Source organism: Garra rufa, chromosome 4 (genome assembly GCF_049309525.1).
Source record: "Garra rufa chromosome 4, GarRuf1.0, whole genome shotgun sequence".
NCBI lineage: Eukaryota > Metazoa > Chordata > Actinopteri > Cypriniformes > Cyprinidae > Garra > Garra rufa.
The window spans coordinates 40,269,028-40,338,225 of NC_133364.1; the positions used below are offsets into that span (position 1 = coordinate 40,269,028).

Below are 69,198 nucleotides of genomic sequence, written 5' to 3' on the forward strand. Positions count from 1 at the left end.
AAAAAATCATTTTAAAAAGAAACACAACAAAGCTTTCATATCAGCATAAGCAACATTGCTGTAACCTTTTTAAATTAAATTAAGTATTTATTTACTACACTTATAAATATGGAGACCTCATTGAATTAGGCAGTCAAAACTGATTTTCTATACATGGACTGGTGTCAAAAATGTAAACCTTTTGATAGAGGAGCTCACGTTGCACCATGAGAACCACAAGATTATGTCCCCAAACACTGCACAATCTCACAAACGTAGACTGAACATGTTTAGTCAATGAAAGCAGTAAGGGGAGTGCACTGATCCAACAAAATGTGTTTGTGCAGCATGAAAGAATGCAAATATTCAACCTTGTTCTACTGTGTGTTTCTCAGCTGACACTGTCTCTGAGGTTTTTTGTGGCTCTGTGGAGAGAGCAAAACAGAGATGTAAAAAAACAAGACAAAACACTGTCATGTATCTACAGCAATAAAGATATAAAAAGAAATTCATTAGTAGGGTTCACACCCCTAAGCATTAATATGCTATTAGTTGACTGTCAATACACACTGTGTCTCAGTTAGCACAGTTAAATTGGTACCATTTTCTGCAGGGTTTAAGCTGTAGTTGAAAGTCACTGGGCCTGTGATGGTGTTTCCAGTGAGTATGGGGGCATCAACAATTGCTCCTGTCTCAGCATTTAGATCAACACTAACTCCAGTGTGACCACTGCTGCTCAACAGGACTAGAGTAAGACAGAGACAGATATTACATTTATTAAAGGATAACTTCAACAATCCACAGCAAACTGCCTAATGTTCAATTAACACTGTCTCCTCTTGGCTTATACAGAAATCCTCTGACATTTCATGAACAGTGTTTGGTTTTGATTTCAAAAAAGGAAATCAAACTCATTGATTCACTTCAAAAAGCCTTTATTAACCCCCCAGGGCTGTGTGGAGTACTTTTTATGGATGGATGCACTTTGTTTAGCCTCAAAATCTCAACACCTATTCGCTGCTACGGAAGAAAAATAATGCCATATTTTTTTTAAACAAAAGAGTATGTTTAATAGCACTACCTGAAAGAATGATGCATTGCATTATCAGTGCTTGCATTTTAATGCCTTGTATTTCCAGGGCGTGCATTTTTAGGTTGTGACATTTAACATAGTTGTTTATTTAAAGGAGTAGTTCACTTTCATAACAACAATTTACAGATAATGTACTCGCCCCCTTGTCATCCAAGATGTTCATGTCTTTGTTTCCTCAGTCGTAAAGAAATTTTAATTTTTTGAGGAAAACATTTCAAGATGAACTTGCAAAGTCGTGTTGCTTTGTTTGCGGTGATGTGGGAGTTTCCTCGCATACAGATACTTCAGTCCTTGCCGTGCTTGTAGCACATGGCTAGTTTTAATATCAAAGGATCTTAGCTCGTGGGCGGGATCACATTAAAAATAATTAGCTGCAACTGGATAGACTAGACATCTCCTTGGTTTCATATGGATTACTTTATCACAGAATATTTGTTTTCGATAAAACTTCATTCGTTTAAAAGCATAGATATCAAGCTTTCTGTAGATACCACTCTTCTGTTTGTGTGCCGAGTATTCACCGAGTTTGAATGATTTAAGTGACGCTTTTCTAAAAGCAGTTCATGGTGACAGAGAAAATAGAGATTTTAGCCTGTTTGTTTTCTTTATTCTAAAAAAAAGCACAGCGTTCTGTTGCTCATATTGCTGTGCACAAATAAAAGCACACACTTAACAGTTTCCAATGATGTATAGCTCTAATTTGTATGACTGAAACCTACAGAGTATTTTAGTGTCTTTTGCACTGATCTTAAACAAAGTAAGCTGGTCACGCCGGCGTGACCGTCAGCCCCAGAGGGTTAAATGCAGCTTCAAAAGGCTCTAAATGATCCCAGTCGAGGAAGAAGGGTCATATCTGGTGAAACGATCAGTTATTTTCAAAACAAATTGACAATTTATATACTTATATTATTTTACTTATATTATTTTTAAATTATAACAAATGCTGGTCTTGTCTCATCTCTGTCTGTGTGATTCTGGTAAATACAGTTAGGGTACGTCTAAAAACTTCCATCTCGTTTGTCTTCAACGTCAAAATCATCCTTCAATGCTGCTTTACCTTTTTTTGTAAAAGGGCATTTGAGCTTCTTTGTATGTTCACTTTGTAAACACTGTGTCGGTACTTTTGCAGCGATCTAAGGCGATTTTGAAGTTAAGGAAGAAAACGAGATGGGAGTTTTTAGACGTATTTACCCTAACTGTATTTACCAGAATCACACAGAGATCGCATGAGCTGCACAGAGATGAGACAAGACCAGCATTTGAGGTTAAAAAGTATGTAAATTGTCAATTTGTTTTGAAAATAATAACCGATGGTTTCGCTAGATAAGACCCTTCCTCCTCGACTGGGATCGTTTAGAGTCTTTTGAAGCTGCATTTAAACTGCATTTGTGAAGTTCAAACATGCGACCAGATCATATTTTGTGACACATCTGTATTTCTCCCAACTGTTTAAATTCACTTAAGACGAAACCGACTGCATTTGCATTAATATTCTCCAAAACGGTGCATTTTGACATAACTTTTCATGTAAGTGTGTAGCAATAACATGCAAAGGAAAACTTTATTCAGCATTTGCACGCTGACTGAGAGGCGCTTTCAGTGTTTGTGTATGCATTGCAAAGAAACCAGCAGGCTTTCAAGTTCTGGCAAGACTTTTAAACATGTGCGAATACTGAATGTCACTTTCGTAATAATGCATCGAGTCAGTAAAATTTCCGTCAACTGTCCCTGGACTCGGCAATTATTCTCCAGTCTGAAAAGCTTGAGTCCGAGTCAAAATGCATCCGAGTCCGTGACAAGTCCGAGTCCGCAAAAAATTTAACTCAAGACCGGACTCGAGTCCGAGTACAAGTCCGAGTACCCCAACTCTAGTTACTAGTACCCAGACTGACTTACTACAGCTGAAGTTTTGCCAATATCTTCCTCACTGTACATGCAGTATATGTTTATTCTTAGGAAATTACTGTGATGCACAAAAAGTTTTTTTCAATGTTCCAAAGGCTTTAGTACATTCCGAGTGACTAGACTGACTTACCATAGGAGAAATGTACAATTTGAAAGTTTGCTATTTTAAATGTTAAAAGTCATTTCAATGAAAACACACTGGACGTTTTAACCCAGTTGGTGAAATGGTCAGACGGTCCCTTGGCTGCGTCAATGCTTTCTCCCGTTTAAATTTGCAGCAACGATACACCTCCATTTTTATGTCAATATAAAGTGGTTACGTCTTGTTAAAACTAATCATGATATAGACATATTTGTAGGACTGTCGACTCTATAGATCAGTGATAAGGGCAAGCAATTATAAAGAAAATTTGACCTCATTTGCTTGCCTACATATAGTTCGCATAATCATCAATCAAGCGTTTTCTTCATATGACTGTCCTTATATCACTGTATAAGTTCACTAAGGTGCGTTAGGCATCATTGGGGAATACTGGAGTGTCAGGTATGAATGGAAACCCAATGTTTTTCTTCTGCCACTATATGTATTCTTTGCTTTTATTACCTTCCTTGTGTTTCAGTTTTTCTTCTCCCTGTTCGTCTGGTGTGGCACAATGCTGACTTACTACAGTAAGCTGACTTACTTACTACACAGTGTTAAAGAAAATATGCTGTTCTGATGTTGAAGCGCTTTTCATAAACTGTAAGCCGTTCTATTCGCCGCGAGAGTTTTGCTCGTTCATTCTCGTGAGTGTGTACATTCCACCGCAAGCGCACGTGAGCCTGGCGTTACAGAAACTCGCTGATCACATCACAGAGACAGAACAACAACACCCGGACTCTGTTTTAATCATTCTTGGGGATTTTAATAGAGCAAATCTCTCCCGTGAACTTCCAAAATACAGACAGCACATCACATGTCCGACCAGAGATAGAAATATATTGGACCACTGTTACACCACAATAAGGAATGCATATCACTCTGTCTCACGGGCAGCTTTGGGACTTTCTGATCACTGCCTGGTTCATCTTATACCAACCTACAGGCAACAACTTAAATCTGCTAAACCTGTAGCAAAGTCTGTAAAGAGATGGACCAACGAAACAGAGCGGGCTTTACAAGCCTGTTTCGAATGTACTGATTGGAGTGTTTTTGAAGCTGCTGCTACTGATCTGGACGAGCTTACAGAGACTGTTACTTCATATATCAGTTTCTGTGAGGATTTATGCATTCCTACCAGGACTCGCTTAACTTACAACAACGACAAACCATGGTTCACTGCAAAACTCAGACAGCTTCGTCATGTCAAAGATGATGCTTACAGGAAAGGGGACAAAGTCTTGTATAAAGAGGCCAAATACACACTGGAAAAGGAGATCAAAGTGGCAAAGAGAAATTATTCCGAAAAGATAAGGAACCAATTTCATTCCAGTGACTCTTCATCAGTGTGGAAAGGTCTAAAACAAATCACCAATTACAAGACATCATCCCCCAGCACTTTGCAGAATCAGCAACTGGCAGACGATCTGAACGAGTTCTATTGTCGGTTTGAAAAGACACCATTTACACCTCCAACATCACCCCTCTCCCCCACCTCTGCAACTCCCATTCAAATCAGTGAAGATGAGGTACGCAAGGTCTTCAAAAAGAACAAAAGAAGAAAGGCACCAGGCCCTGACGGTGTCACACCAGCCTGTCTGAAAACCTGTGCAGATCAGCTGGCACCCATTTTCTCACAGATCTTCAATAGGTCTTTGGAGTTCCCGCCTCTCTCAAACGTTCTGAAATCATCCCCATTCCAAAGAAACCCAAAATAACAGGACTTAACGACTACAGACCTGTGGCGCTAACATCTGTCGTCATGAAGTCGTTTGAGAAACTGGTTCTGGCTTATCTGAAGGACATCACCGGACCCTTACTGGACCCCCTGCAGTTTGCTTATCGTGCAAACAGGTCTGTAGATGATGCAGTGAACATGAGTCTACATTTCATACTGCAGCATCTGGACAAATCAGGGACTTACGCGAGGATCCTGTTTGTGGACTTCAGTTCAGCCTTCAACACTATCATCCCAAACCTCCTCCTGCCCAAACTAACTCAGCTCTCTGTGCCCACATCAGTCTGTCAGTGGATCAACAGCTTCCTGACAGACAGACAGCAGCTAGTGAGGCTGGGAAAATTCTCATCCAGCACCCGTACTATCAGCACTGGCGCCCCTCAGGGTTGTGTCCTCTCCCCACTGCTCTTCTCCCTGTATACAAATGACTGTACCTCCAAAGACCCCTCTGTCAAGCTCCTGAAGTTTGCAGACGACACCACACTCATCGGCCTCATTCAGGACGGTGACGAGTCTGCTTACAGACAGGAGGTAAAAGAGCTGGCTGTCTGGTGCAGTCATAACAACCTGGAGCTCAACACGCTCAAAACTGTGGAGATGATCATAGACTTCAGGAAAACCCCCCCTGCTCTCCCCCCACTCACCATCATGAACAGCACTGTAAACACAGTGGAGTCATTCAGGTTCCTTGGAAATACCATCTCTCAGGACCTGAAGTGGGACATTCACATAGACTCCATTGTGAAAAAGGCCCAGCAGAGGCTGTACTTCCTCCGCCAGCTGAGGAAACTCAACCTGCCACAGGAACTGCTGAAACAGTTTTACTCTGCCATCATTGAATCCGTCCTCTGCACTTCAATTACCATCTGGTTCAGCTCAGCTACAAATTCTGATCTCAGAAGACTACGTCGGATAGTCCGGACTGCTGAGCGAATCATTGGTACAACCCTCCCTACCCTTCAAGATCTGTACTTATCCAGAGTACGAAAAAGGGCTGCCAAAATTACTCTGGACCCCTCACATCCAGCACACTCACTTTTTGAACTGTTACCATCCGGTCGGCGCTACAGAGCACTGAGCACTAGAACGACCAGACACCGAAACAGTTTCTTTCCTCAGGCAATCCATCTCATGAACACTTGATCGTGGAACATACAACACTATACATTCTTTATTCATTTTTCCGTTATTTATTTAAAGCACATACTTACTCCATTCAAATGTCTTTGCTATTTTTGCACATTGTCTGTCTTGTATACCTCTATATTGTTCTTTTTATAATATGTATCGTCTTGTCACTGTCTTTCTGTAGCACTGTGGAGCTCTGTCACAAAAACAAATTCCTAGTATGTGCAAACATACCTGGCAATAAAGCTCATTCTGATTCTGATTCTGATTCTGATTCTGCTGTTCATCAGATGCCATTGTCCTTCACAGACTCACTGCTGCTGGACATGAAGAAAGTAAAAAAAAATAAGTAAATAAATACACACAGGCGATATTTGAAAGCAGGTGTAGAACCAAACTCAATATTTTTAGTTTGAGCAGTATTTAGAGTCACAACTCCAATTTTCCTCTAGACCTGGTGAATTTTCCAAGTTCACAATGTTATGTTGACAGGGCCGTTATTAGAGGGGGGAAAGGTACTCTGATATTACGTTTTTTCTCAAAATCGCTGTATAGACATTTTACATTATTTGTTTACAACCAATATTCATTGCAGTGCTTTCTTTTGAGTTTAAACCCTGACCGCTAGATATCAGTCTCATTATCTCATTTCCATCGAACTGAGCTGGATGAGGAGATGACTCAATCGACGATGAACAAACTGTGAGTGAAAACTGAGGGTTTACTGTTGTCCTTTTGCATTATCGATACACTACCTTCCTATTTAACACAGGAAAGCAGCTTTGAGTGGTAGAAATTCAGCTTTAGTCACAAAAAATAAATAATCTTTTCACGTATATTAATATGGAAACTGGTTGTTTAGAATTGGAATACTATTTTACAACATTACAGTTTTTTCTGTGTATTTATTTTAAAAAAGCAGCCTTGATGGGCAAAAGTGACTTCTTTAAAAACATCACTTCGAAGGTTATCAATCTTCTAAAGTGTTTTTTTTTTTTAAATATACGTTTTTAAATATTGCCACACAATGCATTAAAATGACTTTGCAACACTGCAAAAAAAAAAAAAAAAAAAAAAAAAAAAAAAAAAACTTTAATCATTTCACTCCATGAGAACAATATCAGAATGTGCAACTTTCTGCGATTCACAAGATCGTCTGATTCGTCACAACATGAAAAGCTTTAAATAAAATGACATTCATACATGAAAACAACCAAAGAAAGATGAAACACTCACCTCAAGTGATATTTGTTCTTTCTATTTCTTCCTCTGAACTGTGGTGTTGAACTGAAATTCTTTAGCGTCCGTGAAGGAAGTGAAACAGAAAGACACACCCAGCAGATAAAGCCCAAACCCAGCTTGACACCGTCCCTTTCTATTGTTTCTGTTGAGCACCTACACAACATCCTATTTTTTTTTTATTATCTATTTTTACAGTTATGTTTTTCTACTGAGCACTTAAACTATGTCTTTACTTTATCAAAAAATTTACATTTTGTTTTTTTACAGTTAAAAGTAATCTGAAGTACTGAATAAAACTTTGGTTAATATAATTATTAATAAAAGCAAAGTTTAGTATAAAAACACTGCAAGCACATTTTTGAATGGAATGAGTTTCAAATTCGCAATTTAATAATAATAATTGAGTGATATTTTAAACAGCTTATGTAGTTTTCTACTTCTATCAGTAGCGAACTAAGACTCTTGAGCCTAGGGCCTCTCCTTCAGGGGAAAAAATAAACTATTTTCGTCCCAAATTATTGGTAATGTACATCATGACTTCCGTTACAGTGGCAGAGAGAGCTCAACACACTGCAGCTCCAGAAAACACATGCAAATAGCATATTAAGAAAACATCTTTATCAGTTTGACTGCACATGTGCACAAAACACACACCACAACGGTGGGAAACCCAATAATGCTCACAAAAATTAGCCAAGGTTTATTATAGTAAAAGTATAGTAACCATGCTGTCGTTGTTGTTTTTTCCCCATGTATTGGTTACTATTTGTGTACATGCCATGGTTAATGCATGGTTAAAGTTTTTAATTCACCAACTAGACTAACCATTTTCTTCATTTGTATTTAATTTATATAATAACAGAAAAATACACAATAATTTATATTTGTCAAAGAGGATGTTTAAAAGTAGCCAGCTTACATAATGATCAACAGTTATTGTGTACTTGGTCAGTTTATTTAGGCTAATAATATAAAAAAACAACTAAGGAATCATATGATCAGGTTGTTAAAAATAAACAGAAATCGCACCTTTCAGAGCATAAGCATTGTCCAAGCCAGGTTTGTAGCACATATGTGACCCTGGACCACAAAACCAGTCATAAGCGTCAGTTTTACATCTGAAAGCTGAAGAAATCATTGTTCCATTGATGTATGGTTTGTAAGGATCGGACAAAATTAGTTCAGGATACAACCCTTTAAAATCTGGAATCTGACGGTGCACAAAATATTGAAATATTCAAATATTGCGCCTTCCAGGTTGTCCAAATTAAGTTCTTAGTACAATACAAATGTACAATATATCTTAATAGAACATAATGCTTAATTAATGTCCTAATGAAGAAAAATGGACAGCTTTGACCCATACAATGTATTGCTGGCTATTGCTACAAATACACTGAAGAGGGTCACATATGCTTTTTTTTTTTTTTTAGCATGTTGAGCTCTTTTAGCCATCGAACTTCATCCTAGGTTGAAAAATTGTGAATTGTGCATTTTTCAGCCAAACATTAGCCTAGATTTTTTTTGATGCCCAAACTTTAAACCACTTGCTTATTCCTGAATTTAAGTTTTGACTGTTTGGGGAACAGATGAAATGTTTTGGACTGCCTTTATTTAAGCAATAAGGTACGAGAGGCCATGCTGTATCATGAATAAATCACGGCTGAAGGGCGTTGTTAGGATTTTTTTTTTCTGCAGTGTATTGTTCCTATTATTGTAATAAATGTGAACAAATGTTAAGCACTGTTATTGAACGAAACTGACGTTAGATAGTGGGATAGTCTTACAGATCTGAAACAGGGATGACATTTTTTTGAGGGTTAAGTCTTTCTGGTGGCAGAAAAATCACTCGTTTTGAGTTAAATCAAGTTATAAAGTCCAAATTAGCAGATATAGACTTGCATTAGCGAAGAAAAACAATCTGAATTGTGAGATGAAATAAATAAATGTTATGTAAAACGTTAACAGGATAGGTTTGAATAACATTTGATGCTGTAACTGTAGGGCTCATACAATACATCACCTATGAACAGCTTATGTGAATATTACCTGTTGTTTAAATCAAATCTATAGTTTAAAAGTAGAAGATTTCAGTCTGTTTAAACATCTTCATTATCGTGAGACCTACTGGTGTTGATGTGTTTATTCTCAACAGAGCAGACCTGAAACTCGAACCTGCGACTTTTGGGTTACAAGTCCGACTCTCTAACCATTAGGCCACGATTGCATTGATGTGTAATAATCCACAAACAAAACAACATGAATTATTCTGTTTCTAGTCTCCTGCCAACTAGATTTACAACACGATAAAGAGACTATGATAGACTAACTTGGTGTCGTTTTTTTTTAATTTAGGAGTAAAAAACAATACAAAAACCATAGTGTTTATAAGATTGTTTTTGGTTATATTTGTCTGCATATGAGTAGTTGACAAATAGGCAGGTTGTTTTTGTAAAATCCCATTTTTGAAGAAGAAGAAATGCATATATTTATGCAGTGTGAAGGCAGATCTTAGAGAAAATATAAAGGGTTGCTAACTTTGTCAATTCTTTCTTTTTTACATTTTTACCAAACTGTACGTTTTGGAGGACCACAGAGGACATTATGGACAATTAATGACCGAAATGCAAATCATTTTTACAGAATACCGTCATCAAAAATGCAGTTTGAAGCTAAATGCAGACGCTTAAACAGACTGAAAACTGCTATGATTACTCTACTTTTATAAAACGGTTAGTTCCATTCCTCAATTCTGATTGGTCAGCAGCTGTGTGGTATTCATGATACAGCACGGCTATGACCGCTTCACTCAACAGTTTTGTGTATCATTGAACCCCCTTAGCAACCACCCTTAGCAACATAAACACAGCTGCAGCAGTTAGGGACTACTTTTGACAGCGGAAGGCAGTTAATGATTTTACTTTATGAAAACATACAACTTAATATATATAAATTAATATATATTTTTGATTTTAATATTTTTATTGTGTGGTAACCGTTTTATAAAAGCAATAAGGTACTTGAGGCCATGCTGTATCGTGAATAAATAACGGCTGAAGGGGTTGCAGGCACTCCGCTTCGCGTCGTACCTAACAACGCCCTTCAGCCGTGATTTATTCACAATACAGCACGGCCTCTCGTACCTTACTGCTTAATTAAAGCATACATTCCTCAAATCATCTTTAAGTTTGAGGAAGCTGGATCAGAAAGTTTCAAAATATTAACACATTTTCAGTCTGAGATAGTTTGAAGTTTAACGTAGTTTCAAAGCTTAATTCTTGACTGTTTTGAAGGCAATTAAGATAGATAGAATGTTTCTAGCATGATTAGCACGCCGTTAGCATGTTTATATTATGACTAACATGTTACTAGTATATTGCTAACATGCTTCTAGCATGATTAACAAGGTTCTAACATGTTTAACATGATTAACAAGTTGCTAGCATGCTGTTAGCATGATTAGCAAGTTGCTAGCATGTTGTTAGCATGATTAGCACATTTCACAAATAATTTCAAATTTCACTTGAGTCTTTCAATAACTCAAGTGCTTGTCAGGTAACCTCTTCAGGAATATTGTGACTTTGAAGTGTTTTCCAGACCTTTCATTTCAAACCATCAGTTCAATACTCGGTTGCAAATATGGCCTAACCCCAAAGAAATTCTAACAAAAGGTTTCTCAGTGGTTTAGTATCAAATGGACTTAAAAACATACTAAAAGTTTACCAAAGTTTGACTCCAAGAAAGGCCCCATTTTCAAAATGGTGGCTGTCAGGTCCTTAAAATGACCATTACTCTTTTGTATTCCTTCTAGACCAGGAATACTGGTGCCTGATACATGTTTTTGGCCATGTAATGTTTTAATTAGCATATTTGCATAATAGTTACAGGTGCATCTCGATAAATTAGAATGTTGTGGAAAAGTTCATTTATTTCAGTAATTCAACTCAAATTGTGAAACTCGTGTATTAAATAAATTCAATGCACATTTAACAAAAACCCACCAATTCACGATCTCAACAAATTAGAATATGGTGACTTACCAATCAGCGAATCAACTCAAAACACCTGTAAAGGTTTCCTGAGTCTTCAAAATGGTCTCTCAGTTTGGATCACACATTCATGGGGAAGACTGCTGATCTGACAGTTGTCCAGAAGACAATTATTGACACCCTTCACAAGGAGGGTAAGCCACAAACATTCATTGCCAAAGAAGCTGGCTGTTCACAGAGTGCTGTATCCAAGCATGTTAACAGAAAGTTGAGTGGAAGGAAAAAGTGTGGAAGAACCAGATGCACAACCAACCGAGAGAACCGCAGCCTTGAGAGGCTTGTCAAGCAAAATTGATTCAAGAATTTGGGTGAACTTCACAAGGAATGGACTGAGGCTGGGGTCAAGGCATCAAGAGCCACCACACACAGACATGTCAGGAATCTGGCTACAGTTGTCATATTCCTCTTGTAAAGCCACTCCTGAACCACAGACAACGTCAGAGATGTCATACCTGGGCTAAGGAGAAGAAGTGGACTGTTGCCCAGTGGTCCAAAGTCCTCTTTTCAGATGAGAGCAAGGTTTGTATTTCATTTGCAAACCAATGTCCTAGAGTCTGGAGGAAGGGTGGAGAAGCTCATAGCCCAAGTTGCTTGAAGTCCAGTGTTGTTTCCAGTCTGTGATGATTTGGGGTGAATGTCATCTGCTGGTGTTGGTCAACTGTTTATTGACAACCAAAGTCACTGCACCCGTTTAACAAGATATTTTAGAGCACTTTATGCTTCCTTCTTCTGACCAGCTTTTTAAAGATGCTGGTTTCATTTTCCAGCAGGATTTGGCACCTGCCCACACTGACAAAAGCACCAAAAGTTGGTTAAATGACCATGGTGTTGGTGTGCTTGACTGGCCAGCAAACTCACCAGACCTCAACCCCATAGAGAATCTATTGGGTATTGTCACAAGGAAAATGAGAAACAATATACCAATAAATGAAGATGAGCTGAAGGCCACTGTCAAAGAAACCCGGGCTTCCATACCACCTCAGCAGTGCCACAGACTGATCACCTCCATGACACGCCCAATTGAGGCAGTCATTAAAGCAAAAGGAGCCCCTACCAAGTATTGAGTACATACACAGTAAATAAACATACTTTCAAGAGGGCCAACAATTCACTAAAAAATGTTTCTTTTCTTTTTTTTTATTGGTCTTATTAGGTTTTCTAAATTGTTGAGATAGTGAATTGGTGGGGTTTTTGTTAAATGTGAGCCAAATCATCACAATTAAAAGAACCAAAGACTTAAACTACTTCAGTCTGTGTGCAATGAATTTATTTAATACACGTTTCACAATATGAGTTGAATTACTGAAATAAATGAACTTTTCCACGACATTCTAATTTATTGAGATGCCATTTATGGTGTACACTGTGCAGTGATTTCAGTGAGGCAAGCAATATTAAATGCTGAGAATTGTGATTTTAGTTTCGTTGGGTTTAGTGTAATGCCACCTTTATACTTTATTAAACACATCTATAGAGGATGCATTACATATGTATTACCTTATTCAGCTTGAAAAGAGTGACCATTTTAGAGGGTTCATGCACAGGCCTCTGTTTGGGCTAATTCAGAGTTGTTTATGATCAAAGTTATACAACACCAATTTAAGGAACTTTTGGGTGCAATAACTTTTACATTGAATGTCAAGTCCAACGGATTTACAGACCCAGAAAACATGGGGTTAGACACCAAGATTACTTAATGAAGGAGTTAGGATATTTTAAGGGTTTCCTGCACATTTCGGACACCATCTTGAAAATGACACCTTTCTAGTGGTTAAACTTTGGTAAACTTTTAGTATGTTATTAAGAATACCTAATACTACAAAAAAACAGCTGAGAAACCTTTTGTTAGAATTTTTTTTTTCCATATACAGTGCCTTGCAAAAGTATTCATACCCCTTCATTTTTGTCACATTTTGTTTTGTTGCAGCATTATGTTAAACTGCTTTAAATTAGTTTTCCTACACATTAGTTTACACTCCATACACCATTATAATGACAAAGCAAAAACCAGATTTGCACATTTGACAAATGTACTAAAAATAAAACGTAGATTGCATAAGTATTCATCCCCTTAACTCAGTCCATAGTTGAAGCAGCTTTACAGCCTCAAGTCTTTTGGGTTCTGATGTGATCATCTTTGCACATCTGCATTTGTCAAAGATCTGCCATTCTTTGCCTCACCTTTTCAGCTCTCCAGCTCTGTCAGCTTGACATTTTATAGAGTCCTAGTTAGGCCTGTCACGATAACAAATTTTGCTGGACGATAAATTGTCCAAGAAATTATCACGATAAACGATAATATTGTCGATCTGAGACCATTTTCATGTAGAATAATGATAATGGCATAATAACGTACATACGCCTTTCAAAATTAAAAAAACGTTTATTTTTAGACTATTTAACACTGAAAATGGAAAACATTTTAAATATCCACAATAACAATGAACAAAACAACCAAAAACAATAAAAGCAATGGACTCTCAGTCTCTGTTAACAAAAAATGCACTTGAATAAATACCAAAAACAATAAATAAAATGGATGTAAACAAAATTGCACTTCAAAAAATATTAAACAATAGGCTCAACATGCATTCCATAACAGGCAAAACTGCCTGTTAGGAACTTTGTAAACAAACAAACAAAAAGCCTCAAGCCATATGCAAAAAATCTTTTATGTCATCTTTAATGCTGTTGTACAGTTGTGCCGTTTGTGACACGTATGTTCTCCCAGGCAATTCATACTGGCTGTCAAATGTTTGCAGCATTCGTCGAAATGCCGGCTTTTCGACGATACTAAAGGGCAGCATCTCTTTAGCAATCAAACGAACTACACTGTCGGTGAGTGCACACCATTTTGCACTGTCCTGTTTGTACTTTGTTTGTCGACTAAATGCCCCAGTTATGGTGCACTGTCGGGAAGACGAAGACGGCCCGTCTGTTGTAGCTTTTTTTTTCCCATCTGGGAAAACTGCAACGGATGATTGTGTTTTAGGTGCATGTGCATGTTTGTTGTGTTACCGGTTTAAGTCGATACTGTTTTACAACAAATGCGACATACCGGCTCGCTCAGGTTAAGTGGTTCACCACGGTCATTCGGTTTGAATCCGAAGTGCTCCCACACGGCAGCTGTCGCGTTTGGCTTTGAAACAAATTCCATGTCACAACTTGCGTCTCGTCTTTATGCTCTTCTCTGCAGTCGCCTCAAGCACTCCCGCCTTCCCACACAAAGTCCATGTGACTGTCAAGCGCCGCCTCCCCACACAAAAGACAATGCAACTGACAGGAGGGTTCGCTTCTCTTACGCTAAGGAAACGAGAGTTGTCATTCAGTCGCGGATAGCAAACAAGTATGCAAATGAAATTATCGCGGCCGGAAAAATTATCGAGGTCATTTTTTTTTATCGTGCGATTAATCGATTTATCGACTATCGCGACAGGCCTAGTCCTAGTTGTTCCAATCGTCTTCCATTATGGATAATGCTTCTGTCAACCTTCAATGCAGCAGATTTTTGTCTGAACTCTTCCCTGATCATTGCCTTAACGCAAGTCTGTCACTGAGCTCTACGGGCAGTTATCTTGGTTTTTGCTCTGATATGCATTTTCAGCTGTTAGAGCTTTTCTGAGAGGTGTGTGCCTTTCTAAATCATACTCATTCAAATCAATTTGCCACAGTTTAACTCCACTCCAAGTCTAGGAACATCTAGAAGCAATATGAATGCTCCTGAGTGTCCCAGAAAAGGGTATGAATACTTAGGCAACGGCATCTTTTCAGTTTGTTATTTCTCATTCATTTGCACAAATGTTAAAAACCTATTTCTTTGGAGTAGGGAGCGTAGATTGATGTGGAAAAAAACTAATTTAAAGCAGTTTAACATAATGCTGCAACAAAACGTAAAAAAAATGAAGTAAATAAATAAATAAGCTTCCTGTTGACGTATGTTTTATTAGGATAGGACAATATTTGGCTGAGATACAAATATTTGAAAATCTGGAATCTGAGACTGCAAAAAAGTCAAAATAGAGATACAGCTTTTTGCCATACCAAGTCAAGTCCCAGCTGTTCCTGCCGCGGCAAGTCAAGTCACAGCTGTTCCTTCAAGGCTAAGTCAAGGCACAGCTGTTCCTGCCATGCCAAGTCAAGTCCTAGCTGCTCCTGCCACGGCAAGTCAAGTCCCAGCTGCTCCTGCCACAGCAAGTCAAGTCCCAGCTGTTCCAGCCACGCCAAGTCAAGTCACAGCTGCTCCAGCCAGGCAAAGTCAAGTCACAGCTGCTCCAGTCAGGCAAAGTCAAGTCACAGTTGTTCCAGCCACGGCAAGTCAAGTCACAGCTGTTTCAGCAACGCCAAGTCAAGTCACAGCTGTTCCAGCCACGGCAAGTCAAGTCACAGCTGTTCCAGCCACGCCAAGTCAAGTCACAGCTGTTCCAGCGATGCCAAGTCAAGTCACAGCTGTTCCAGCCACACCAAGTCAAGTCACAGCTGTTCCAGCCACGCCAAGTCAAGTCACAGCTGTTCCAGCCACGCCAAGTCAAGTCACAGCTGCTCCAGCCACGCCCAAGTCAAGTCACAGCTGTTCCAGCGACGCCAAGTCAAGTCACAGCTGTTCCAGCCACGCCAAGTCAAGTCACAGCTGTTCCAGCCACGCCAAGTCAAGTCACAGCTGCTCCAGCCACGCCCAAGTCAAGTCACAGCTGTTCCAGCCACGGCAAGTCAAGTCACAGCTGTTCCTGCCACGGCAAGTCAAGTCACAGCTGTTCCTGCCATGCCAAGTCAAGTCACAGCTATTCCTACCACGGCAAGTCAAGTCACAGCTATTCCAGCCCCGCCAAGTCAAGTCACAGCTGTTCCAGCCCCGCCAAGTCAAGTCACAGCTGCTCCAGCCACGCCAAGTCAAGTCACAGCTGCTCCAGCCACGCAAAGTCAAGTCACAGCTATTCCTTCAAGGCTAAGTCAAGGCACAGCTGTTCCTTCAAGGCTAAGTCAAGGCACAGCTGTTCCTACCACAGCAACTCAAGTCACAGCTGTTCCAGCCACGCCAAGTCAAGTCACAGCTGCTCCAGCCACGCCAAGTCAAGTCACAGCTGCTCCAGCCACGCAAAGTCAAGTCACAGCTATTCCTTCAAGGCTAAGTCAAGGCACAGCTGTTCCTGCCATGCCAAGTCAAGTCCCAGCTGTTCCTGCCATGCCAAGTCAAGTCCCAGCTGCTCCAGCCACGCCAAGTCATGTCCCAGCTGTTCCTTCAAGGATAAGTTAAGTCCCAGCTGTTCCTGCCATGGCAAGTCGAGTCACAGCTGTTCCTTCAAGGCTAAGTCAAGGCACAGCTGTTCCTGCCATGCCAAGTCAAGTCACAGCTGTTCCTTCAAGGCTAAGTCAAGGCACAGCTGTTCCTGCCACGGCAAGTCAAGCCACAGCTGTTCCTTTAAGGCAAAGTCAAGTCAAAGCTGTTCCTTCAAGGCTAAGTCAAGTCACCTTTATTTATATAGCGCCTTTTACAATACAGATTGTGTCAAAGCAACTGCACAGTATTTAAACAGCACAATAGTGTGTAAGTAACGCATTATTGTAACAATCAATTTTCAGTTAAAGGCAGTTCATCAATGAATTCAGTGATATCATCGTCAGTTCAGTTCAAATAGTATACGATATCGCTGGAAAATGTCCCCAACTAAGCAAGCCAGAGGCGACAGCGGCAAGGAACCAAAACTCCACAGGTGACAGAAATGGAGAAAAAAACCTTGGGAGAAACCAGGCTCAGTCGGGGGACCAGTTCTCCTCTGGCCAGACCAAACAACAGTTTGTACCAATGTCTGATTGTAGAGAACTCATCAGGATCCTGTGGTGTAGTGCCAATGGCCGTCAAGGTTGGCGAGGTCTTTATTGATGATCCGCCTTGGAGCTCATCTGGTTGACATCCACGGCTATTGAAGTCATCTCTAGGTGGTGATCCACGATCTAAGCTGGGTACGGACTGGATCCGGGGGACTGGAGTGACCATCTGATCCGGATACAGGCTGGATCTGGTGGCTACGGTGACCTCGGAATAAGAATGAAACAGACTAATATTAGCGTAGATGCCATTCTTTTTACGATGCAACGAGTGCATCAGGTGTTATGGGAGGTGTTTTCGGTTCCGGTTGACCTAATTAATGCAGCCTAACAATCCTTTAACGGATTTGAATTATAGAAATGTGTTAATGATTTTATGTGTAAGCCAGGTTAAAGAGATGTGTCTTTAATCTAGATTTAAACTGACAGAGTGTGTCTGCCTCCCGAACAGTGTTAGGTAGATTGTTCCAGAGTTTAGGCGCTAGATAAGAAAATGATCTGCCGCCGGCAGTTGATTTTGATATTCTAGGTATTATCAAATTGCCAGAATTTTGAGAACGCAGCGGACGTGAAGGACTATAATACGATAGGAGCTCGTTCAAGTACTGAGGAGCTAAACCATTGAGGGCTTTATAAGTAATTAGCAAGATTTTAAAATCTATACGATGTTTAATAGGGAGCCAATGCAGTGCTGACAGAACCGGGCTAATATGGTCATACTTTCTGGTTCTAGTAAGAACTCTAGCTGCTGCATTTTGGACCAGCTGGAGTTTGTTTATTAAGCGTGCAGAACAACCACCCAATAAAGCATTACAATAATCTATCCTTGAGGTCATGAACGCATGAATTAATGTTTCAGCATTTGACATTGATAGCATAGGTCGTAATTTCGATATATTTTTAAGATGGAAAAATGCGGTTTTGCAGATGCTAGAAATGTGGCTCTCAAAGGAGAGATTGCTATCGAATAGGACGCCTAGGTTCCTAACTGATGATGACGAATTTACAGAGCAGCCATCTAGTATTAGACTGTGTTTTAGGTCATTACTTGTGGAGGTTTTAGGTCCAATAATTAATACCTCTGTTTTTTCAGAATTTAACAGTAAGAAGTTATTCGCCATCCAGTTTTTAATATCAGCTATGCATTCTGTTAGTTTTTCGAATGGATATGTTTTGCCGGGCTGCGAAGAAATATAGAGCTGAGTATCATCAGCGTAACAATGAAAGCTAACACCATGTTTCCTGATGATATCTCCCAAGGGTAACATGTAAAGCGTAAAAAGTAATGGCCCTAGCACTGAGCCTTGAGGTACTCCATACTGCACTTGCGATCTAAATGATACCTCTTCATTTATTGCCACAAACTGATGACGGTCAGACAAGTACGATTTGAACCATGCCAGTGCACTACCACTAATGCCTACATAATTTTCAAGTCTATTTAAAAGAATGTTGTGGTCAATAGTATCAAATGCGGCACTAAGATCCAGTAGCACTAATAGAGAGATGCAACCATGATCGCTTGACAATAGCAGGTCATTTGTTACTCTAATTAGAGCAGTCTCAGTACTATGATATGGTCTAAAACCTGACTGGAAATCCTCGCAGATACCATTTTTCTCTAAGAAGGAGCATAATTGTGAGGATACTACCTTTTCTAGTATCTTTGACAGAAAAGGGAGATTCGAAATTGGTCTGTAGTTAATTAATTCATAGGGGTCAAGTTGTGGTTTTTTAATGAGTGGCTTAATAACAGCTATTTTGAAGGTTTTGGGGACATATCCTAATGATAGTGACGAATTAATAATATTCAGAAGAGGATCTATGACTTCTGGAAGTACCTCCTTTAGTAGCTTAGATGGAATAGGGTCTAACATACATGTTGTGGGTTTAGATGATTTAACAAGTTTATACAATTCCTCCTCTCCTATAATAGAGAATGAATGGAATTGTTCCTCAGGAGATCTACAACGCACTATCTGATGCGATACTGTAGCGGGCGGCTGTATGGTTACAATTTTATCTCTAATAGTGTCTATCTTGGAGGTAAAGTACGTCATAAAGTCATTACTGCTGTGCTTTTGGGAAATGTCTAAACCTGTTGCTGCAATATTTTTAGTTAATTTAACCACAGTATTGAACAAATACCTAGGGTTATGTTTGTTTTCTTCTAAGAGAGATGAAAAGTAATCCGATCTGGCAGTTTTTAATGCTTTCCTATAAGATAAATTACATTCACGCCAAGCAGTACGAAAAACCTCTAGTTTTGTTTTCCTCCAGCTGCGTTCCATTTTTCGTGCTTTTCTCTTTTGGGCGCGGGTATGATCGTTATACCACGGTGTTACACTGTTTTTCTTAATCTTTTTTAGGCGCACTGGAGCAACTGTATCTAAAGTGCTAGAAAAGAGAGAGTCCATAGTTTCTATTACATCATCAAGTTTTTCTGAGCTATTGGATATGCTGAGGAATTCAGATAAGTCAGGAAGATTACTTACAAAGCAGTCTTTTGTAGTAGAAGTGATGGTTCTACCGTATTTGTAGCAAGGAATTGAATTAACAGTTTTAGCTATCTGGATTATACAAGAGACTAGATAATGATCTGAGATATCATCGCTTTGCTGCAGAATTTCAACGCCATTAACATCAATTCCATGTGACAGTATTAAATCTAGAGTATGATTTCGGCAATGAGTAGGACCTGACACGTGTTGTCTAACCCCAATCGAGTTCAAAATATCTATAAATGCTGTTCCTAATGCATCTTTTTCATTATCAACATGGATGTTAAAATCACCCACTATTAAGACTTTATCTGCGGCCAGCACTAATTCGGATAGAAAATCAGCAAATTCTTTAATAAAGTCTGTATGGTGCCCTGGTGGCCTGTATACAGTAGCTAACACAAACGTCACAGGGGATTTATCATTAGTACTTGTTTCTCTGGATAATGCTATATGAAGCACCATAACTTCAAACGAGTTATAATTGAAGCCCGTTCTCTGAGAGACATTGAGAATACTGCTATAAATAGTAGAAACACCTCCTCCTTTACCTTTTAGACGCGGTTCATGTTTATAACAGTAATCTTGGGGGGTGGACTCGTTTAAAATAATGTAATCGTCTGGTTTTAGCCAGGTTTCTGTCAAACAGAGCACATCTAGGTTATGATCAGTGATCATATCATTTACAAAAAGTGCTTTCGTAGAAAGGGACCTGATATTCAATAAGCCAAGCTTTATCAATTGTTTCTCTGTATTATATATATTTTTTATTTGTTGAACATCAATTAAATTGTTAGTCTTGATTTGATTCAGGCGTTTTTTGTGTTTTCTAGCTCGGGGAACAGACACAGTCTCTATAGAGTGATATCTAGGTGAAAGGGTCTCTATGTGCTGAGAATTAACTGATTTCTGTGACGTGAGGCGGCTAGCAGACGGTCGGTTTAGCCAGTCTGTCTGCTTCCTGACCTGGGCCCCAGTGAGTCAAGTGCAAACTCTAAGACTATGTGCCATATTTCTAGATAGAAGAGATGCTCCACATCCGGAGGGATGAAGACCATCTCTTTTCAACAGGTCAGGTCTGCCCCAAAAGCTTGTCCAATTGTCTATGAAACCTATGTTATTTTGCGGGCACCACTTTGACATCCAGCCATGGAGTGACCACAGTCTACTGTGAATCTCGTCACCACGATAAGCCGGGAGGGGACCAGAGCATATTACAGTGTCTGACATCGTACTTGCAAGTCAAGGCACAGCTGTTCCTGCCATGCCAAGTCAAGTCACAGCTGTTCCTTCAAGGCTAAGTCAAGTCACAGCTGTTCCTGCCACGGCAAGTCAAGCCACAGCTGTTCCTTTAAGGCTAAGTCAAGTCCCAGTCTCCCAGAATCTCTGCTGGTTCCGCCCCAGCGGTCACTGGAGGGCGCACTGGAGGCCCGGTCACTGGAGGGCGCTCTGACGGCATCTGGGAGGCACCATATCTCACGTCTTTAGCTCCAAACTTTGCAAACACGTCTCTATGGATGTCACCCCATTCTGCTTATTGACAGCAGGTGTTCAATTCTCAAGTCTCAATCATCATTTAAGCACTTCATTATCTCATCAGCTTCAACACTGCTTTAGTGTTACTTTTAAAAAAATTTTTTTGATTATATAAACACTGAGCAGAAATAATTGAACACTGGGGTTTTTGTTGTGTACACACATTTATTCTGACGAGTTGTTTCATGGGGTGTTTACATGACACTGTTGAACTAAAAACAGAAAAACTTCACGCATTTTGGCTTTTCATTCACATGACAACAGCCTTTTGATGAGCATGAAAACAAACTTTTGAAAAGTAAAAAAAACCTTTAGGTGCCAGTTTTTTTTTTTTTTTTTTTTTTTTTTTTTAAATGCTGGATTTTGACATGAAGATTTCAAAAGCTTGTGGCTTGAAAGGTCTTAAAGATCTACTGTAAAAGAGAAAAATGTTAGGCATGACTGAAAGTTTATGTGGGGTGTAAATATACTCATCTAATTTGCGTATTATGATGTCACCATGGGGTGGCATTATTGAATTTCATAGTATTCAGGAAATAGTAGATGATGAATTGATTTTTTTTGTCTTTTTATCCTCATTACAAATGATTAGAAAATAGAATACCAACAATAAAACAGGAAAAAATTACTAATTAATTTATCACTATACTATATAGAAGTAGAACAGTAGCCTACTTTTTGATAAGGTAATCAGTAATATTCTGTAAATAATAGATAATGAATGGATGTTTGAAATCATTTTCACATTTTTTTCTTTTATCCTCATTCCAAGATCAGAAAAGAGGAAACCAACAATAAAACAGAAGAAATTACTAAATTATTATACTGCTGCCTCTACCTATAGCAACAGCCCTCCTATGGACACTATGACCACATCCACCCCTGCCACCCCTATTACCGTAGGGCAAAGGGACGAAATGATTGCTTGTTACGCGAACTTTGCTTCTCTTGTCTTGCATGGCGGCACCACTGCGCTGCAAAGATGTACTGGGAGATGCGCGTCTGATTAGAAGGCCGTCGTCTTTTCCATCATCATTTCCAAAAGGGCAAATATTACCCTTCAGAGTCAGAATCAGTAAATAACATTTCCAACGCATCCTCATGGTACAACTTTTTATCAGCCAAATTAGCGATTTTCTCTCACAAATCTCACAATTTACTCAGACGCTATGAACTGAACTGCTTCCACATCAAGGACACATTAGCTCACTTGCTCTGTAATTTCCACCAACACTTTGAATAGGAACATGATGTCATTTTGGCCTCGAATCGAAGTACTACATGTCTGCTATCTAGTGGTAAGGAATAGAAAATGAGAAATTACACCATATTAGGAACTACAGTCTATTTTATTAGGTATGAGGTCTTTTCGCAATTTTGCAACTTTGGCGCTTAGAGGGTTAATTTTTTGAAAAATAAAAAAAATATAGTTACTGTCTCTTTGTAAACTACAAAAGCACACTTTTGTGAAAATGGTCAGTGCGCATATGTATTACATGTTCAGTATATAGGTATGTGTATAATAACATAATACAGCGTTTTTAGTCATTTATGCGGATTCCCAAAAACAGGCATCTTTCTGACTACATGTTGTCTGTAGGCAAAACTTCAAAAATGCAAAGAAAAACATTTCATTATACATCCTCGTGTAAATTTACAGTGATGGAAATTTAGCTATAATACAATTCATGCATTGAAGAGAAAATAAGAGACATATCACTCATTCACCATGTAGCACAAAACATTTTGGGCAGAATCTCTCATCAGCCTATTCTGAGTCATCAACACAGTTCCAAAAAAATCAAACCCAAACCCAGGATAGAGCAGCTGAGTGAATGTGGTGTGTTCTGTGTGGATGAGGCTCATTGTGTCAGAGACGCTGTAGAAGGACAGAGTTCCTGCATCATGATCCACAAACACTCCTATTCTATAGACACCATTCACTCCTGTTCTACTGATGATGATGGGCTTCACAGAGAAAACAGTCTCTATGTTATTGTGTATGAATGAGTATTTGTCAGGAGAGCAGATCAAACTCCAGGACTGAACATTAGATCCAAACACACACTCACCTCCTCCCTTCCTGCTGATGCTCTTATATGACACTGATATTAACACACGTCCACTCCACTCAATCTCCCAGTAACAGCGTCCACACACACTCTCTCTACACAACACCTGAGGCCAATAATCAAATCTGTCTGGATGATCAGGATACGACTGTTTCTCTTCCAGACGTGTCACCTTTCTGTTCTCCTCAGACAGTTTGAGTTCAGTGTTGGCTGTGTTTAGATCCAGTGTGAGAAAAAAGGCATCTGAACACAAGAACAGAGACATTTACAGTATAACAACAACAATCACTACAGCTGTGTGTGAGAGAGAGAGAGATTGTGTGTGTGTGTGTGTGTGTGTGTTTGTTTTTGTGACATATCAGGACACAAATTGGTGTAATAACATGGGTATGACATAGGTATTACAAGGAGAGGGTGACTTATGAGGACATTGCCCATGTCCCCACTTTTCAAAAGGCTTATAAATCATACAGAATACGTTTTTTTGAGAATGTAAAGATATGCACAGTGTCCTGTGAGGGCTAGGTTTAGGTGTAGGGAAGGTGTAGGGTGATAACAAATATCGTTTGTACAGTATAAAAACCATTACGTCTATGGAATGTCCCCACAATTCACAAAAACAAACATGTGTGTGTGTGTGTGTGTGTGTGTGTGTGTGTGTCTGGACATACATTTGTGTAGTCCTGCTGTAATCCTGAACTCTCCTCCATGATCCAAACTGTAAGAAACCAGAAATCAAAGATGAGATTGCAAGGATGTTCATTTTTCATAAGTTTCCCTGCTGTTCGACCAACTTTGTATAGTTGGCTGGTTTTAGAGGGGTTTTGACCACTTAACCACTTTAGTTGGTCAGGCCAACCAGCTATTTTCAGCTTTTAAGATCAGCCAACCAGCTTAGGCTAGTTTTAGTTGTTATTGTTGAAATATATTGTTACTGTTGTTATAAGTTGAAACTGATTATTGGCCACAAAATGCTTTCTCTGTGTCTTGGTTTGACTGTAATCATAACGCACAAACTAACCTTTGACAGAGTAGTTTTCAATAATGCATAAATCTACGTCCAAATGCAAAAGTCAATAAGAGTAAGCAATAATACCTGAATCATTACTAGTACGTTACCATGATCTTTACTTTAGGACTAGTTATACATTTTGCATTATTTACTTTAATTATGAACATGTATATAGTAGTTCTTAGTATTCTGAAGTGTTACCAAAGTTAGACTTTTTGTAAAGACAGATTCTAAAATCCCTAAATGATTAAGACATGCTACTATTGTCACACCCCCGGACTTTTATGTTGGTTTCTCCCATCAATTCCCCCCGCAGATCTGAGTGTTTTGGTTTCTCCCTTATTGTCTTCACCTGGGTGTGTTAATCAGTATGTGTATTTAGTGTGTGTGTTTTCCCCTCAATGCTGTCGGTCTTTAATGTTACGTCCTTGTGTTCCTGTGTCTGCCTGTTTCCCATTGGATTTATTAAATACTCTTACTTTTTATTACATCATTGTTTGTGTGTTCCTGCCTGAATCGTGACAACTATCATTACATTTTTCTGTAAACGGTAACACTTTATAATAACGTTCAGTTGTAAGTCTTTTATAAGTGATTAGTTAATGATGAAATAATCATTTGCAAAACATTCACAAATGATTAGTAAGTGATATGCTAACAATTTGTGTATGTTTTGTAAATTAATTTATTAGTCAGTTACAAGTTAATTTAAAAGTAATTAGTTAATGATAAACGAATTATTTACAAAACATGACTATGTGTTTATAAATTATTAATAAATGATATGTTAATTTTATTTTAAGTAATATGCTAACAATTTAGCAATCTGTCGTAAATTATCTTAAAAATAGCATATAATAAAATAATCAAACAGATCCTTAGTAAATAGTAAAAAAAATTGTCACCCCCCATTTTTTAAAATAGGCTTGAAAGTGCACTATCCAAACTTAAATTGTTGTAATTCATGAACACTTTGAAATACAGATGTAAGGTAGGTGACTTTTTTTGTTAAGAAAACAATCAGCAGATTATTGCAGAAGCGGAAAAAAAGTAATATTAGTAATATTAGCAGTATTAACAAATTACAGAAGTTTAAATTTACTGTAAAGAAAATACACTGTGCAATTTTTATTATATTTTATATAAAATACATATTTTACATAACAGGTTTTATTCTAAATTTAATATTAATTCGAAGCCTTACATCTAAATAAGTTATTCCAAAATTTAAGTTGATATGAAAAAAAAAAATGTTCTAACGTGTAAACAATTCATCATTTGTAAATGTGTTACACATCATCTGTAGATCTTTCTTACATGTTAAAACTATCTGGTGTATATAAGACATTTACAACGCTTTCTGCATCCCCTAATCTAAAGTGTAAACTACTCATCAGTTGTAAATGTTTTACAAACCTTCTGGTTCCAGGTTGTGTGTGTATCAGGTGGGTATACACACTGGGGGAAAGACCTTTGAATAATGAGTCAAACATTTACAACTGATGAATTGTTTACACTTTAGATTAGGGGATGCAGAAAGATTTGTAAATGATTTATTCATGATGCGATCTTCAGAGAAGGATAAAAATGTAAATGACTGATATTTTAATTATTTTTAAGTGACAAATGATATATTAACCACTTACTAAGGATCTGTTTGATTATTTCATAATATGCTATTTTTTTAGATAAATTAGGACAGATTGGTAAATTGTTAGCATATTACTTAATCATTTGTAAACGTATAATCATGTTTTGTAAATATTAGTTCATCATTATCTAATCACTTGTAAATTATTTATAACTTAATCTGCAAAACATAGTTAAAAATACTAACATATCACTTATTAATCATTTATGAATGCATAGTCATGTTTTGTAAATGATTAGTTCATCATTAACTAATTACTTGTAAATTACTTGTAAATGAACTAACAAAACATACACAAATTGTTAGCATATCATTTATTAAACATTCATGAATGTTTTGTAAATCAATATTTTATCATTAACTAACCACTTATAAATTACTTACAACTGAACGTTACTATAAAGTGTTACCCAGTTTTCCATTCAAATATACTTTAAAATATCATTTCTGTGGTGGCAAAGCTGATTTTACATTAACCGTCACTCAAGTGGAGTCACATGATCCTTCAGAAATCATTCTAAGTTAAAAAAATTATAGTATTTTTTTCAAAATGTCTTTATTATAATTTTTTTTCAGTTTAACATATCCTTGCTGAATGAATTATTAATTTCTTTCAAAAAAGGAAAGAAAGAAAACATACTGACACCAAACCTTGGTTTGAATCTATCAGAGTGGCCTGTGAAACTGAAAGTCACCTGTCTCATTTAATATTTACCCGCATTTGACGCTGATGTTCATTTTGTGGCCTGGTTTGGTATATTTAGGTAATGTACAGTTGAAATCAAATTTATTCAACCCCAAGAGACTGCAGTACAAATAGTTTTTCTGAAGATCTGGGACTTTATAAAAATTGCATCTACCACAGTTTACTGGCATATTAAAAGTGATAATTTCATTGAACAATGTAACATTTTTAAGGATGTTTTAATAACACAGCTATGTCTTGATTTTTCAACATTACGACTCCCGTTGAATCCCACGACATGAATCCCATTAAAATGGTGCGGAATGCTCTGACAGATTATATTCGAAAAGTAGCAAAACCAACTACAAAGTCTGACTTAATTGATGCCATAAATAAATTCTGGTTCGAGGAACTTACAGCAGTGGCATGCAACAAGTACATAAACAGACTGTTTAAAGTTCATCCGGCTGTGGTGAAACATCAGTGTGGACATACTGGAATGTAACAATGTATAAAGTTGTTTAAAAATGTCTAAGCATTGGCAAAACTGTAAAATGAAAATATAATGTACATTAATGATCACTTGAATAAATAAGCTTTTTTGACGTTGTTGTTGAGAATCTGCTGTTATCAAAAATCTTAAAATAATACTGATAATACTGATAAAAATGCATAAACACGAGTTTAATGCATAAACAAACCTGCGTGACCATAGTAACCCAGGATTATCAGAGATGGGTTTATAAATATTTTATTTCGAGTTAAGAAATTATTATATTAATTGTTATAGAAATTAATACAATATTAAATAATTATATAGGCGATGCTGTATATGCCAATGCTGTCTGTGGGCGATGTAGACAGCATTCACAAGTGTATCATGAATAAATATTACATGTACTTCAAATTAAATAGCCTTACAAGAAACATTTTATGCATCCCACAGTCTTGTCCATTAACTGATCCTCTTTTTTCCGTATTATTCGTTTATATTCAATATTTTCACCTTCATTTTGATCTCTTTACATACCATTCTGAATGTTAATGATACTGTGTTCTATGACTGTTTTTTTTTTTACTGAAATGCAGTTCAAAGGTTAAATTTAACATATATTGTATTTTATTTGGTCTAATTAATAGACAATCATTGAAGAGTGAATTATTCACGTAGTTTCATTTGGAAAAAATTTATCGTCACACAGTGAAATAGGCCTACATTCTTTCTATTAACTGATAGTCTTTATTCCGTATTTGTATTAATATTATTATCATTATTATTACTATTACTAATATTATTATTATTAGCCTTTATATACAATTATTATTGTATACATTTTTATTTTCGTTTATATTCGTTTCCCCCCCTTAATTTGGCTCTCTTTACTTAACGTTCATGTAAATGATACTGTAAATGCTTGACATATGCTATATGACTGATTTTTACTGGAATGTAGTTTAAAGGTTGAATTGAACATATATTTTATTTAGCTTCGTCTAATTAATAGACTAGACTATATAAATACTAAACTGTTTTACTGAGGAATGTATCATTCACGTAGTTTCATTTTTAAATGAAAACATGCTCATTTATCGTCACACATGGGCATAAATACAATCAAAAAGTCCAAACTTTATTGGCATAATTGTCAGGCGTTAAAAATAAATAGCCCTAACCAGTTATTAAAATAATAATAGCCTCAGATTAGATTCAGAATGTTAAGAGATCGAAATGAAGGGGGAAATGAATATAAACGAATAATAGGCTACATTTATTACGGAAAAAAGAGGATCAATTAATGGATAAGACTGTGGGATGCATAACATTTTTCTTGCAGGGCTATTTAATTTGAAGTACTTTATGTAATATTTATTCATGATAAACTTTTGAATGCTGTCTACATCGCGCACAGACAGCATTCGCATATACAGCATTGCCTATTGTTAATATAATAACTTAATATTGTATTAATTTCTATAACAATTAATATAATCATTTCTTAACTCAAAATAAAATATTAATAAACCTATCTCTGATAATCCTGGGTTATGGTCACGCAGGTTTGTTACAAACGCATGCATTAAACATAAGGATGTCGTTACCTCGACAAAATGATCTTGTGGCCACGACATAATATGACGTTCCCACGAGTTAATATCTCATGGCAACGGCATACAGTAATATGACGTTCCCACGAGTTTATATGTCGTGGCCACAACAAACATAAGTGAACCGAAGATGTCCCCTCCAGGTTACCGTACAATCGAGTCTTTTAGCTTGCAGCAATGTTTGCTGCCGCTTCAGTTCAGTGCGTTACATGACTGCCCCCTACTGATCATGTCTTTCCTGTGTCAATGTATTTTCTGTGTTCCCTCAGAATACACCGGCGTCACGCAAGACCACTTTACTTCCCGCGCGCATTTTAAATGGCCAGATCTGTATGCTCTCTTTTGCGGGTTCCTGTTAAGTCAAGTCAAGTCAAGTCACCTTTATTTATATAGCGCTTTTAACAATACAGATTGTGTCAAAGCAACTGCACAGTATTTAAACAGCAACATAGTGTGTAAGTAACGCATTATTGTAAAAAATCAATTGGAAATCAAGTAATCACAATAGGATACGATATTGCTGGAAAGTGTCCCCAACTAAGCAAGCCAGAGGTGACAGCGGCAAGGAACCAAAACTCCACAGGTGACAGAAATGGAGAAAAAACCTTGGGAGAAACCAGGCTCAGTCGGGGGACCAGTTCTCCTCTGGCCAGACAAAATCAACAGTTTGTACCAATGTCCGATTGTTAACAGTCTCGCAGCGGCATTTTGAACCATCTGCAGACGTGAGAGTAGCGACTGACTAACCCCCACATAAAGTGAGTTACAATAATCCAAACGGGAAATAATAAAAACATGGAGCACTGATTCAAAATGCTGCCTAGAAAGAAAAGATTTCACTCTTGCCAGTCGCCTTAAATGATAAAAATGACCTGCAGGTCAAGGGTGTTGAATAGTTTTGATTGCAATGGTATATAATATAAATTATGTACATTCAGGTACAAATAAAACAATCTAAAAACCTGCTCAACATACTTGAGTTTCTCCAGTTTTTCAAAGAGCAGCTTCACTCCTAAATCTCCTGGGTGATTGTAGCTCAGATCCAGCTCTCTAAGATGTGAGGGGTTTGAACTCAGAGCTGAAGACAAATAACCACAGCCTTCCTCTGTCACCATACAGCCAGACAACCTACAAACAAATGAGACATTAATTTGTTAGACATTAATACCCAAATATGGTGGCCCATACTCGGAATTTGTGCTCTGCATTTACTCATCCAAGTGCACGCACACAGTAAACACATACCCGGAGCAGTGGGCAGCTATATTAATGCAGTCATATAAAATCCTGCTTGTGGCACAGCAAAGGGTTGTAAATCATCTTTAAGACTGACATTTAATATTTAGCTTACACTTCGCTTAAATTACAACTGAGATGCTTGATAACTAATTTTTAAGCACAGCTTTGAGCCAATAATTTTTTTTACATTTAAGTACATTCTTAGCAGTGTTCTTGAGAGTAATTCTTAGATTTTTGATAAATACAGACCTTGGAGAACATTCACCCAGTTTCAACAACAGAGAAATTCCAAAAAGACAGTGGCAGCACTGGATCAGCAAAGCAGTCAGCCTCGACCAGTTCACACTGCAAATCATAGCTCAGTGGGGATATTAAGACTTTTCTAACTCTACACCCTCAAACATCTTTCCCTAAACGGCATGCTAGTAGATCAACTGTAAGGGAATGGCACCTTTAAGTATCATACCAGCTCAGGTTAATTTTACAACACTTTTGAACATCCTCACAGGGTGCCCTTCAAAGGAGTCCTCGTGTCACAAAACTGGAGGACAAGACGAGGTAAAGTTCAATTACAGTGAGGGTTTATTAAACAAACTCAATAGGCTTCCAGGAGAGATGGTGTGACACCTTGATTATGATTTAACTTTTTCTTTTACAGAATTAGATTTTAAAGATTTTGAATTCAAAGGCCTACAACAAATGGCTGGTAGGGACTAAAACAAGCTTCATCCTGGATTTGTGACATCACAAACCCTAAAATTTACCTAAACCCTGCAACAGCTTTAAAGGATAAGTTCACTTTCAGAACAAAAATTTACAGTTAATGTACTCAGCCCCTTGTCATCCAAGATGTCCATGCCTTTCTTAAGTTGTAAAGAATCTGTTGTAAAGATGTTATTTTCTAAAAAAAAAAAAAAAAAAAAATAGAATTTACCTAATTTTTAATCTCACATGCTCGTCTTGTCTAGCTCTGCGGTGAGCATGAATACTCTGTGTAATCCAGATCAGTACAGTTAGGTTGTGCGAAAAGCTTCCATCTCATTTTCTTCTCCAACTTCAAACTCATCCTACATCACTGTTTTACTGTTTTGCAAACAGCGGTTGGCCTTCTTTGCATGTTTACTTTGTAAACACTGGGTCGGTACTTCTACTGTGATGTAGGATGATTTTGAAGTTGGAACGAGAAAATAAGATGGGAGTTTTTCAACATACCCTAAAGGTCTTGAACAGGACTTAATATATGGAGTATATACATTGTAAATTTGTTTTAGAAAATAACCTATTGTTACGTTAGAAAACTAACATTTTCATAAACTGGTAACATTTAGAGTCCTTTGAAGCTGCATTTAAACTGCATTTTAAAAGTTCAAACTCGCGGGTACCATAGAGGTTCACTATATGGAGAAAAATCCTTAAGAAACATAATTTCATTTCAGCTGAAAAAAAAGAAAAACAAGAACATCTTGGATGACAAGGAGGTGAGTAAATTATCTGTAAATTTTTGTTCTGGAAGTGAACTTCTCCTTTAAGCAGCTTATTACTCACATGAAAATAAACTGGATCAAAAAACTGCAATAGATGCTGGCACTGGAGGAATCATCAGGTTTCAGAGTACAACCTGAAAATGTGCTGAAATAGCCACCTGATTGTCCTTCATGACCTCACACAATATCAGGAATGAAGACATTCCAAAAACATTTCCAGGGGCATGTACTGCTGCTAATGCATCCTAAAGACTGACCTAACGCCATCTGCTAGCCAAAAGGTTCTATTAAAAATTTCCATCTTATGAGAACTATACTTCTCCACAGACTGAAGATCAGCCTAAAGTTCTGCACTACACACAACCAGATGATAATTACAAATGCTCAATTGTGTAACACTGCGATTTCACTTCTTCCAGCCTCAGCCCAGCAAACTGTATCAAACAAAATGTGTTCATAAATACCTCAGTATATTCAGTTGACAGTGTGAGCTCTTCAGTCCATCAGAGAGTAGCTTCACTCCTGAATCCTGTAGGTCATTGTTGTTCAGGTCCAGTTCTCTCAGACAAGAGTTTGATGATTGTATAACTGAAGACAATTCTTCACAGCACTGAACAGTAAGATTACAGGAGGCCAATCTAAACAGAAAAAATTAGCAAAATATTCATTTTGTCAAATAAAATGTCCATTATTCTAACATGCATAACATTATGGGTTCATATTGCACATTATTTAAATTTTATTTTGAATTATTTAAAATTAATATCATTTTCAAAAGGGACGAAAATAATAATTTAGGAACCAAATGATTTCTGGTTATTACAATACAGAATCACTTGCCAATGATGGTTGTTCATGTGTTTACATATATTGAGTGCATTAAGAATATCTTTATTAGAGTTGGCAATTTATTAAAGGGATGCTTCAGAGTAGATTTGACTTCATTGCTATGCACTCCGAAGCCCATGTAAATACCCCATCCGAAGTTTTTTTTTTTTTACCTTAGTCGAACATTGTTTAGTGGTGCAATTTACGAGATACATCACATGTACCGTGTACATATTAGCAAGCCATTCGAAAAACTCTGATATCTCCCTCAATGTTCGACTAAGGTAAAAAAAACTTTGGATGGGGTATTTACATGGGCTTTGGAGTGCATAGCAATGAAGTCAAATCTACTCCGAACCATCCCTTTAAGATTTCACAATTTAAAGTAGAATTGCATACTATTAATTCAGTTAAGTTTATTTTGTATATAAATTAATTTAGAAATATATCAGGTAACATCAATTTAGGTCAATTTATCTTAACCATCTGAGGGACACAAATAACAAAGTTTTAGATGACAAATGATAATCTGATCTTATCTGTAATGTGGTCATATCCACATGCAGTGCACACTATTCATACGGTAATCATCCACCGGAGACATGCAAACACCCACAACACCTCCGTTAACAAAGCAGAAAGTTCAACAAGTTCATTTAGGCTATTTTTCATCTTTGGAAGAAGTCTTTTGAACAAATTTTTATGGTCTTATTTCAGTCACGTTCAGTCATGACCCTAAGGAAAACAAATGCCTTCTCATCTAAACTATAAAAATATTCAAGAAACTCTCCTACTTGGTAATATCAAAAGCAGGTATTGCCAAAAAAATAGGGTCAGTAAAGAAAGACATTTTGAACCATTATGTGATTCACCATTAACTTAGGTGAGTTTGCACTGTTTTGTTTGAACTGGTTTATAAGACTGATTCATAAATTATGCATCATGGTTTGCGCTGTGTTGCATCCCCTCTATATTAATTTCTGATAACTGTTAGAAAACAAAGCCCTCTAAATAAGAGGTCTTAAAATGTGTTAAAAAAGTGTCTTAATAAAGTATCAATAGGTAGGGATGTAACAATTCAATGAACTCACAATACAATATGATTTACGATACTGGTGTTACAGAGTGACAGAGATGTGAAGCAGGCGCAGGGCCATTGATTGATTCAGTCATTGTGGCAGAACATGACTGGTCTGTGTAAAGCAGACAAGTTTTAACAGCACATTGCTGTTTAAACCTTCCACAAAAAGGTACCACACATAAGACAATTGAAATGTTTGCCTCCATCTCCAACCCACACTGAGCAGCTACACCGCCCCACATGGACTTAACTATCTATTTCAAGGGGTGTGTATTAACACGATGCACTTATATAAATTACAATATACGAATAACCATATACTATTCAAGTCGAGTCACCTATTTTTATAACGCTTTTAGACTGTCAAGGCAGCTTTACAGTATTAAATAGGAAAATTCATAATGCAAAAAGACAACAGTGAACACAATTTTTAGTTAAAGGCACTTCATCATCGAATTTAGTAATGTCATCATGCACCGCAGTTCAGTTCAAATAATATACGATATTGGTGGAAATTATTAAATGCACAACAAAAATAAAGGTGACTTTAGTATTATAACAAAATACAAATTCATAAATAATCATAATATACAATATATGTATTAATAATTGCCATTCCTGTTAACTTTAAAATTGTACCACTGATTTTTTTATTTTATTTACATGAAATATAATTACCCACCAATATAATTGAGAAAGTAATAGGGTTGAATCGTATCGCATCGCTAGCCATTTCATATGTATCTTTAATCTCTCATATTGTTGGCTATGCATCGAGATGCATGTCACATCGGCCTCAGTTATGGAGATGCACATTCCTAATGTGGACAGGTCACGCTTGGCTTGCCGAGAACGGCTGTGTCCTTCAAGGAGTTATCAAAAATTTTTCCCAAGTTTTTGACCAGCTTTTCTGTCACCACTGGGATCTGTGATTCTCCCAGGGTAAGGTGGAACTGGTCCACAACTCTTCCCTTCGTTAGGACCAGCGACCTGGACATGTTTGGTTTAAAACTCATTCTTGTCCATGACACAAACTCTTCAAGCTCCCGGAACAGCCGTCTGCACCCGGCAATGGATGTAGTATGATGCATTCATACAATATTTATAAGGAACATATCTGCTAGCCATAGTTATGAAACACTCATACACATATTTATACATGTTTAAATAGTGAAAGAGTAAATGTAAAGCCACACCTCAATATGTTCAGTTGACAGTGTGGACTCTTCAATCCAACAAAGAGCAGCTTCACTCCCGAATCCCGCAGATCATTGTTACTCAGGTCAAGTTCTCTCAGACAGGAATTTGATGATTGGAGAGCTGAAGACACAGTCTCACAACATGTTTCATTAAGACCACAGTCGTCAAATCTGCCAAAAAATAAATAAAAAAAAACAGAAAAAAGAAAATTGATCAGTGCACAGCATAAATAAGTACACCCCCTCTGAATAAATATATGTATTTTCTTAATGTTCACTTATATAATTCATGGAAAGATGGCAAAATTGAAAAGTATTAAACATATACTTAACAAAAACAACAAAATATATGCTAATATTTTCTGTAAGGTAAGTAAATTAGCCAATTTTGTTTAAATGAAGGATTGCAGAGACGAGTACACCCTGGATTTCAATCAGCAAATGTATAACATTTTAGTACTTAGTATGTCCTCTGCCCTGACTTCTTGGCTAGAGTATACAAGTTAATGACAATTTTTTGCATCTGTTCTGTTTAACTCCTGGTGGACGACCTCCTTAAAAGTTTTTGATGGGAATGTTCCTCGGTTTGTCTCTACAGAATCCCCCACAGCTGCTCAAGGAGTGTAAAGATTGAGGAAATACATGTCCACTGGAAGATTTTTACCTTGATGAGAATGAATACATTCATTGTCATGTTGAAAAAATGCCCAATAATGAAGTGATTGAGGGAAGCGTAGCATCTTCAGTTGCAGTATTTTGTATTACATCACACAGTGTGTGTGAATTGATGACAGCATTGATAAAGCACAACTCCCTCACTTCAGCACTCATACATCCACATATTAAAAGTTATATATATATATACACATACACACACACAGGTCCTTTTCAAAAAATTAGCATATTGTGATAAAGTTCATTATTTTCTGTAATGTACTGATAAACATTAGACTTTCATATATTTTAGATTCATTACACACATTTGAAAGTAGTTCAAGCCTTTTATTGTTTTAATATTGATGATTTTGGCATACAGCTCATGAAAACCCAAAATTCCTATCTCAAAAAATTAGCATATTTCATCCGACCAATAAAAGAAAAGTGTTTTTAATACAAAAAGAGTCAAACTTCAAATAATTATGTTCAGTTATGCACTCAATACTTGGTCGGGAATCCTTTTGCAGAAATGACTGCTTCAATGCGGCGTGGCATGGAGGCAATCAGCCTGTGGCACTGCTGAGGTGTTATGGAGGCCCAGGATGCTTCGATAGCGGCATAAGCTCATCCAGAGTGTTGGGTCTTGCGTCTCTCAACTTTCTCTTCTCAATATCCCACAGATTCTCTATGGGGTCCAGGTCACGAGAGTTGGCAGGCCAATTGAGCACAGTAATACCATGGTCAGTAAACCATTTACCAGTGGTTTTGGCACTGTGAGCAGGTGCCAGGTCGTGCTGAAAAATGAAATCTTCATAAAGCTTTTCAGCAGATGGAAGCATGAAGTGCTCCAAAATCTCCTGATAGCTAGCTGCATTGACCCTGCCCTTGATAAACCACAGTGGACCAACACCAGCAGCTGACATGGCACCCCAGACCATCACTGACTGTGGGTACTTGACACTGGACTTCAGGCATTTTGGCATTTCCCTCTCCCCAGTCTTCCTCCAGACTCTGGCACCTTGATTTCTGAATGACATGCAAAATTTGCTTTCATCCGAAAAAAGTACTTTGGACCACTGTGTTTTATCAAGGGCAGGGTCAATGCAGCTAGCTATCAGGAGATTTTGGAGCACTTCATGCTTCCATCTGCTGAAAAGCTTTATGGAGATGAAGATTTCATTTTTCAGCACGACCTGGCACCTGCTCACAGTGCCAAAACCACTGGTAAATGGTTTACTGACCATGGTATTACTGTGCTCAATTGGCCTGCCAACTCTCGTGACCTGGACCCCATAGAGAATCTGTGGGATATTGTGAAGAGAAAGTTGAGAGACGCAAGACCCAACACTCTGGATGAGCTTATGCCGCTATCGAAGCATCCTGGGCCTCCATAACACCTCAGCAGTGCCACAGGCTGATTGCCTCCATGCCACGCCGCATTGAAGCAGTCATTTCTGCAAAAGGATTCCCGACCAAGTATTGAGTGCATAACTGAACATAATTATTTGAAGGTTGACTCTTTTTGTATTAAAAACACTTTTCTTTTATTGGTCGGATGAAATATGCTAATTTTTTGAGATAGGAATTTTGGGTTTTCATGAGCTGTATGCCAAAATAATCAATATTAAAACAATAAAAGGCTTGAACTACTTTCAAATGTGTGTAATGAATCTAAAATATATGAAAGTCTAATGTTTATCAGTACATTACAGAAAATAATGAACTTTATCACAATATGCTAATTGTTTGAAAAGGACCTGTATATTAGGGCTGTCAAAAATAACGCCTTAACGGCGTTAATTATTTTGTGGTTGTTAATTACGTCAATTTTTTAACGCATTTCACACATGCGCAGTGTGACAAATTATTTGTGAGGAAAGCGGTTGGGGAGCTAGAGGCGAGATGGAGCAAGGTGAGCCTATGGACGGATTCAAATATAAAAAGAATGATGATGGTACAGTTAACAAGTACAAGCCTGGGCGACAGCCCCTCTGCAACTGGAGTGGTTATAGCCAAGCTTAAGCCCGGATCTACTGGGGTAGATGGTGCTATATACCCTCAAACGAAAGCAAAGCAATTGAAGATCTGGCGAACAATCCAGCATTGTTCATCTCATGCCTAAGTGTAGACGCGATGTACATAAAAGATTCATTGTGTAGTTTAGAAAGCTTTATTGATTATAATGGAACTTTGGGAGATCTCTATGAACTAAGATTTGTGACACTTTTAGTGATAATAGCTTTGCACTTTCCATGCCATAATCCATTCAGAATTTGTATGAAACTTTCATTTTTCTTATGTTTTGGGAATTACATCTGCATAGTTATGCTGGGTTCATTCTCGAAAGAGCGGTGACTGACACAGTGATATCAAAGCAATTGACGGAACAAAAATGATGCGCTTTCTGTCGTCTCGTTCTTGAACAGGCGTGCTTAACAAAAATAAAGCGAAATGCATGCCTCTGTAACAAAGACTCAGGCTGGTTGGAATCCATGTGCAGCTTTATTAAATATTCCAAGAGAATAGTCAGACAGGCGTGGGTCAAAACACAGAGTATGCAACAACGTAGGCAGAGAGTAAATCGTAACCGTAGAACAGCAGGAAGATCAGGGCAGGCGGCAGGCAGATAGCGGGGTAGTCCATTAAACAAAACACAAGGTCAGTGGGCAGGCAGAAACGGGTCAGAAATGGATAAACAGTCCAGATCAATAAACAACAAGACAGGATACAGGGGGTAAACGCTCAGAAATGTCAGCAAGGCAGAACAAGACTTCGCGAAGAGCTGTAGACGGAAGCTGGTTTAAATAGTCATGATAATGAGTGGCACCTGTAGGGTGATCAGTCCCAGGTACGGGGATTATGGGAAATGGAGTTCGAAAAGGGTTAATACTCGGGAGATGGTTCCCGCTGGTGGTGATCGGAGGGAACCACAGAGGTTGTATTTGTGACAGAGCCCCCCCCCCTGCGAGTGGCTCCTGACACGAGGAGGTAACCGTCGCCGGGGTCTACCTCTGGGCCTTGGGGCAGGTCGACCAGGATGAGCATTATGAAAGTCAGTGGTGAGTGAGGGGTCCAGAATGTCGACGGCGTCAACCCAGGAGCGTTCCTCGGGACCATACCCCTCCCAATCCACGAGGTATTGCAGAATTCTACCCCGGCGACGAGAGTCCAGGATCTCTCGGACACGATAGACCTCCTCGCCGTCTATGATGATGGGGGGAGCCCTCTGGTCACCTACCTCCTCCTGGATTTCCGCTCCTCTCTGTCCACCAGCGGGCTAGAGCAAAGAAACATGAAAAGTGGGTGAGATTCGGTATTCAGCAGGCAAAGATAGACGGAATGAAACTGGTGTGATTTGTTTAGTGATTTGAAAGGGACCTACGAACCTGGGACTGAGCTTCTTGCAGGGTTGTCTGAGGCGGAGGTCACGGGTGGATAACCAGACCCACTGGCCGGGGTGGTAGACCGGACTGGGGCGTCGATGGCGGTCCGCTTGTTCCTTGGTTCGACGAACAGCTCTTTGAAGATGGACATGAGCTTCGTTCCAGGTTGCTTCGCAACGTTGGATCCATGCATTAACTGCAGGTAGTTTGGAGGGCTCGCCAGACCAAGGGAAGAGTGGTGGTTGGTATCCCAGCACGCATTGGAATGGTGTGAGGTTGGTGGCAGGTTTGCGAAGGGAGTTTTGAGCGTACTCAGCCCACAACAGGTAGCGGCTCCAATCAGACTGGTTGCGGTGACAATATGATCGAAGGAAGCGGATAAGTTCTTGATTCAGGCGTTCAGTTTGTCCGTTGGCCTGAGGATGGTATCCAGATGTTAGACTGACGTTTACATCAAGCATCTTGCAGAGGGCAGACAAAACGCGGGAGGTGAATTGAGGGCCCCGGTCAGATACAATGTCTTCAGGAAGACCATAGAACCTGAAGACCTGTTCACAGAGAGTTTCAGCAGTTTCTAGAGCAGTGGGTAGTTTGGGTAGAGGGATTAGGCGACAGGATTTGGAGAATCGATCTATGACTGTGAGAATGGTGGTGTGACCCCTGGAGGCTGGCAGATCCGTGACGAAATCCAAGGCTATGTGGGACCACGGTCGTTGTGGTATAGGCAGAGGTTGAAGAAGGCCGGCAGGTAATTGATGTGAGGATTTCGTAGTATTGCAGATCTGGCAATTGCGTACATACTCAATCGTATCGGCCTGTAGGGATGGCCACCAGAAGCGATTGGTCAGAAGTTGCACGGTGGCCGTGATGCCTGGATGACCAGAGCTGAGAGAGGCATGAACTTGTTAAAGGACTCTCGGACGTAAAGCCTGCGGAAAATAGGTGCGATCCGGTGGGCATTCAGCTGGTGGTGGTTCCCTGGTGTGTGCTTCCGCGATCTCGGTCATGATATCCCATTGTACTGGTGCGAGAATTATGGACGTGGGAATGATGGATTCGTTGGTAGTGGGAGATGTGGAAGGTTCGTGTAAACGTGAAAGTGCATCTGCCTTGGTGTTGCGTGAGCCAGGTCGATAGGTGACGGTGAAGTTGAAGTGGGTGAAAAACAAAGCCCATCGTGCCTGTCTGTAATTGAGTCTTTTGGCGGACTTGAGGTATTCGAGATTTCGATGATCGGTGAGTACGGAAAAGGGAAATGTGGAGCCCTCTAGCCAATGACGCCATTCCTCAAAAGCAGCCTTCATGGCCAGAAGCTCACGGTTTCCTACATCGTAGTTTTGCTCGGCTGCATTGAGTTTATGTGAGTAGAAAGCACATGGATATAATTTGGGCGGCTCACCATGACGCTGCGAGAGAACAGCGCCGAGACCCGTGCTAGACGCATCCACCTCCACAACGAATTCCCGGTCCGGGTCCGGATGATGCAGAATGGGGGCTGAGGTAAATCTCTCCTTAAGGTTCTGGAAAGCCTTGATGGCCTCAGGAGTCCAAGATAGACGTTGTTGTCCCCTCTTGGTCATGGAAGTTAATGGGGCTGCAACAGAACTGAAATTTCGGATGAACCTTCGGTAAAAGTTGGCGAATCCCAGGAAGCGTTGCATCTCTTTTAACGTTCTTGGTTGGGGCCAATTAAGGACTGACTGAACCTTCCTATCATCCATGGCTATCCCGCCTGCACTGATGATGTAGCCCAGGAATGTTATTGTGGATTGATGAAACTCACACTTCTCTGCTTTGGCGTATAGCTGATGGGATATCAGACGTTGCAATACAGCACGAACGTGGCTCAGGTGGTCCTCCAGGGAATCAGAATAAATGAGGATATCGTCAATATAGACTATGACATACCGATTCAGCATGTCCCGGAACACGTCGTTGATGTACGCCTGAAATACAGAGGGACTGTTGGCCAGGCCGAAGGGCATCACCCGGTATTCATAGTGCCCAGTCGTCGTGGAGAAGGCAGTCTTCCACTCATCGCCTGCCCGGATGCGAATTAGGTTGTAAGCGTTGCGCAGATCAAGTTTAGTGAAGATTTTAGCCTTGCGGAGTTGCTCGAGGGCGGCTGGAACCAGCGGTAATGGGTAGAGGAACTTGACAGTATTATCATTGAGACCTCTGTAGTCGACGCATGGGCGGAGACCCCCATCCTTCTTCTTGACGAAGAAGAATCCTGCGGATGCTGGTGAAGTGGAGGAACGAATGAACCCCTTGGTTAATTCTTCATCAATATATGCCTGCATAGCCTCTGATTCGGGTTGAGATAGTGGGAACACCCTCCCCTTGGGTGGAAAAGTACCTGGTAGCAAGTCAATGGCACAGTCATTGGACCGATGAGGTGGTAGATGAGTGGCTTTGGACTGACTGAAGGCTTCGGCCAAGTCTCGGTATACCTCTGGGAGTTGCGTTGATTGTGGGTCTTTCAGAGATGTGGTTTGAAGTGATGGAGGCAGGCAATGTTGATGGCAGAACTCTGACCATTGACTAATTTTTTGTCCGTCCAGGAGATACTAGGGTTGTGTGTCTCTAGCCAGGGGAGACCCAGGATGATCGGATTGTGTGGAGATTGGAAAATGAAGAAGCGAATGGTCTCCGTGTGCAGGACTCCGATGGTGAGTGAGATTGTCTGGGTGATGAATTGTATCTGACCGGAACCCAACGGACGTCCATCTAATGCTGCCACTGCCACATGAGATTCACAGGGAACAAGAGGAATATGATGAGTTTTTGCGAACGACATGTCCATGAAATTACCAGCAGCTCCTGAGTCTATGAGAGCATTAGTATGGATGGTTAGACCACTACTTTTAACTGACACAGGTATTTCAAAACTGGTAGATTGAATGGTAGATTCACTCACCATAGTGGATCTGCGTGAGGGTCGAGTGGGACAGTTGGATCTCATGTGGCCCGGAAGACCGCAATAGAGACTCTCTCTTCTCTCTCTCTTCCGTGCTGAGATGAGTAACTTGTGTAACTCTGATCTGCATGGGTTCGGTCTCAGACGTCTGTACAATAGTGGGATTAAACTGACGGAAGGGACGTCGAACTCTCACCACTTTATCCACCCGTATGGCCAGCTCAATGAATTGATCCAGAATTTTATCCTCATCCCGACATGCCAGTTCGGATTGCAGATCGGAGTTCAATCCCTTACGAAGCAGAAGTTTAAGAGGAGATTCTTGCCAGCCAGTCTGAGCAGCGAGTGTCCGGAACGTTAGAGCATATTCGGCGACAGAGTTCTTTCCCTGTCGAAGTGCTAACAGCTGTTCACCAACCTCTTTGCCGCCCGTCGGATGTTCAAACACCTCCCTGAAGCGTTGCAGAAAGTTAGTGAAGGAGGGAAACATAGCGGAATCCTCACACCAAACTGCGGTCGCCCAATCCAAAGCCTTTCCCGTGAGCAAAGAGCAAACAAACGCTATGCGACTGTCCTCAGTGGGGTATGGTAATGGTTGTTGTTTAACAAACATATTGCATTGAAGTAAGAAACCCCTACATTTGGTGGGCGACCCATCAAACTTCTCGGGAAACGCCAAGCGTGGACTGGCAGCGGTGATCGGTGAGGAAGAAAAGGCGGCTGATGGTGGCTGGCTGGGTGGAGGGACACTGCGTTCAGCTAGTAACGGGTGGATGGCTTGAAGCGTTTTGCCCAGCTCCTCCGTGAACGAGGTGAGACGAACGAGCTGTTGTTGGTGTACTGCTAAAACAGAGGCTTGAGCACTTAACTCTGTGGAGAGTTGCTGGAAAGCCGCTGGTTCTGTGTGCGGCGAAGTCTTCTGTAACAAAGACTCAGGCTGGTTGGAATCCATGTGCAGCTTTATTAAATATTCCAAGAGAATAGTCAGACAGGCGTGGGTCAAAACACAGAGTATGCAACAACGTAGGCAGAGAGTAAATTGTAACCGTAGAACAGCAGGAAGATCAGGGCAGGCGGCAGGCAGATAGCGGGGTAGTCCAGTAAACGAAGCACAAGGTCAGTGGGCAGGCAGGAATGGGTCAGAAACGGATAAACAGTCCAGATCAATAAACAACAAGACAGGATACAGGGGGTAAACGCTCAGAAATGTCAGCAAGGCAGAACAAGACTTCGCGAAGAGCTGTAGACAGAAGCTGGTTTAAATAGTCATGATAATGAGTGGGACCTGTAGGGTGATCAGTCCCAGGTACGGGGATTATGGGAAATGGAGCTCGAAAAGGGTTAATACTCGGGAGATGGTTCCCGCTGGTGGTGATCGGAGGGAACCACAGAGGTTGTATTTGTGACAGCCTCACAGACATGATAAACATATCTATAGAGAGCTTTAAAGTATTACTTAACGAAATAAAACAGATCGACAACAAAAACTTGTTTATTATGTAATCCGTAAAGATAAATTTCTCTCTCAAGGCGCTTCCAAAAAGGAGATTGCTGTCAGGATCTTTGCGACATTGACTCTGAATACACTTTATTAATAAATAATTCAGATATGTCCTTACTCTTTCTCGACACATTCATTATTTATTTTTGCCGGCATTTTGTGGCAAGTTTCAGCCATACTGCGTGCAAATGATCTCTTCCAGCTGCGCCATCCGAGCCGGTCTCGAAAGTAAAAACCGAAAGTCTTGTGTTGTTTCCACCAGCGCGGTATTTTTTTCTTCTTCAACATAATTGATGGATGTCTAAAATATAAAAAATCTATATCCGGTATTGTGCTGACGCGGCCCCTTTAAGAAATACGAATGTAGCGCGCCTGCAACTGTAGTGCGCATCATTTGAAAATAACGGTCGAAGAGGAAAAGCAGCGAGTGATTAACGGTGTTTAACTTGTTCAAATTTGATTTCAAAGACGCCAAAAATGATGAAATAGTAACATTTATCTGGTCTGTCTCCTAAACCTACAATTTTGGGTGATCTTGGTGAGTTGTTGAACTCGCGTTTGATTGTATCTGCTGATTAGCAAAGCAGCTACGTGTCAAAAGCTATGAATCTGTATAACGTTAACTGATATTATTAATGATAGTCAACGTTATATGTAAATGCTACTAATTGTCATTGTATAAAACATTGGAGTAGTGACTATTCCGCCACCATTTGTAGCTGTTTTAATTAATGTTGTGCTTTACGGCTTTGTAGCGTCACTATACTTTAAGTGCAAATAGCACACGTTGTTGGCAGAGGCTATTTACACTAACTCCATCCACCAATGTGTGATTACAATGTGTACTTTTCTTTTTGGTTATGTAATTTATTTATTGTCACAGTAAAGATTTATTTTTCTTTCCAACTTCTGGTGTCCTCTAAGTTTTATATCTACCTCCCTTACTCAAGGCTAGAACTGCTCCAGTGTAGTATTTGCATTGAAGGACAAGTGTTACATACTCTCTCTCTCTCCCTCTCTCTCTCTCTCTGTGTGTGTGTGTGGTGTGTGTGTGTGTGCTAAAGCTGTGTGCTGCATCAAGGTGATGTAAACGACAAACTGCAAGTACTATTTGTTAGTAAAATAAAAACAGTGGAAAAGTGCACTTTAGATTACAAAAAGGGGAAAAAAGGACATGAACAGGCATCCAATTTGATCCCATAGAAACCATCCGACAGAACATTTATGTCTTGTCAAAAAATCCTAAAGGATTCCAATAAGAATTTTGTACAGGATTCTTATTGGAATTTCTATCATATTTTGGAACCATTTCTATAGGATTATTCTTTTAAGACATAAATATTCTGTAGGATCAGTCCTTAAGGATTTTTTATGGGATCTAATTGGATGCTTGTTCATGTCTTTATGGAAACTTTTATCTGAAGGTGCACTTTTCCACTGTTCTTGTTTTGCTAACAAAAAGTACTTTGAGTTTACTGTTGACATCACCCTGATGTAGACGTTGTTCATTGTATGTTGCTTATCAAAGAATCCTAAAGGATAAGATAAGAAACTTGTACTGGATTGTTATTGGAATAGGAATTGTCATATATGATTTTCTTATGGGAAAAGACATAAATATTCTGTAGGATAATTTCTACAGGATTTTAATGGGATCCTGTTTTATTTTAAAGCATCTAAAAAAAAAAAGAATCCTAACACTATTCCTATCAAAATCCTATAGGAACGGTTTCAAAATATGATAGAAATTCTAACTGGAATCCTATAGGATTTTTTACAAGGGTTACTGAAGTATTACTACAAAATAACCATAGCAAAACCATGGTATCAGAACCATGTTTTTTTTAAAACCCAAAACCGCACCAAAAAAACACAGTTACTACAGTCATGGCTAACTACAGTTTTACTATAGTATTACTACAATATAACCGTAGTAAAACCATGGTATCAGAACCATGGTTTTTCAAAACCAAAAAACCGCACCAAAAAACCACGGTAACTACAGTCATGGTTAACTACAGTTTACTATAGTATTACTACAATATAACCATAGTAAAACCATGGTATCAGAACCATGGTTTTTTAAAACCAAAAAACCGCAACAAAAAACCACGGTTACTATGGTCATGGTAAACCACAGTTTTACTATAGTAAAACCATGGTTAATTTTTGTAAGGGTTGGGTCAGGCCGAGAACATTGATACCAATTATGCCAAAATTGGCCTAACTACCTGTTAGCCATTTTAATGAATGAAGAAAACCTACTTTTTCGAACTCCTCCTAGACCGTTAGTCGGATTTTCACCAAATTTGACTCGGATCATCTTCAGACCATGCTGACAAAAAGTTATGGATTTTGTGTCGATATTCAAAACCGTTTTCATTTAACGCATCAATGAATTTGCTGGAAAGATGCCAAAGCGCATCAGAAGCTGTATCTCTGCAAAACTTTGAGATATTTGCACCAAATTTGGTATGAGGCATTACCACCTCACTCTGATTACACCACATAAATTTGGTAGCAGCGCCACCTATTGGTCAAGAGTAATGAAGCATTCATTAACCATTAGTTTTAAAATGAACAAAAATGCTAATAACTGTAGATAGCATTAGCCTATTGTAATGAAACTGGTCTCAAAATATTCCTTGGGTCATGCCGACAACGTAGATACCAATTATGCCACAGTTGGCCAAACTTCCTGTCCGCCATTTTGATCTATGTTGAAACCTCCTTTTTCGAACTAGTCCTAGACCGTTCGTCCGATTTTCACCAAAATCGAGTCAGATCATCTTCAGACTGTGCTGACAAAAAGTTATGGATTTCATGTTGATAGATGAAACCGTTTTCGTACAGCGCCTCTATAAATTTTAGGCTTGATGTGAAAATGACTCTAAGGCTATATCTTTGGAAAACTTTGACATAATGACACCAAACTTTGTGTGCACGTTTGTCACCTCACACTAAACACACCACATCGATTTGATAACAGCGCCACCTGTTGGTCAAACCTAATAAGCCATTAAATCATATCAGTAGGCGTTCTACATCATTTTTCTGTCGTTTTGACTAAAATCATCCTAAAATGGCTTCTTTTTACTTATTGTTGCAGCTGTTCCTGCCATCCTTAGCTCCTCATTTTCCCCTTTGAGTGCTTGGCCCCATAATTGCTGCTTGCAGCTATATTTTTGACATTGTTATTTGGTAATTGATCAGACAGGCTTGTAAGAACATTCTATCTCCAAAGAACCCTAACAATTATCTAAGTAAAGAGTAATTGCTGAATTTATTTCAAAGGGGGTGTACTCATTTATGCTGTGCACTGTATTCAGTTTAGTACTTACGTCTAAATATTGCTCATGAGTAAAAAAAAATTACTTTCCAATTTTCACAATTACAAATTTACTGTACAATTTTGACCAATTCATTTTGTTTGTAAGTTTTTGTTTGGAGTAAATATCATTTAGCATTACTCTTAGTTGAATTGCAATAAATGTATAAGTCATCATTTTCAAAGTAAAAAACAAAAAGAGAGTACTTTTCATAATCAGGACAGCAAGATATTTCATGCAGTATTTTGCCAATCACATTGAATATAATAATGTAGAATAAAATGACTGATTAAACAGCAGTCAGTGAATTTACTTACATGGCTTTTTTGCAGCATCTCACAGCCGGAATGAGTCTCTCATAGCCAGCTTGTGATGACGTGAACCTCTTTGGGTTGAACTCATCCAGAACCTTCTCTGACATCAGCAGTACATAGTTCAGCAGTGTGCACATTGAAGAGGTGAGTTTTATTCCTGGATGTGCACCTGAACTGAGGTAACTCTGGATTTCCTCAAATAATGAATGATCTTTGAGCTCAAGTAAGCAGTAGAATAGGTTGACTAAAGCTTCATCTGAGATATTCTCGTTTTGTACTTGTTTAATGTATTCAGTTATTTGTCTGATGCTCTCTGTGGTGTCTTGAGTGTGTTTGATCAGGCCTTTGAGCAAATTTTGACTGGATTCCAGTGAAATTCCCATCAGAAACCGCAGGAACAGGTCTAGGTGTCCTCTCTTACTCTGCATTGCTTTATCAGTGGCCTTCTTTATTAAGTCATGAAATGTGACTTTTCTATAAATCATTTTATAGATTTTCTCTACGTACATAATTTTTGAATATTCAAGGAAAAACTTAAGCTCTTCCTTGTTGCCCTCCAGGTAGCAGAGGAACACATGCACTGCAGCGAGAAACTCTTGAACACTCAAATGCACAAAACTGAAAACCTTTGTCTTATAAAGGCCATATTCCTTCTTAAAGATCTCAGCGATCATTCCTGTGAACTCAGCGTCTTTACTCACATTAATACCACATGCTTCCAGATCTTTCTCATAAAACACAATGTGTTCTTGCTTCAGCTGTTCAAATGCTAGCTTGGCTAATTTCCTAATCATTTCTTTATTTGATTCCAGGAGCTTGGTACGTTGTTGTTCTTCTTGTTTATCGTACTTCTGGCTCTTCATACCCATCTGTATCAGCAGGAAGTGGATGTACATTTCAGTGAGTGTTGTGCTGATGTTCTCTGCATTGGTTTCAGTGAGAATATGCTGAAGTACTGTGGCAGTGATCCAGCAGAACACAGGAATATGGCACATGATGTAGAGACTACGAGACTTCCTAATGTGTGAGATGATTCTGAAGGCCACAGTCTCATCTTTGATTGTCTTTCTGAAATAGTCCTCCTTCTGTTCATCATTGAATCCTCGCACCTCAGTGAACAAACCTACACATGAACGAGGAATCTGATTGGCTGCTGCTGGTCGTGATGTCACCCAGACAAGAGCTGATGGAAGCAGAGTCCCTTTGACCAGATTTGTAAACAGCACATCTACAGATGATCTTTTCTCAACAATGCTTATTGGTCTACTTTTAAAATCCAAAGGCAGGCGACTCTCATCAAGTCCATCAAATATAAATGCTAGCTTGCATTTTCTATATAAATTTGACTTTTCCAGGTTCTTCAGTTCAGGATAAAATTCCAGCAGAAGCTCGTGTAGACTGAAATCTTCATTTGTCATTAGGTTAATCTGTCGGAATGGAAGCAGGAACATGCAGTCTATATCCTGATTGGCTTTTCCTTCAGCCCAGTCCAGGATGAACTTGTGCACAGCAACAGTTTTTCCAATGCCAGCGATGCCCTTCGTCAGAACAGTCTTTTTGAGATGTCTTTTCTTCAGTTCAGTAAATATATCATTGCATTTGATTGGTTTCTCTTGTGTTTGTTTGTTCTTGAAAGCATTATCAATCTCCAAAATCTCATGTTCGTGATTGACATCTTGCATATCTCCCTCAGTGATGAGGAGTTCTGTGTAAACATCCTTTATATGTGCTTCATCTTCTGCTTTCTTCTTCCAGTTGGATTTGTGAGTTTCCAAGAATTTTTTCAGTATTAAATCCTCTGGTATAAAAAGTGAATAAAACATTGTGCAAAAAATTAATTTTAAGAAGAAACACAACAAAGTTTTCACATCAGAATGAACAACATTGCTGTAACCTTTTTAAATTAAATTACAGTATAAAGTTGCATTTTATTTACTACAGTTATCATAAATATAGAGACCTCATGGAATTAGGCAGTCATATCAGGTAATCAGGTATTTACCTTCAAGGTAAACACAAGGTAACGTCTCGGTTACATATTGTAACCCTCGTTCCCTGAAGGAGGGAACGGAGACGTCTCGTCGAATTGGGATCTCGCCTAGAGAGACCAATCTACTTTGTGTGTATACAAACGAGCCAATGAATATTGGCATGCATGATTGCAGCCAGCTGCAGCTGATCACAGCATGAGCATTTAACGCGCAGCAGGTGCATTGCATAGACAAGGTTTCGCTGAAGAGCTGGGACAGGCCTAACAAAGCGCCGTGGCTGCTGCCCCTTCCAGTGTCCTGAGCGGGGCCTCCTGGTTCCTGTTACTGGCTTTGGCCAGGGGCTCGAGTCAAGAAGAGCCAGTCACCGTATAACATAGCACCACCTACTTCAGTGAAGCTGGAGCACTGGGAATATGCGGAGCTCACGTCCTTCTGATAGGAGGTTCGGAGCAATACACATATAACTCAATTCAGGATATATGGAAGATTGGAGGTGATTGAACCCTCGTATACTGGTAGAGAATCTACCGGGGAAACACACAGCCTTCTAGGGTGCAATGTGGAGAATCGTAAGAGATGCAGTTAAGTCTCTACATAGAGCCTAGCCCTCTACCGGTTCTGAAGGATTCATCGAATGAGGGCCTGACGCCTGACGTTCCGCTACGTCGGCTGTCAGCTCAGCGGAGGAGCTCAACAGAGCTACTCTCGGGTTACTCTGGAGCAATATAGCAAGCCGACCCAAGGCCTCTTTGCGCCTCTACCCGTTTGAGGTGAGAACACAGGAGGAGACTGTATCTACCCAAAGGCTATAATAGAGCCTCGTGAATGTGTTAGGGGTCGCCCAGCCCGCCGCTCTACAAATGTCATTCAGCGAGGCGCCACGAGCCAATGCCCAGGAGGATGCAACACTTCTAGTTGAGTGTGCTCTCAGCCTGAGGGGGCAGGGCACACCCTGAACCTGATAGGCCAGGGTAATGGCATCCACTATCCAGTGGGCCATCCTCTGCTTGGAGACGGCATTCCCCTTCTGCCTGCCTCCATGACACACAAAGAGCTGGTCTGAGGTCCTGAAGCTTTGTGTCCGGTCAACGTAGCATCTTAGTGCTCGGACAGGACAGAGCAAAGCCAGGGCTGGGTCTGCCTCCTCCAAGGGCAGCGCTTGCAAGTTCACCACTTGGTCTCTAAAGGGAGTAGTGGGAACCTTGGGCACATAACCAGGCCGGGGCCTCAGTGTTACCTGGGAATCCGCCAGGGCAAAACTCTAGGCACGATTCGTCGACCGAAAATGCGTGCAGGTCTCCTACCCTCTTGATGGAGGCCAATGCAAGCAGGAGCAGAGTTTTCATTGAAAGAAACTTCAGCTCTACTGTTTGCAAAGGCTCAAAGGGAGCCTGCTGTATTGCTGTAAGCACTAGAGACAGGTCCCAAGAGGGCACAGAGGGGGGCCTAGTAGGATTTAACCTTCTGGCACCCCTAAGAAACCTGGTGACCAGGTCGTGCTTCCCTACCGACCTTCCCTCTATGAGGTCATGGTTAGCGGAAATAGCAGCCACATAGACTTTAAGGGGTGAGGGGGACAGCCTACGCTCCAACCCTTGCTGCAAAAAGGAAAGCACAGCTCTGATCGGGCATCTTTGGGGGTCCTCTCCATGGGAGGAACACCAATCAACGAACGGGTTCCATTTTAGGGCGTAGGCATGTCTTGCAGACTGCGCTCGCGCCGAATTAATAGTGTCAACTACCCCTTGGGGTAGGTCACTTAGAACCTCCGCGTCCCGTCCAGGGACCAGACATGTAGTTTCCATAGGTCTGGACGCGGGTGCCATAGGGCCCCGTCTCTGAGTCAGTAGATCCAGACCAGTGTCTGTGCAAGAAGGCTCACTGGGGGAAACGCATATTTGCGAAGGCCCCGTAGCCAGCTGCAGGCCAGCGCGTCCGTGCCGAGTGTTCCTTCAGTCAGGAAGAAGAAGAGCTGGCAGTGGGACATCTCCTGGGAGGCGAACAGGTCTATCTGAGCCTCGCCGAAGCGTCTCCAAATCAGCTGGACCGACTGGGGGTGGAGTCTCCACTCTCCGGGAAGCGCAGCTCGTGAGAGCTCGTTGGCCGCACGGTTGAGCGACCCGGGAATGTGAATGGCACGAAGCGACCTCAGATGCTTCTGACTCCACAGGAGGAGATGACGGGCGAGTTGCGACATGCGACGGGAGCGTAGACCACCTTGTCGGTCGATGTACGCAACGGTCGCAATGTTGTCCGTACGGACCAGCACGTGCTTGCCCCGTAGGTGCCCCTTGAGTCGGAGCAGGGCGAGACGTACTGCAAGCAACTCGAGGCAGTTGATGTGCCAAGTTAGCTGGGGGCCCGTCCAAACCCCCGAAACTGCCTGTCCGTCGTACGTGGCTCCCCAACCGGTGGTGGAGGCATCCGTGTGTATCAAAGCATGCCTGGAGACCTGTTCCCTGGGTACTCCAGCCCGTAGGAATGAGAGGTCTGACCATGGGATGAAGGTCTGGCGGCAAGCCGGTGTTATCTGAACCCAGTAAGTACCGCGTAGCCACGCTCTCCTCGGGACTCGGCCATGAAGCCAGTGTTGAAGCGGTCACATATGGAGCAGCCCTAGCGGTGTAACTGCCGCTGCTGCTGCCATATGCCCCAGGAGCCTCTGAAATTGTTTCAGTGGGACCGCCATCCTGCTCTTGAATGTATCTAGGCAGTTCAACACTGACTGAGCACGTTCCTGCGTAAGGCGTGCTGTCTGGCTGACCGAGTCCAGTTCCATATCGAGAAAAGAGATCCTCTGCATTGGAGAGTTTGCTCTTTTCCCAGTTAACCTGAAGACCCAACCGGCTGAGGTGTGTGAGCACCAAGTCCCTGTGTTCGCAAGGTTAGTCCCGAGACTGAGCTAGGATGAGCCGGTCGTCGAGGTAGTTGAGAATGCGAATGCCCTGTTCTCTGAGGGGAACGAGGGCCGCCTCCGCGACTTTCGTGAAGACACGGGGGGAGAGGGACAGCCCGAAGGGCAGGACTGTGTACTGATATGCTCTGCCTTGCGAACCGCAGAAAGGGTCTGTGGCGCGGAAGGATTGAGACATGAAAGTACGCGTCCTTCAGGTCGATCACTGCAAACCAATCTTGGGGACGGACACATCTGAAGATGTGCTTCTGTGTAAGCATCTTGAACGGTAGCTTGTGAAGGGCCCGGTTCAAGACGTGCAGATCCAAGATCGATCGTAACCCGCCGCTTTTCTTGAGTACTATGAAGTACGGGCTGTAGAAGCTCAACCTCATATCGGCTGGAGGGACCGGCTGAATCGCTTCCTTCGCCAGTAAGGTAGCGATTTCTGCACACAGGATGGAAGCATCTGCGGCCCTGACTGAGGTGAAATGAACACCTCTGAATTTGGGAGGGCGCCGGGCGAACTGAATCGCGTAGCCAAGTCTGATGGTCAGGAGGAGCCAGCAAGATGGGCTGGGAAGCTCTTTCCAGGCTCCCAGATAATGTACAAGCGGCACCAAGGGGACCACCGACGTACCCGCAGGGGAGCAGCGATAGGGGGCGCAGGGACCCTACCCGGGCGTCTCTTTGCCGTTCCGAGGCGGGGTCACAGCGTCTGTGTGTTTTTGTGTGTGCGAGACGCTTACCTGCGCAGGAGCCGATGGTGCTTGAGTAGTCCGTCTTGCAGTGCTCTCGAACCGCCCATTGTCGCTCACTGTCGAGGGGGGGGACGGGTGAGGCGCTGGGGTGACCCACGCACTCCCCGTGGGCCCCCGTGGGGACCCAGAGATAGAGAAATTGTCTCTTTTGTCGAGTATTTGGGTACCACCGACCTGACGGTCGGCGGCGGGGAAAAAACCAAACAAAAGATTCTCCGCCCGGCCCTCCTCCGTGGAGGAGGTGAGTGGTGCGGTCATCATCCCCCGAAGAGCAGCATCCTACATCTCTGGGTCGCCCGTCTCAGGGTTTCTTGCTCTTGCGCTTCCTAGTTGTCTTTTTGGGGGCCTGGACGGGCTGGGCGGCTGCTCGACGACCGGCTCCACGGCGCCGTTGTGAAGGCTGCTGCGATGGCTGCTGTGGAGCGGACCGCCCTCGGCGACGAGCAGACTGAGGTGCCGCCGACGGATGGGTGGAGGCAGCAGCTGCACGCCGGGGCAAGATGTGACTGATGGCCTCAGTCTGCTTCTTGGCAGCGGAGAACTGCTGGGCGAAGCTCTCCACTGCGTCGCAGAAGAGGCCGGTCTGGGACACCGGAGCGTCGAGGAACCTGGTTTTCTCAGAATCCCTCATATCTGCCAGACACAGCCAGAGATGGCGTTCCTGGACCACCATGGTGGACATGGCATGACCCAGAGACCGTGCGGTCACCTTCGTCGCACGTAGCGCGAGGTCCGTGGCGATCCTAAGTTCACGGAGAACTTCCGGGTCGTGACCACCCTCGTACAGGTCCCTCCAGTGCCTGAGCCTTATGAACCTGTAGCAACGCCATAGCGTGCAAGGCGAAACCAGCGGCGCAACAGGCCGAATAGGCACCTGCATCGCGAACGCATGCTCCACCGGCAGGACGCCCGTATAGCCCCGCGCTGGTCCGCCATCAAGGGTGGTGAGGGAGGAGGTCCCACTTGAATGGTTTCGGGCAGTAAAAGGTGCCTTCCACGTCGAAGTGAGCTCCTCATGCACTTCCGGGAAGAAAGGCACTGGGGTGGGACGCTGGAACTAGCGCGGGCCACCCCGAGATACCAATCATCCAACCGGGAGGGCTCGGGACGTGATGGAGGATTCCATTCAAGCCCTACCCTCTCGGCGGCCCGGGCAAGCATAGCCATCATCTCCGGGTCGGTATCCGGCACTGCTGACCGCCCAGTGGACGACAGTGTGCCGTCATCCTCCCCAGAGAGGTCTGGCTCTCCCTCCGATGCCGCGACTGACATCTGATCGTCGGGGGGAGCACCAAAAGTAAAGGGCGGTACCCCTTGAAGAGGCCCAGCCCGCTCTTCCGGCAGCTCCAGTGGCAACAGAGCGTCGGTGGAAAGAGGAACCCCCGCCGGCGGCGAGGGATTCCTCACCGTCACCGTCAAACCGGACAGCCCCCTGCTTCCAGATGTCACGCCTCCTCGGCGTTTGCCGGGAGGAACCTTTGATCTGGGCAGCGGGACTGGAACCCCGCCCCTTTGAAGGAAGCGGAGTCTGGTCCACAACTCTGTGATGGTCATCCTCCCACAATGAGAGCATGACTCATCCACGAACGCCGCCTCAGCGTGTTGATTGCCCAGCGATCATGGCCATCACCTGGCGCCAGGTAACAGCCGCATCCAGAAACACACGGGGAAAAAGACATGATGTAAATGACTCGTCTTTATAAAGACGTTCACCCGTGGAGCTCTTTTTTGAAATTCACTCTTTCAGTGGAAATTTGCTCTTTTAGTGCTGAAGCGCACAGGGGAGATGGCCGCAGCAACACAGAAGGCGGGTGGTGCAAACCAGCTGTGTGCTCCACTCGACACGGAAGACCACCGCCGCTGAAGCGCCGTGCCACCAACACAAAAGAAAAAAGAGATGTTGAAAACAGCTTCGATGACTCGTCTGTATGAGAGACTGGTCCAGCTCCGAAGCGAAGGCTTGTCTATGCAATGCACCTGCTGCGCATTATATGCTCACTCTGTGATCAGCTGCAGCTGGCTGCAATCATGCATGCCAATATTCATTGGCTCGTTTGTATACACACAAAGTAGATTGGTCTCTCTAGGCGAGAACCCAATTCGTCGGTCTCGACGAGACGTCGCAGAAACCGACTGATAGGGAAATACAGTTTTCCATTCTATGGCACCTTTAAGATATACTGGCCATACATTCAAACTAAATTCTGATGATAATTAAAATTATGAATTGTAATATTAACTGCATTTTAGTAATGTTTAGATGTCATGAATAATGGACTGGTGTCAAAAATGTAAACTTTCTGATAGGGGAGCTCACGCTGCACCATGAGAACCACAAGATTATGTCCCCAAACTCTGCACAATCTGACAAAGGCAGACTGAACATGTTTAGTCAATGAAAGCAATAAGGGAACTACACTGATCCAACAAAATGTGTTTGTGCAGCATGAAAGAATGCAAATATTCAACCTTGTTCTACTGTGTGTTTCTCTGCTGACTCTGTCTCTGAGGTTTTTTGTGGTTCTGTGAGGAGAGAGCAAAACAGAGATGTAAAAAAGGAGACAAAAAACTGTCATCTATCAACAGCAATAAAGCTATAAAAAGAAATTCATCAGGAGTAGTGTTCACACCCCTGAGCATTAATATGCTATTAGTTGACTGTCAATACACACTGTGTCTCAGTTAGCACAGTTATACTGATACCGTTTCCTATCCTGCAGTTGAAGGTCACTGGGCCTGTGATGGTGTTTCCAGTGAGTATAGGAGTATATACAGTTGCTCCCATCTTAGCATTCAGATCAACACTGCTGCTCATCTGGACTGGAATAAGACAAAGATTACTATTTATTAATTTCTTTCCTCAGTCGCAAAGAAATTAAGTTTTTTTGAGGAAAACATTTCTGGATGTCTCTCTTTGTAATGGATATGGATGGCGCCCCGAAGTTTGAACTTCCGAAATGCAGTTTAAATGCAGCTTCAAAAGGCTCTAAATGATCCCAGCCGAGGAAGAATCTGTTGAAAAATATCTGGTGAAACAATCAGTTATTTTCAAAACAATTTACAATTTATATACATTTTAACCTCAAATGCTCATCTTGTCTGGTCTCTGCGATGCTCATGCGTATGTGGTCTGTGGTCCGGGTCAGTACAGTTAGGGGATGTCCAAAACTCCCATCTCATTTATGTCTTCAACGTCAAAATCGTCCTACAATGCTGTTTTACCTTTTTTGTAAAGGGCATTTAAGCTTCTTTTCATTTACTTTGTGAACACTATGTCGGTACTTTTGCAGCCATCTAAGGCTATTTAGAAGTTAGGGAAGAAAACGAGATGGGAGTTTTTCGACATCCCCTAACTGTCTTGACCCTGATCACGGACTACGCATGAGCATCACAGAGAAGAGATAAGATGAGCATTTGAAGTTAAAAAGTAGATAAATTGTCAATTTGTTTTGAAAATAACGGATGGTTTCCCTTCCTCCTCGACTGGGATCGTTTAGAGTCTTTTGAAGTTGCATTTAAGCTGCATTTCGGAAGTTCAAGCTTCGGGGCTCCATCCATATCCATTATAAAGAGAGAAATCCTGAAATGTTTTACTCTAAAAATATCATTTCTTTACGACTGAGGAAAGAAAGACATGAACATCTTGGATGACAAGGGGTGACTACATTATCTGTGCATTGTTGTTATGAAAGTGAACTACTCCTTTTAAGCTGTCAATATTTTAAGTCAAAATGTTTCACACACTAGATTTGCTTACTTGTTCAATCTGTTTAAAAATACGGTGTATTTTGACAGGCAAATTTCACATCTGGGAGCTGCAGGAATAGCAGTAGGGCACAGATGCATGATCACTAGCAGGTGGCACAAGCCAATAACTCGCCATAGACAATACTTTCCCTAAGTATGTACACTACACAAATATTTCTTTTTAAGAAAAAATAGTAATCACCAAAATGGGGTTTTCATGTTCCAAATGTTGTGTTACTAGTAACAGACTGACTTACTACAGCTGAAATTTGCCAATATCTTCCTCACTGTACATGCAGTATATGTTTATTCTTAGGAAATTACGGTGGAACATTAAAAAATCTTTTTGTGCATCAAAGGCTTTAGTACATTCCTAGTGACTAGACTGACTTACCATAGGAGAAACATACAATTTGAAAGTGTGCTATTTTAAATGTTAAAAGTCATTTAAATGAAAACACACTGGACGTTTTAACCCAGTTGGTGAAATTGTCAGACGGTCCCTTGGGTGCAATAGCACGCCAATGCTTTCTCTGGTTTAAATTTGCAGCAACAATACACCTCCACTTTTATGTCAATATAAAGTGAACTGCCTACTCTATAGATCAGTGATAGGGGCAAGCAATTATAAAGAAAATGCTTTGTGTTGCATTCATCTGATCTCATTTGCTTGCTGGTATAGTTTTCATAATCATCAAAAAAGCGTTTTCTGAGACCCGAGGCCTTATATCACTGTATTAAGTTCACTAAGGCGCGTTAGGCATCGTTGGGGAATACTGGAGTGTGACCTATGAATGGAACCCAATGTTTTTCTTCTGCCACTATATGTATTCTTTGCTTTTATTACCTTCCTTGTGTTTCAGTTTTTCTTCTTCCTGCTCGTCTGGTGTGGCACAATGCTGTTCATCAGATGCCATCGTCCTTCACAGACTCACTGCTGCTGGACATGAAGAAAAAGTCAAAAATAAGTAAATAAATACACACAGGTGCTATTTGAAAGCAGGTGTAGAACCAAACTCAATATTTAGTTTGAGCAGTAATTAAATTCACAACTCTAATTTTCCTCCAGACCTGGTGAATTTTCCAAATGTTATATGACAGGGCCGTTACTAGAGGGGAGAAAGGTACTGTGATATTACGTTTTTGCGATACCATATTGATTCTCAAAATCGATGTAGAGACATTTTTAATTATTTGTTTACAACCAATATTCATTGCAGTGCTTTCTTTTGAGTTTAAACCCTGACTGCTAGATATCAGTCTCATTATCTCTGAACATAAACTGTAAACAGATGGATGGTGAGATCACTGAATTAGCGATGAACAAACTGTAACTGTTGTTCTTTTGCATTATTGATACAGTACTGTCCTATTTAACACTGGAAATTATGTGTTGTATATATATATATATATATATATATATATATATATATATATATATATATATATATATATATATATATATAATGTATATACATATATAATGTATATACATATATTCGTGAATAAAACATACTAAGGGAGATTTTGGCAAAATTTTAAATGAAGTCAGTCAGTTTTGTAACTAGCAGTGTACTACAACCTGTGGAACATAAAAAAAAACAACCTTTGGTGAATTACTATGGTTTCTAAAAACAATATATATTTGTGTACTGCACATACCGTTAGGCAGATATTGGCAAAATTTTACCTGTAGTAAGTTAGGGCGCTTGGTGTCTTTTTTGACAAGAAAAAGTTGACAAGGGCGTTTTTTTAGTTACAAAAAAATCTGGAAGCGTTGCAGCAAAGGGCGTCTTTTAGTTGCGATAACAACAGCTGCAACAGTAGCCTATGGCCGTGTTCACACTTGCCGTCCTTTTTCAAACTGCCAGCGTCTGTTTTACATTCTAATCCTATGGAGTAAACCGTCTTTTCAAAAAAGCCCTAGAGCTTTTTTTAAACGCCACCGCCGGCGTCTTTTTTTGCAGCTCAGAGCGTTTTTTTAAGTTGAAAAAAGTTGAACTTTTTGAAAAGAAGCTGGCTCTTTTCTTTTTTGACATTTTTGCCTTTTATTTGATAGGACAGTATCTAGACAGAAATCGAAGTGTAAGAGCGAGAGCGAGGGACGGGATCGGGAAATGTCTGCGAGCCGGGACTCGTAGAAGAGTCTCGCTTGTCATTGGTCAGCTGTCAAAAAAGCGCTTGACGTAGGGCGTTTTCTTCAGAAAAAAAAAGACACTCTGAGCTGCAGAAAAAGACGCCGGCGGTGGCGGCTCAGGGCTTTTTTGAAAAGACGGTTTACTCTATAGAGTTATAATGTAAAACAGATGCTGGCAGTTAAAAAAAAAGAAGCCAAGTGTGAACACGGCCTAAGTGTTGTATTTTTTTGTTAAAGTAGTAGAAAATTCCGCTTAGTCACACTAATCTTTTCAAGTATATTAATATTTGAAACTGGTTATTTAGATTTGGAATACTATGTCACAACATAACAGTTTTTTCTATGTGTTTTTATAAAATAAAAGCAGCCTTGATGGGCAAAAGTGACTTTAAAAACATATCACTTGATCAAAGATTATCAATCTTTTAAAGTGTTTTTTTAAATATACGTTTTTAAATATTGCCACGCAATGTGTTAAAGTAAAAATCTAATTGAATATTTTTTTTTTGCTTTAGGCCTACCGTTATTTCTGGTAGCAAAAAATAATAACCGTGAATGTGCGGGGGAAATAGTAAGGACATATTTTTAAAAATAAAGCTGATCCTGACATGCCATTTCCTCAGACCCGCCTTTATAGAGATTTGCATCTTCAAGGATTTCATAGCCTAATAAAAGATTTTGCTTTCGGTTTCGGTTCATCATTGTGAAATGCTCCTGTTCAAAACTAAAACAGCAGAAGCGCATCTTCTGTTTTCTTTTTTATATAAAGTCACAAAGTTTTGTTGATATTGTGAGTGCACGCAAATAAACGTAGACCCTTTACAGCTCCGAATCATATATTACTCTTACCTTTATAAGCAAAAATTATGCCGTATTTTAAATAGTTTTCAGCGCAAGTGATCGCGCTGGCGCTTCCAAGTTCTGTTAGCCAGCTTTAGCTTTCACTTTGCGCACAAAGGATTGGATATGGGTCTAACAGCGTACAATTATATAGGTTAAACGTTTAAACTAACATATATAATATGCTTGAACTGTTTAATATCTATAGATTTTATTTCATGCAAGTCGTGATTATTTGAGAAGGCTAAATTGATCAAACCTAGGCTATGATCGACTCGCTGGTCCTTTTGAAAATCCAAAACTTACATTTATCGAAAAAAAAGCTCCAAACGCTTTTCTAAATTAAATTAATATCATAAAGAAAAGAAATATAATCACTTTGCCATTACATAAAAAACTATTCTATAATCTATCTATATCTATCTAAATCTAATCTATTTTCCTTCACTAATTTATTGTATTCTGCATTTGAGGAGGCTGAGAGAGAGGATGTGCTTGCAGTGGATTTTTCATACTCTGTCCATGCTAACATTGTATTAGTATGTGCTTCAGATTTGGCATGACCTAAAAGTCCCCCATCTTTGAAGGATGCCTTTTTCTAGGTAACTCGTGTCAAAAACACATCAAAAAGCTGCTGTAACAGTATACTGTAACCATTTGGCACTTAAAAAGCACATGTCCGACACATAATTCCCCGTCTTCTTTTACTGAAGAATATTTTTGATGTACTTATTTACCGGTAGTCTTATTCGTCTTTTTTCTTAACTCCTTTTGAAATTGTTGAGCGATGGGCACGCGCTGAGCTGTTGCTGTCTGTGCGCGCACCAGCGGCAGGGAGGGAGGGCTGGCTACTAGGCTTGCCACGATAGACGGTGTTGACGGTGTTACCGGTTTTAAGACGCAACACCGGTGACATCACTTTTCCACCGTGACACCGTCCCCACATTTTTTTTTTTTAAAGTATGCCTATTCGTTTTTTTATTAAATATTTATTTGAATTAAATGGAAAATATAATTATAAATAATTTACTTAAGACGAGAGCATGCACTATAATTAAAAACTGAACATAGCTACAATGCGTCATATTTCATTTTTTTATTACGTGAGGAGAACGAGAGGAGTCGAATTTACAGAAAGAGAATGGCGGATGATTTAGTGTCAAAACGCAATGCAAAACGCCTGTTTGGTAATAAAGAGCTCCTTTTTTCTGCTTTTAAATAGCTTATAAATGCGTGCATATTATGCTTTCACTTTCAGTTTTGCCGGTATTGGCAATTCGGCGTCAATTGTTTAAATGGACGACAACGAAACTACAAAAAAAAACTTTGAACCCAAAATATTGCCAAACAGGCGCTTTTGCATTGCGTTTTGACACTAAATCGTCCGCCATTCTCTTTCTGTAAATTCGACTCCTCTTATTCTCCTCACGTGATAAATGAAATATGACGCATTGTAGCATAGTTTTTAATTATAGTGCATGCTCTCGTCTTCGTTCCTAGGAAAGCCCCACCCCCACGGTGATACCGGTATTACCGGTGTTGTCACATGTCAATTAACCGGTGGGGAAATTTCCTCATCTCACAACCCTACTGGCTACTGTGTGCGATCGAAGGTCTAGAGCGGCTTGCCTGCCTGGCTGTGCATTAGGGATGACCCAGCTAACAAGTTTTGGTTCCCAGAAGGTTCCCGGAACATTCCCTATTGGTTAGCCCAGAAAGTTTTCTTAACGTAAATAGAACGTTCCCTTTAGGTTGTGGGAACGTTCCCGCAATGTTCTTTTAAGGTTAGGGGAATGTTCTGGGAACCTACTGGGAACGTTCCCCCAACGTTCTAAGAACATTCCCGGAACGTTCCCAGTAGGTTCCCAGAACGTTCCCCTAACCTAAAAGGAACGTTCTAGTTACGTAAAGAAAACTTTCCTGGCTAACCAATAGGGAACGTTCTATTTATGTTCCTAGAAGGTTCCCTGAAAGTTCTCTGATGGTTCCCAGACCGTTGTCCTAACCTCTTCACTCCGGTACCGCTTCTGCACGTCAGCACTCCTGTGTCCCGGAGTAAGCGGCATGGAAGGCGGACGGATGTGAATCTCAATAATCACTACTACACACCATGTCTTGTTTTAAACAACTGTTTAATCATTACAGATAATCAAAGCACATTTAACCATCATAAGGAGCATTAAATGAGACTGAATTATGCTATACTATCTTAGATTTCATTAATGTAAGATGTGGAAGTACCATACCATAAAACAACACAGATTTTATGTTTATTAAAGCACCAAATAACATGACTTCAACAAAATATTCATTTTAAAAATGTGTATTTTATTTTTCACAGACATTAAAAACAAATAACATTTATTTGACTTTAACCAGGATAACATTACATTCGTTCCTTACCACTGAATTAACGATGAGGTACTTCCCTCTTCTGGTCACCAAACGAAAACGTCTCGGTTAACATCATGTTCTCTTCAATAAGAAGTGTCAAATCTCCCTAAAATAACAATATTTACTCTCGTATATATATTAGTTATAAGTAATTATTACACGGCTCTTTGGAATGCTCGATTCTGATTGGTCAGTTGAGACATTTGCAGGTTCGTTCTTTTCAAATAATCACCGCTCCAAAGTAATAACGCATAGCCGGTACTACTTGTATGTTTAAAATCCCTCCGTGCCAACAAAGATTACCGTTTGGCGCCATCTTGTGACAAACTCTGGACAACCACAATTAGCAATGGAAAATTTCGACATTAATCTATTTAAATTGTCTTACTAACGTACATAGTTTGAATGTTAGTCACGTGGTACTATATCGTTGCGCGGAAGGATAAAAATGTTAATTTAAAACAAATATGCCAATAAAAGGTTTCAAATTCATATTCATGTCCAGTTTTTTTCCTTATGTGGCAAGTAGCCGTGTAATAAGCGGGATAATGTACAGGCAGCCGGTAGTTATCGCAAAATAAGCCCCTTCAGTGTGATACAAGACCCTCTGCTTCGCATCCTGATCACACTGTCGGGGCTTATTTCTGCGATAACTACCGGCTGCCTGTACATTATCCCTTACTTATCCATTAAAGAGATCAATTAACGAATTTAGTCAGTCAGTAAAACGAAATGATTTTCACATACACTTAACCTTGGCTTATTTTTAGAGATGTTCCGATACACTTTTTTCCTTCCCGATACCGATTCCGATACCTGGGCTCGGGGTATCGACCGATACCGAGTACTAATCCGATACCTGGGTGTGTAATTGTATATACAGCTGTAGATAATACTAATAAATTATTTTATGGTGTGCTTCAGACTTATTCCTTAATAAAACAAACATACAGTGATATATACCAGGGCTCTCAAGTTTTGGAAAAAGTTTGTAGTGAGATTTTATCTGTTAGGGGAGGAGCCACTCAAATATTTGCAGCAGCGGCCCCTCGGCCCCACGCTATTCTCTCCAGTTTTTGGTAAAAGTTCAACTATCTATTGTTCATAATTAACCAGCACAAAATAAAAAATATAACAACTGGTAGATCTGATAAGTCAAATTCATAAAAATAAAATGGTTTTAAATATTTCAAAAATGCATCAAAAGTAAAAAAAGAAATTTGGCCCCAAACGAGCAAACTGAACAGCAGTGCTCAATGCACATACTGTAAACATACAGGAGGATTGCAGAACTTGCTCATAGCATGAATGTCAATCTGTGTGTGTGTTTGTGAAAGAGAGAGGGTACATATATCATCTTACTAATGTCCTTTTTTATTTCAAGTGTTTATTGCACACTTTGATGCCTTGAGGACAGCGGTAGGGGCTTGAACTTAGCTAGAGTAATTAGTTACATGTAATTGAATTATGTAATTTAATTAAAAATGACATTTAACTAATCTGTTACAGTTACTGAGAAATAACAAATAGAGTTAAATTACAGTTACTTTTAAAAATGTTTACAATTACAAAGTGGGTTACATGTAAATATTTTGATTGATTTCCCAAATCGCATTGCCTGCTTTAAAATAAGAGACACCAATGTTTCAGGAGTTAAACAGAGGTGCTAAAGATTTTGTGGTGGCTGTGCTTTAAAATTAAATGATTAAAATCTTAATTCAAATGATGAAGGATTTTGTCAAATTGACAGTAATTAGTGTTGAGTGCTACTGTAAGGTAAACCTGCCTGCTTAAAAAGTTTTTAAAAGGATTAACAGTTGAAAACATTCCTTAGAAATTTGGTAATCAAATGTAATGTTACATTACCTCTAAAGCAATTGAAATAGTTACACCACTTTTAAATTACATTTTAAATAGGGAAATTTAATCTGTAGCCTATTACAGCCTATTTCCAAAATAACCTTCCCAACAAATACATTTGTGTTTTGAAATATATAAAACAATTTATTTTATTTGGATGAATTTGTCTGTCTTTTTTAGCAGATTTACCAATTATCTTGTCTTTTCCTTAATTTCAGGCCCACAATTAGTTAAAGCTGTTGAAGAACTAATCATTTTGCACAAATTTGGCTGTAATCCCCAACATCAGTTCTCACTATCTTTGATCACACAGGCAAGTGATTTTGACTAGGAATCGTAAAATGGAAAAAATAAATAAATAAAAATATATATGAAAAACCCTGCTGCATTTATTTAGTTTCTAGTAAATACAAATGGCAACGTCCGCTCCGAGACCGCAACGCGACCACCTCCTCAACTGTACTAAACGCTTCCACTGCGAAAGAAAGCCGCAGACCCGCAACGTCTACGTTGCCTAGTGACGAACGTGATTGTAGCGGGATCACGTAATATACCAGAAAACAGCAAATTCTAATTTTTTGGCTGGTAGGTGCCATTTAACTCTCAAGACAGCTATGAGCTTGGCAGAGTACTTCTCTCTGCAAAGCCTGCACCTCGTCCATTAACACCATATAGCGGGACAATTAGCCCTTACTTTTCAGCGTGAGAAATACAAGGTGTGGCGTGAGAGCGTGTGTGAACTGGTTGAAATGCGTGTGTCTCACGGTGAATGCGTGAGACTTGAGAGCCCTCAGTGAACTAGAGTATTTTTAATAAATGACATACATTTGACAGTAATATTTTTTCATATAGTTAGTATTACTAATCTGGTTTTCTGACGTACATCAGCCCTGTTTATAACAGAGAATTGTGGGCAGAATTTGAAAGATTCTCACTAGATCTCGCAGCAACCTTATTCATTGTGCGCCATTTTCAAATGCTCCTCACTGCATCTGGGTTTGTGCAAGTTTGTTTGCATTGCAGTCCAAGCTGATAAACGGTCAGCGCTGAGCAGCTCAAACGTGTCGTGTTAGTTTCACTTTCGTTTCGCATGCCATTTTATGTTTCTCATCTGACACAGAAATAGCAGTGCTTATGAGTTAAACAACGCGGTGGTCACGCCAGTGTGACCGCTCACGAAAATTTGTAACACTGGCAGAAAAATGGGTCACAGTCTGGAGCCCTTTAATATTACCGCAAGTGTCCCGCGCGCTTCAGTCAAGGGGCAACCCCGCTCTCTCTATTGAAACCAACACGGAAGTGACTTAAACTGCAATTCATGGACTGGCCGCTAGAGACTGGCTGCAGAAGGGAGTCAGTCCCATTGACTCCCCATGTTAAACTGCCCAACTTTACAGCAGAAAAATGTATGTTTACAGCCTGGTTCAAAAAATGGTTTTGGTCTATATAGCTACACCGCGTTCCAAATTATTATGCAAATTGGATGTAAGTATCATAAACATACATTTTTTAGTTTTTCAATTAAACTCATGGATGGTATTGTGTCTCATGGCTCTTTGGGTCACTGAAATGAATCTCAGACACCTGTGATAAATAGTTTGCCAAATGAGCCCAATTAAAGGAAAAGTACTTAAGAAGGACGTTCCACATTATTAAGCAGGCCACAGGTTTCAAGCAATATGGGAAAGAAAAAGGTCTCTCTGCTGCCGAAAAGCGTCAAATAGTGCAATGCTTTGGACAAGGTATGAAAACATTCAATATTTCACAAAAACGTAAGCGTGATCATTGTACTGTGAAGAGATTTGAGGCTGATTCAGAGCACAGACAGGTTCGTGCAGGTAAAGGCAGAATGAGGAAGGTTTCTGCCAGACAAATTCATCAGATTAAGAGAGCAGCTGCTAAAATGCCATTACAAAGTAGCAAACAGGTATTTGAAGCTGCTGGTGCCTCTTGAGTCCCGCGAACATCAAGGTGTAGGATCCTCCAGAGGCTTGCAGTTGAGCATAAACCTACTATTCGGCCACTCCTAACTAATGCTCACAAGCAGAAACGGTTGCAGTGGGCCCAGACATACATGAAGACTCATTTTCAAACAGTCTTGTTTACTGATGAGTGTCGTGCATCTTTGGATGGTCCAGATGGATGGAGTAGTGGATGGAACATGTCCCAACAAGGCTGCTACTTCAACAAGGAGGTGGTGGAGTCATGTTTTGGGCGGAATCATTGGGAGAGAGCTTTAGGGTCCCTGAAGGTGTGAAAATGACCTCGGCAAAGTATGTAGATTTTTTGACTGACCGTTTTCTTCTATGGTACAAAAAAAGAACCATGCCTTCCGTAGCAAAATCATCTTCATGCATGACAATGCACCATCTCATGCTGCAAATAATACCTCTGTGTCCTTGGCTGCTATCTGCATAAAAGATGAGAAACTCATGGTGTGGCCACCATCCTCCCCTGACCTCAACCAGATTGAGAACCTTTGGAGCATCCTCAAGCAAAAGATCTATGAGGGTGGGAGGCAGTTCACATCAAAACAGCAGCTCTGGGAGGCTATTCTGACAGCCTGCAAACAAATTCAATCAGAAACTCTCCAAAAACTCACAAATTCAATGGATGCAAGAATTGTGATAGCGATATCAAAGAAGGGGTCCTATGTTAAGATGTAACTTGCCCAGTTAGGATGTTTTTGATTGAAATAGCTTTTGATTTCAGTAAATATGACCACCTAATGCTGCAAATTCAGCAAATGCCAATTTTCAGTTCTTTACAACTTATAAAATGTTTTAACTCTGTTGTGCATAATAATTTGGAACAGTGCATTTTCAGTTTTTTATTTTTAAAATAAATACTGTGATCATTAGGAGGTTTGTTCAATAAAATTCGAATTATACCCGAATGGTTGATTACTTGAAAATTATACTGTCATTTACATTGACAAATTATAAAAATCAGGGAAAGATACCATTTGCATAATAATTTGGAACGCGGTGTAGTTTTGCCCTTCATGTCAACTGTGAGGGGGGTGAATTTTTTTATAACTCATCCGTTTAAGTTATATTAAGCCTTAAAGTTCAGCATAATTAAGGGCGTGGCCACTTGAGTGACAGGGGGTTGCCGCTGCTGTCACCACTGTCACACTAGGAGGGCGTGGTTTCAGCAATCAGCTCCACCCACGTCCCGCCTTTTTGCCAATTTTTGATTATCCGGGAGTGACGCGCGATGACGCAATTCCAAGATGGCGACGGCCGACTCCCGCCCACTATAGGCTTCAAAATAGCGCTTCAGAATCCTACGGGTGACGTCACGGATACTACGTCCATATTTTTTACAGTCTATGGCTTCAGTACAAGGAGTAAACAAACCACGCGCCTGTACAATTCATTAACACAGAGCCACGCATAATTCACATTTAAACAGTCGGTTTTCGGCTTAATATTAGTCCATATCACAATTTGATTTAAGTGTAATGACCTACATTCCATTAATGCATCAAACTTCGACAAATTCCGTGACGTTCCGCGTTAAACTGTAAATTCCATTTTGACTGGATCCCGCGATTCCGTCCGTGTTTTCCGCACCGCGGAAATCATAAAGCCCTACATATGAGATATGTCGCCGTTTTACTGGCTGGTTGGTTCAGTCTGAGATACTGCCAAACAGCGGACAAACTGCTAGCACGTTTGTATTTCTTCTTCGCTGCTCTAAACAGTGGTTGCTTGTGTGCATTCTGAGCCGCGAAGAAGAACTGGCTTCTGATTTGCTAGCGGGAATATCTTAAGAAAATGGTATCGGATCGGTACGTGGGTTCAAGTACTCGCCGATTCCGATGCTAGATTTTTTTGTGGTATCGGCGGCATTTCCGATACTAGTATCGGAATCGGAACAACCCTACTTATTTTAGCTATAAAATTAAAATGATATTATCATTATACTGCGGTATGACCACTTTGATGTCATTTATTAAAAGCTTATTTCGGACATGAGATTCTAGTTTGTTTATGATGAAAAAAAAACATTTCAGCTTTAGAATAATCATCTGCAAAGTTTTAATTCGTTTACATGGTAATGACTACTAAAAATAACCTGCAGGGAACGTTCTGAGAGCGTTCTTTATAGGTTATTAAAAAGAGAACCTACAGGGAACGTTCTCATTTGGTTCCCGAAAAAATAACCAAATGGGAACCATATGGGAATGTTAGGGGAACGTTCTGTGTTTGCTGGGGAAATGCATAACTGATGCTGCTAAAATTTATAATGGCCAGTGGGGTGGCCAAGAGTCGTGGTGTTGTTACGGTTTAACTGGTTACCGTGTTATCTGGTGACCAACTTCCTGATTCAGGTCCTCCGCGCCAGATGTGATGGACCGAACGCTGCAGATTCGCCGATTCTGAAAGCACAAACTGACCTGATATTACGCTGACTAATAAACGCACACTTGCTCATTACATGATTCTGGTATTCTTGTAAAGATGACAAATTATTGGTATGATCGCCCGTAGCGGCTGAAATACGGAAAATAAACAAATAAGTCTGTTTGGCACGGGTTTCGAACACACGCTAAAAGTAGTCGCATTGTGAGGCGACAGTAGCGAACGCACTGAGCTACCGAGATACTTCAATTCAGCCGCGGAGTTTTGTATTCAAATCAAGATTTTACTTTCGGCGTGATACGCAGCTGGCTGAATCAAAGAAATGTGCCCGTGTTAACTTGTGACCTGTGTTACCTGTTATGAAAATGAATATTATAGTAAAAGTATATTACAATTTATGGTTTATGCTGTTAAAGTGCATTTCATGGAGTCCCAGACAACAGTAAATGTGTGGCTACTGTGGTTTAATTAGAAAACACTATTGTTAAACTATATTTACTATAGTAAAAACATGATACATTTTCTTCAGAGACAAGCTTATGTCTCATTTGATTAATATAAAACTTGACCTTATTTCCATGTTGTTTTTGCCGTTTTTCTAGTATAAATACTTTGGAAACATGTGACTTGAATAGACAAGATTTTGTTACAAATGTGATCAAATGAGATTATCTAGTGGCAAGTAATATTTGTAAGCAGCATTTTGACTGGAAATAACTTCAGTTTATTGCAACAGTAAAATTAGATTTTGACTAGCAAACAAATTAACACAGGCAAATTCAAAGAATCATAGACTGAAGCTACCTTATGCCACAGTGTAAAAAGGGGCTAGTACATATACCAGTGTGGTTGAATAGCTCGCTGTGATTGCATCTGCCATATAATACTATGTGCAGTCTATTACATATAGGTTAAAATCCTGTGTCAAGCTTTTTTAGCTTTTGTGTCAAGCTTTTGTAGGCCTGAATATATCTAAATATAGTTGTAAATTAAAGTAGTACGTAAGGTAAGGTAAAAGCACACTCCGAAAATTGATCTAAGTTTGTAATTAGAGGGATTTCTCATTAAAAAAAAAAACATAAGTTGGGCCTAATTGGTACCACAGTGAGTAATGGTGAAAAAAAGACAATGTTTTCCTTTAAAAAATATATCTTTACAAAGACATGCATGAAGCTTAAATATATTGTGGACTAAGCATCATAGTAATTTTCATTGTGCCCACTTTAAGAAATGTTTTTTCTTTTAAGTTTTTTTAATTCAAGAGAAGCTTGTGTTGACTGTAGTTTGCATGCGTTTTGTGGCACTGTACCATTTAAGCCTATCTTTGAAAAAAAGTGAATTTTTACGTAAGTGGGGCTAACTCAACATTGCCAAATGTGATAGGTATACAATAAAAAATGTCAGGGAAATAACAAATCACTGAATTGGTTAAAATCATAATTTGCATAAAATATGTACTTTTTTTAATTTGATTTTAAAGTTGAATGTGGTCTTAAAGGGTACATGGGCCTAATGGGTACATTTACCCCAGCATTTACATGCAGCTTGTTGTCTACAGAAAAGGCTATATTTTATATACTATTTACTTTTAAAATACCAGCTATTGAACGC

The 69,198-nt window shown here is 40.1% G+C and overlaps 2 protein-coding genes across 2 annotated transcripts in view; both read right to left on the reverse strand.

Annotated features, from left to right (window-relative positions):
• The window catches only part of LOC141334026 (NLR family CARD domain-containing protein 3-like), a 76,977-nt gene extending 70,698 nt beyond the window's left edge, over positions 1 to 6,279 (reverse strand). The window contains exons 1-3 of the mRNA XM_073839175.1: positions 6,253 to 6,279; positions 581 to 731; positions 351 to 404 (exon numbers count right to left, since the gene is read on the reverse strand). Coding sequence (XP_073695276.1) covers positions 351 to 404; positions 581 to 731; positions 6,253 to 6,279 — 232 coding nt within the window. The remainder of the gene's footprint in view (positions 1 to 350; positions 405 to 580; positions 732 to 6,252) is intronic.
• A 15,587-nt stretch (positions 6,280 to 21,866) lies between these two features.
• Positions 21,867 to 56,925, reverse strand: LOC141334027 (NACHT, LRR and PYD domains-containing protein 12-like). Its single transcript, XM_073839176.1, has 9 exons — positions 56,834 to 56,925; positions 54,943 to 55,059; positions 54,709 to 54,762; positions 46,598 to 48,392; positions 34,488 to 34,661; positions 31,847 to 32,020; positions 29,635 to 29,787; positions 23,877 to 23,923; positions 21,867 to 23,448 (listed from the first exon to the last, which is right to left on the reverse strand). The coding sequence occupies exons 1-9, from the start codon at positions 56,901 to 56,903 to the stop codon at positions 22,850 to 22,852; spliced, it is 3,183 nt and encodes a 1,060-aa protein (XP_073695277.1). The 5' UTR covers positions 56,904 to 56,925; the 3' UTR covers positions 21,867 to 22,849.
• Between the last annotated feature and the right edge of the window lie 12,273 nt (positions 56,926 to 69,198).

What these genes read in the sequence shown, in the direction of transcription:
- LOC141334027 (XM_073839176.1), bottom strand. Translation starts at nt 56,903, where the DNA reads ATGGCATCTGATGAACAGCATTGTGCCACACCAGACGAGCAGGAAGAA. An exon ending in AAAACTGAAACACAAGGAAG is followed by an intron (nt 55,060 to 56,833) that starts GTAATAAAAGCA and finishes GTCTTATTCCAG; the next exon opens with TCCAGATGAGCAGCAGTGTT. An exon ending in TACAGCAGGACTACACAAAT is followed by an intron (nt 23,449 to 23,876) that starts GTATGTCCAGAC and finishes TCTTGTGTTCAG; the next exon opens with ATGCCTTTTTTCTCACACTG.